General features: G+C 33.3%; 2 protein-coding genes and 3 pseudogenes across 2 annotated transcripts; 2 read left to right on the forward strand and 3 right to left on the reverse strand.

Annotated features, from left to right (window-relative positions):
• Window positions 1-6,968: 6,968 nt before the first annotated feature.
• LOC109813485 (UDP-glycosyltransferase 74G1) lies at window positions 6,969-9,594 on the reverse strand. The gene is made up of 2 exons (XM_020377677.3): window positions 8,734-9,594; window positions 6,969-8,009 (listed from the first exon to the last, which is right to left on the reverse strand). Exons 1-2 carry the CDS (start codon window positions 9,379-9,381, stop codon window positions 7,287-7,289), a joined length of 1,371 nt encoding a protein of 456 aa, XP_020233266.3. The 5' UTR covers window positions 9,382-9,594; the 3' UTR covers window positions 6,969-7,286.
• A 528-nt stretch (window positions 9,595-10,122) lies between these two features.
• LOC109813487 (large ribosomal subunit protein eL32z pseudogene) lies at window positions 10,123-10,790 on the forward strand (annotated as a pseudogene).
• A 1,499-nt stretch (window positions 10,791-12,289) lies between these two features.
• Window positions 12,290-14,899, reverse strand: LOC109813488 (UDP glycosyltransferase 9 pseudogene; annotated as a pseudogene).
• Window positions 14,900-26,177: 11,278 nt separating this feature from the next.
• On the forward strand, window positions 26,178-30,643 carry LOC109813490 (UDP-glycosyltransferase 74G1-like; annotated as a pseudogene).
• A 7,470-nt stretch (window positions 30,644-38,113) lies between these two features.
• Window positions 38,114-39,314, reverse strand: LOC145954662 (uncharacterized). The gene is made up of 2 exons (XM_083069349.1): window positions 38,973-39,314; window positions 38,114-38,884 (listed from the first exon to the last, which is right to left on the reverse strand). Exons 1-2 carry the CDS (start codon window positions 39,312-39,314, stop codon window positions 38,114-38,116), a joined length of 1,113 nt encoding a protein of 370 aa, XP_082925475.1.
• Between the last annotated feature and the right edge of the window lie 32,775 nt (window positions 39,315-72,089).

The following is a 72,089-nucleotide window of genomic DNA, read 5'->3' on the forward strand; positions in this document are numbered from 1 at the left end:
TACAACGTTTCAGATTTCTTGAACTTAAAATCGTTGTAATCGATTATCAAGTCTTGTAATCGATTACCAGAGCATCTTTTCTGAAAAATTATAAAAAGTTACAACTCTTCGTGGAAAGACACAACCTAAGAATTAATTGTCTATAAATACCTATAATTTTTAAGAAATAGGTTACGAACTCTAATGTGAAAATCTATTTACAAAAACTACTTGGGAAAAATCATTTGCAAAAATCTCTAAAGAGTTCATCAAGTTCTTAGAAAGTGTAATATCTACTCTTCAAAGAGAGTCATTCTGTAATACCCAATTGATCATTGGATCTGTGAAGGAGAAAAGGTTTTTCTCCTTGTTAGTTTTTGAATCTCAACACAAGGAAAGGGAGTTCCGAGGTGTTGGAGGATTCAAGTCTTGTAAGGTTTACAATAATAGTAGAAATCTCAAGTGGGAGACTTGAGGACTGGACGTAGGTAGGATTGGTCGAACTAATATAAAATTGAGTTTACAATTCTTCTTTCCCTACATTTTTAATTACTTGTTATTAATTGTGATTGAGTAGTTTGCATCATCATTCATTCTTTACATATAAATTTATCTAAAGAATTGAATTTGTAAGAAAGTAATTCGAAAAAGTTTTATAAGAGGAAAATTTGGAAAACTTAATTCATTCCCCTCATAAGTTATACGAGGCTATTTGACTAACACTTCTCATTTATCTTTTTCTCTTTTGTTTCTAAATCTCCCAACCTTAATCCATCCACGTATTCTCAGGCAGCAAAGCAACACAACTTTACAATGAAATACACAACTTTACAATGAAACATATATAAAAAAAACTACTTTAAATAACTTTAAACAATAATCACACAAAAAAGAACCGTATCATCATCAAGAACCAACTCCAACGAAAAAGGGATATTTGGCTTGCAATGATTGAGACTGGACAAATCAGACACCAGCCACTAAAAAATAACCTTAACAATAATCTTCCAACTATGCTTTTGTTTTATAAATATTTTCTCAATACTTATTTTATTTATATATACATTTTACAAATCACATGTTTCTTATTATTAGTGTCATTATGGTTGGATCAAAATTTAGCAATTTAGACTGTTGTCATCTTAAATAAATCTTATTCATATTTAAATTCCTTTAAGTAATGGCTCTATACATGTTACTCATCAAAATCAATATTGACACTCCACATTGTTATTAATAACATATAACATATATATTACTATAAATGCTATTAAGAATAATGTTGTGTCTTTTTCTAAGTAAATAATAATAATAATAATAATAATAATAATAATAATAATAATAATAATAATAATATAAAAGGAATAATTTGAGTTTATCTATGAGGTTGATAGGAGTTGAAGATAAATTAATAAGTGATTGTAATTTGCTTTTACTCCAAACTTTAAATGGATTAGAACACCTCGTAATTGTTGTTAGTCTTATTTATGTTTCTTTAGAATGGAACTAACTCTAACCTTTATACCAACAACCATACGAAGTCCCAAAACTTTGGAATCTTGTCACACCAAATATTATTTAGGAATTATTACCATTTGTAAAGAAAAGTTTAAGCAATCATAGGCTATCACTACACATGGTTATTGGCAAATGCTTAGTCATACGATGTTTCTAGGCAAACAAATACTTGTACGCATGATTTAACTCATCAGAGTGATTTAGCAACCATGAACATAACGACCAATTTTATAATCTAATAAAGAAAATTGTTAACAATCAATTTTTAGTGACTAATTAAAGTGATTTTGTGATACCCTCTACCTCACATACCATAACACATAGGGGTGGGTATACGGACCGGTCCGGCCCGTTTAAGGCTCAGTCCGTAAAACCCGCATTTTATACGGGCCGGATAAGTTCAGTCCGTAAAATAAATGGACTTATTTTTTAAGTCCGTATCCGGCCCACTAAAATCCGCGGATAACGAACCGGTCGGCGGGCCTAAATAATGGTTCAAAAAAATAAATTTTTAAAAAATAAAAATACATAAAATTAGAAGAATTTTTTTTTTATTTATAAGCTAAATTTTATCATACTAAAATTTATCAATAGTTAAAATGGTTTAAAATACTAAATATTAAAATATTAAAATAAAAATAATTACAAATATTTAAATAATAGTACCAAACTTTCAATAATAAAAACATTAAAATGTTATAAAAATAGTTCAAATGACAAATACATACCAACTAAACATAATTTTAATGTCATAATAATTTAAAAAATTAAATACACAACTTAATATTAAAATCGTTATATTTAAAATATTAATTAGTGAAGTCTGCTGACTAGCCCGCGAACCCGCAAATTAAATTTGTCAAGTCAGCGGACTTAACGGACCGGACTCAAAAATTAAACATAGTCATACGGATTTGAAAAAAACGGGTCCATTATCTGCGAAATCCACGAGCTTACGGACCGGTCTGCAGACCCGGGTCCATCTACCCACCCCTTAACACATAATATAATAAATAACATGAAATACCTCAATATAATAAATAGACTCAAAATTCATACAGGTAGAAAGAATCACATTTTAACATAAATAGACTTAGCAAAAATATCAAATTAGAAAGAAAATAAAATCAACTATTCAATTTAAATAACACAAATCAAATCCTATTAGAGCAAAATCCAATGTTGATGACTAGGCCTTATCACTAACATCTTCAACACCATGTTGGTGGTTACCTGCAAAAATTATAAGAAAACAACACAAAAGAAAAAGGAGTGAGAAACATTTCACTCTAGCTCACGGTACAAGAATGCAAACCGACTAATCAAACACAAACAACACATAACATGATATAACATACACAGTAACATATTATCATCATACTTAGTTCATCCACAACATAATAAACAACAACAAATATAATTATAATGTGTACGCAATGGACATAGACTACATATTATCATGTATGTGACACTAGTAAGAACATCACACTTGTGTATTATAACTAGCAACACACTAGAGTTGATGAGATTCCTCTTAGAAATCTCAAGGATGCTTCAAGCCTTCACGGAAATCCTTGGAAGAACTTCAAGGATGGAGACTCCAAAAGGCTTCAATGTGACCTAGGCTTGCATAAAGCTAAGTCTGGAGAAGGAGTAATGGTTTTAGCTCTACAAGGAGAAACTCTCAAGAAGGGTAGAGACTAGAAACAAAGGTGACTTCGGAGGGAGAGTTTTAGGAGAGAAAAACTCATCAAATAAATTCCAAAGTGTAGTACAAAGCTCGGTCATAGGAATTTATAGGAGGAAATTAGGTCAAGGTAACCATGGGTTAGCCTAAGGTTAAGTGGAACCATGGTATGGTTCACTTAACTTTAGGCGCCTAAAATTTGAATTCAAAATTCAAATTTTGGAGCTTAAACCGGATCACCCATGTGCAAATTCATTTGGAATGTCATTAGGCTTCCATTTGGGTGGCATTTCGGATCACACCATGTGCATGTGTTGCACATGGCCGAAATGCACTCCAAATGTGAATCTAATTACATTCTAATGCAACTACACATGCAACCTAAATAACCATAAATTCAAATGACCATGAAATTAAATTCCTAAACTACTTGGCCAAATAACAAGGCCTAAAAGAAATATAAGGCTCTAAGGCCCAAACCTACCAAATATAAGAACAACAAGATAGGCCCATGTAAAACTCCACTTTGGACCATCCAAGCCCATTGGGCCTATTGGGCCTTGACTAGCCCAAGTCTTCATGTCTAGCCCATTCCTCTTGAATCTTTTAGAATGTTCCCTCTTGCCTTCATAACCATGATTCCATCATCTAGGAGTATATGTCGAGTCACACCCTCTACACACTCTCACTAGAAGAACACACTATCAGGGTCTGGCTGGGATAGTTAAGCAATGCAAGATATATCCCATGCTCACGAGGGTAGGATTAGGAATTCCAAATCGAGCTATCCCCAAGGTTGGTTTCCAAGCTTTTACACAGGGGACCTTCCTTGGCAGTGTGTTCCATATCGCATCCTTTCAAAAAAACACTTTTATGCACATGATGCATGTCAAACAGACTCTATGCATAACATTGATCTCATTATTTCACTATCAATTGATCCCATATCATAAAATCATCAACCATTCTCAATATAGCTATTAACAATTCAACTAAATCAATTAAATATTAATTAACAATCAATGGAATAAGAGATCACACCACTATAACTCAAATAGCTCAGAAGTATATCAATAGCACACTCACATACTACATTTTCATAACTTAGTCTCTACGATATCGCATGGTCCAAACACCTTAGTCAAAGCTATATGTTATTAAGTTGATATTAATTTTATTAGAAATCCAAGACAATTATCTCTAACTTCTATGTTGACCTTAAGAGTTAAATATGCCATATACTATTTTAAATAAATACACACTACTAGAAAATTTTAAAATAGCGACCGAAATTAGCGACCGAAATTTATCAGTTGCTATTTAGCAACTGATTTAGCGACCGATTCTGAATAATCAAAATAGCTACTGATTTAGCGACCAAAATAAGTCGTCGCTAGAAAATTAGTCGTTATTTCGGTTGCTAGCTACTAATTGTAAAAAACGTAATTCGGTCGCTAAATAAGAAATTTTGATTTTTTTTAGTGACGAAATTGAATTTGGTCGCTAAATATTAGTTAAAATTAGCGACGGAATTGAATTCGGTCGCTAAATATTAGTTAAATTTAGCGACGAAATTGAATTCGGTAGCTAAATAAGAAATTTTGTTTTTTTAGCGACGGAATTGACTTTGGTCGCTAAATATTAGTTAAAATTAGTGACGGAATTGAATTCGGTCGCTAAATAAGAAATTTTGATTTTTTAGCGATGGAATTCAATTCGGTCGTAAATATTAGTTAAAATTAGCAATGAAATTCTATTCGGTCGCTAAGTATTAGTTAAAAATAGCAACAAAATTGAATTTAGTCGCTAAATATTAGTTAAAATTAGCGACAAAATTTAATTTGGTCGCTAAATATTAGTTAAAATTAGCAATAAAATTCTATTCGATCGCTAAATAAAATTGAAAAAAATTTATAAATTGCTTAATAGTGATGTTAATATTGTTGTTGAGTATCAATCCCATTCTTATTTTGTACGAGCAAGACATTAATTTATAATAAAAAAAATATTTATATGCACTCCTACATAATTAACACCAATAGTTATTTATTTGAAAAATTATTTAGAGGTTTTTTTTTACGATTGGAATTTTAGGCATTTTTTTAATTAGAGTATATGAATTTTTTAAAATTTCTTATTTATTTTGATCCATATTTATAATATATATTTCTATCTTATGATAACTTTATTTTTAAATAAATTTTTATATTTAAATTTTATTGATAGAAGAGATGTGATATCTTTTAGGAAAAAAAGAATTATAACATCCTCTCTCTTTCTAATAGGAAGAGTACAAATATATTTTCTTAACTATTAGTATTTCTTTATTGTTGTATGATAAAATTGATTATTTTAAATTATTTTAGATTATTTAACTAGAATTTTATTAATAATTTATTATATGATTTTGATATTTTTGTATAACTAATATTTGGTTTTAAACTTGATATGAAAATATTATGATATAACTAGATAAGATTTTAAATTAGTATTTTATTAATGGTTGATATTTAGAAAATAAAACAAGGATAAATACATTTTTTGAATTTTATATCTTAGATTTAAGCTGAATAAATATATTAAGTTAATTAATAATTTATTTAAAATGTTAAAATTTAATTTATAAAAATAATATTTTAAAAGAGAAGGGTTATAATAACATCAGTGTAACTTTTACTAAATATTACATCGCTCAATAACTTTATATTAAATGTGAATTTTATAAATTCAACCGTTAGATTGAAAGTTTTTTACTCTTAGATCATATATACAAAATTTTATATGAATTCAAGATGATTTGATACTTCATTCTTGTAAAACAAAATTGATGTAATATATATACATTTCAAATAAAATATGAGCACTTTTATTACTTTCAAGTTATTGTTCAATTTTAAAAAAACTTGATATAAACATATAAAGTGATATGAACTTTCAATCTAACAGTTGGATTTACAAAATTCACATTTAATATAAAGTTATTGAGCGGTGTAATACTTAGTAAAAGTTATATTAGTGTTATTATAACCCTTTCTCATTTTAAAATATGTAAATTATTACTTAAACTTTTAAATTTATAATAAATAATTTAAATTGTATCATAAAATTAATTTTAAATAGAAATAAGTAGATTGTTAATTATAAAAGTAAGTATATATATAAATAAAGATTAATTAAATATAATATAATTATTATTATTAGTAATATAATTATTATATATATTATTATATATTTATAACGGTCCGGATACACCAAAATGATAAGGATCCAAAGATAGTATAAGTATGAGATTGGATAATTGAGAATGACTTAAATGAATTAATTTGTACTAATTCAATCGCTAAGGTAAATAGTGACCGATTTTGATAATCGCTAAATTGCATATTTTTTTGTAGTGCATAGGATTGAGGGTTAATCTTACTATCTAACGTACATTCTCACACCCAAAGCAAGGTTTCTCATCCTCACACTCAAAACGAGATTTCTCATCCTCCCTTACCTGGATAAGCTCTAGATGATGGGTTCACGACTCTGGGGTGATTTCCTTCCAGCTTCTGTTCGACGAACTTTGGGGTGCGTACGTGAAAATAGAGACATAAAAAAATTTGATCAAAAAACTTTTCTTTTAAAAATCCTAACTTCCCTTTAACCCTCTAGTTAAAAATATTAACCCTAGTTATCTTAAGAATCCCTTCCCTTTTTAATAAAATATTATAATATTTTTAAATAAAATATCATGTAATATATTCTAAAATATATTACACAATTAAAATGAATATTTAACGATCCTTATTAATAAAATGAAAACATAAAAATTATTAATAAAATACTTATATTATATTTTATAAAAAATGAAGTGTTATAGATTGATTTTATATTGTTTATTTTTTTAAAACAAAAAATTACAAGGTGTACATACATGAATATGTTGGTGTTTTAATGACAAAAATATTTATTATTAATTGCAAAATTACATTAAAGGTAAAACAGTAGTATACATTATTTTATGATAAAAAGGATAGTATTGTTTACAATCAGCCACCTGAATTCATGCAAAAGTGCATAAATAAGACGTTCAAGGAGTAATTTGAAATTTAGGGCATCAAACTTGAGAACAAAACAACTTATTTGTAAATTCTACAATACTTTCATAAGAACTTCCACCTTCACCAACGGCTCTTAAAGCCAAACTCTTCCATTGAATGGAATTACTCTTCATCACTTTGCCTTCCTCCAACTCCATTACTTTCTTTATACAATGCTTTAGTGTTTCTCTTCGCACAATCTTTTTCTCATCAGTCGGAGCTCTGATTCCAATTTTCCAAACATCTGCCATAAGCTTTGCGTTTGTAGTTTGATCTGACCAATATGGTATTGTAATTGTTGGGACTCCTAAACACAAAGTTTCTAACGTGGAGTTCCAACCACAATGTGTCACAAAGCATCCTATAGCCTCATGAGCTAAAACTTCTAACTGCGAGCACCATGTTACTACCAAGCCCTTTTCTGATTTCTTTGCAAAATCTTTGGGGAGCTTATTCTCTTCAGAGGCTCTAACCACCCACAGAAAATAACTCGAACACTCCCTCAAACCATAAGCTAATTCCTCCATTTGCTCTCCACCAAACATAGCTAAACTTCCGAACGATACATAAACAACAGATCCTTTTGGCTTATCATCAAGCCATTCTATGCATTCTTCACTTTTGAATTGTGCAGCACCATAATCATGGTCATCCTTGTATCGCTTGTCCAAGAACATAGAGGGTATGTTTGGTCCAATGTTCCTAAATTTTGGCCAAATTTTCGTGATCCAATCTGTTACCTAAAGTCAATTTCTGGTCAGCAATCATCACATGTGCTAAAATGAACCAAAACTAGAGGTTTGATTGATCATGCAACAACTTGAAATTTTAATATTTTGAATCAATTACGTATTTAAACTAGTTCGATTCTCTGCCTCTGAAGCCACTCTTTTAATGAAATAACAACATATGAATTGAGTGCTAATTTAAATGCTTTAATACATTATTTGGTTTCTAAACTTTTTTTTTTTTTTGAAAATTCTTAATTAGGTTTATAAACTAAAAATTTGTAATTGGATGATTCATCTTTTTATATTTAGTTCCTGAAATTAGAGGTTTTTTTTCCTAATATTTAAATACTCACCTAATATTGTTATTTTATGTCATCATCTATATATGATATTAAATTTAAATTTCTATCCATAAAAATTCTAGTAATCTCTCTAATAAAAAATATTAATTTAGAATAGTATCAAATTTAATATGTAATGATTAAAACACGATACACATAGAAGATGTCATAAAATAGTAATATGAAGTACTTGTCCAAATACAAAGATACACTAGGACTAAATTACAAAAATATTAAAAGATGTAGGATCCAATGACAGCATTTTTTAGTTCAAAAACTTAATTAGGAATTCGCAAATAGTTCAAAGACTAAATAATGTATTAAAACTTTAAAATTTAACCACTAAAAATGTATTCAAATATATGTATACAAATCAGTTTCTTCTTAATTACCTCTTTGTCCAGCTCGTAGAATGAATTGCATAGAACCCAATCAGCTTTGTCTAAATTGGAGAACTGATCCACAAAAAAATCAAGAATATATGGCTGTTCTACATACGAAAGGAAGAAAGAAGGCATGTCCTCAAGCTGAAGTTTAGGCAATGCAGGAAGGGAAAACTCATGTTGTGTGAGGGGAACTTGTAGGTTTCCCAAGTGAACATGATAGTATACACTATTGACACTCATATTTTGTGTGAGGAAAACAGCCCCCATTATCCCAAATCTCTTGGCAATATCTAGTGCCCAAGGGAAGAATGAGTCATAAATAACACAATCAACATGGTTTTTTGATTCACAAAGTTTCTCAAGAAGCCCAGCAAAACTCACTGGCCCAACTTTCCAAAAGCGATCCAAATAGGCCCTGTAGCTCCCAGCCTCTGTGAGCCCACCTTCGTCAAACCCATCAGAGATGGTTTCAAGTGCAATAGAAGGTGGCACTTTTTGCAAGTTGTTGCAGTAGAAACGAGTGGTGACAAGTGTTATTCTCACCCCTTGATGTTCCAATAGCTTGGAGAACTGAATCATGGGATTTATGTGACCTTGAAGTGGATATGCTAACACCAAACAGTGTGCACTCTTAGCTAGGTTTTTCTTCTCCATTTCTCTTGAGAAGCTAATGGTGAGGGTGAGTGTAATGAAAATAAAGAAGGGTTGACTTTATATACGAATAAACAATAATTTGTAGACGGCCAATAATTAATGTATCAAACAAAATTAACCCTAATTGGTGTCGCCGGCTGAACGAAAATTCATGGCAGTAATAAAGAATTTGTAGTTGCTCAAATTGGATTTGTCTTGGCTGGATCAAAATTATATTTTAATAATAAATTAATTGTAGATTCATGTTCATTAGTGTAAAAATCACTTTTAAAATCGGGGTTTTAAAATCGGTTAAAAAGTAACAAATTTTAAAAGTGACACGGGGTGACAATTTTGTAAATAATGACACTAGTTTTTAAATTGGTTAACTTTTAACCGATTTTAAAATGTCTCTGACACTACTTTTAAGATTGATTATTTTAGAACCGATTTTATATGTAGTATACAAAATCAATTTCTAAATGATCGATTTTAAAAAAGCTACTTTTAAAATCGGCTATTTAAAAAGCGATTTTGTATACTACATACAAAATTGGTTCTTAAATAACCAATTTTAAAAATTATGTACTCAAGGAATAAACTCGATCACTCTTTTCACTTTTGTGCGTGCTCTGTCGTTTTCGATCTCTCATCTCTTTATCTAGGCCTGTCGTTCTCATTTCTATCAGGCCCTCCATTCCTTCCTTTACTCTCTCACGCTCTCATCGACTCTGTTGTGGCCATAAAAGTCAAGTTTCTTCATATAGAAGACCTAGTCTCTAGCATCTCATTCTCTTTGCAAGACTATCTCAAGGTAACAACCACGTTTCTTTGTTGCTTTATTCTCTATGCTGACCTACATTCTCTATTGTTATGCTTTTCAATCTTCATCTTTAGGTTATGTCATTTTGTTATTAGCTATTTTTTCTTTTTTCTTTCATTCCTCTTGTTGCTTGCCTTTGCATTTTGTTTTACGAAAGAGGCTTTTGGAAAAAATGAATTGGGAAAACCTTAATTGCAAGTATCGAGAGGCAATACCCTTAATCTCTATGAAGATTAGAAAGAAGCGCATAAAGAAGTTCATGTGCCCCAAAAGTGATCGCGAGATCTCCGCCAAGCCAAATTTGGTGTGGACCAAAGGGTATGGACTCTCGTGTTAGAAGAAAGTTGAAGGGATGCAGTTTAATGCCCAATATTTGTTATGGTTTACAAGAAAAAACGCCATTATTTACCTAATGGTTTCAAGAAATTTGTTATGCACAATGTGAAAGACTTGGAACTTCTTATGATGCATAACAAGACGTACTGTACTAAGATTGCTCACAATGTGTCCACAAGGAAGAGGAAATGACATAGTTGAAAGAGCTATTTAGCTTGATGTTGTTGCGAAAAACAAAGCAGTCAAGCTTCATAGCTAGGAAGATGAATAAATCCCAATGAATGGGAGTGATATTTATGTTTTGTAGTGAGTTATGATTAACACCCTATATGGTAGCTTTTGATTATTTTTGTTATTTTCTTGACCAAATCTTGTTTCATGTCATACATTTTTTATGTTTCTTATCGCCTTGTTGTTGCAAAATTTTTCACCTAATTTTGAGTTTAAAAAATAGTTGAATTAGAAAGAGTAGTGATATTTTGTAGATATTTTTTTTTAATAGTTGTACTTATAGATAATTTTTTATGTAGATAATTTATAATATATTTTTTATGATGCTTATTGCCATTACTACTAAAATTACCATTACTACTAAAATTAATTTTTATATTCTTTTTATAGTCTCATAAGCAAAAATGAAATTATGAGTGCAAATACTATGTAATGAAGGCAATGCATACTATTGTTGATTCAGAAATAGTAATTGGGTGGCCTGAAGTACGTTTTGGAATTTTAAAAATTTTTATTTTAAGTTTTCATTTTATCATATGTTTTATGAGTTACTTCTAATTATTCTAAATTTTCTTAACAAATGTTTACAGATCAATCACCATTGTCGCTAGAAGACATAAACACCATTAGGGAGCAATGTGCTACATTTATCATTGAAACATTGACTAGCTAGGACTTATGTTTATAGTTTTACTCATTTTGTAGTTTAGGATGCATAATAATTTGTAAGTTATTTAACTTATTATGTACAAATTTATGCATTACATGTATTTTAAAAACATTTTGATTATATATATGGTTGAAATTTACCAACTCTTATCATTTGTATGTAATTTGGTCCATTGAAAACGTATGAATTATCTGGTATTTTATTAATTTGCAGGTTTTGTTTAGGGATCATCCTAAAACAAGTCAATTATTTTAAAGCAAATTAATCACTTTTAACATCGATGATGTCATAATCGATCTTGAAACCTGGACTTTTAAAATTGGCTGCTGCATGACTGATGTTAAAAGTTAGACTTTTAACATCGGTCATTGACCAATGTTAAAAGTTCAACTTTTTAAAATCTGTTAAAGAACTGATTTTAAAAGTAAAAAAAATGATCAATTTTAAAAGTATTTTTTTCACTAGTAGTTTATGAATAAAAAAAATCGTTTAAAGTAAGCTGGTGTCTTAAAGTGAATAAATAAATAACACACTGATCAATAGAGTTGTTTAAGTTTACTAGCTAATAGTTTTTGAATTTCAATTCAAGTATTGAATCAAATGCGTTAAAAGTTTTAAATAATTTTTTTCCTGTATTAATTTTATTAATTTTACTTGAACAAGATTGTTTAATAATAAAAGAAAAACAAGTTAAATTGACAGAAATAAATGATGCTCATTACTAAGGTAAATATGACTTCCAGTCACTTATTTCTTTTGAGAATTCATCGTAAAAAGTTTCCTTACTTGAATTTTGTGATTTCAAATGATGATTAGTTGTAACACATGCATTTTTGAATACTTTCATTTTACCGTAAGAGAATATGTTTTCTGTTCGGTGAATATTCCTATATACAGTAAATAAAACCTTTCTCATCTCAACATATAACACGCATTAAAAACAACCGGAAAATAAAGATCCAAATTTGATATATCATATTAAAAAAGCAAATTGAAGAAACTACTAGCCAATTAATTTGAGTTCATGACATGGAAGTGATTTGTAATTTAGGACATAAAGTTTACGAATGAAATTAACAACTTATTTACAAATCCTAAAATAATTTTATAAGAACTTCCACCTTCACCAATAGCCTTTATTGCCAAAGTAAAGTCTTCCACTGAATGGCATTGCTTTTTATCTTTTTCCCTTTCTCACTCTTTATCATCTCCATTGTACAGTGCTTTAGTGCTTCTCGCCTAAGAATCTTATTGTCATCAATTGGAGCCCTAATTCCCATCTTCCAAACATCTTCCAAAAGCTTTGCATTTGTGTTTTGATTTACTCAATTTGGTATTGTAATTTTGGGGAATTTTAAGCATAAAGTTTCCAATGCGAAATTGCAGCCACAATGAGTCACGAAACATTCTATAGCCACATGAGGAAGAACTTTTAGTTAATTGGGAACACCATGCAACTACGAAACCTTTTTTTTTTTTCCTTCTCAAAATATTTAGGTAGTTTATTTTCTTCAAAAATTCTAACCACCTACAAGAAATAACTCAAATACTCTCTCAAACAACAAGCTAGTTCTTCCATTTGCTGCTCTCACCAAAGGTAATCATACTCCTAAATAGAGCTGTCAAAATGGATTTGGCCCGGTGAGCCAACCTGGCCCACCACGGGTTCGAGCTGGGTTGGGTTAAATTTTTTTTTTAAAATTTTAATACGGGTCAAATTTGAACCCGGCTCACTAACAACCCAGCTCACCCGAGTTGAACTTGTGGTGAGCCGGGCTGGCCCAACAACCCGTGATTAAATTTTTTTTTAAAAAAATACAATAATTATTGGGCCATAGTGTAGCCCAACATGAGACAATAATGATTTAATGTTGGATTGTTATTTGTAATTTTTATGATTTTGGATTGTATTTGAAGTTTAAGATGATTTTGGATTATATTTAAAGTTTAAGATGATTTTGGATTATATTTATCTATTTGAGATTATTTAGATTTGACTTGATTGTATTTAAAATTATCATTTAATGTTTGGGATGAATGATTCATTTATGGATGTCTTAATTAAGAATCTCAGATTTTTAAAGTAAGTTTAAATTTTTGGGCTTTAGTTGTATATTAAGAAGAAAAAAAATGAATTTTTTTTTTTTAAAGGTGAGCCAACTCGTTTAACCCACCAACCCGTGGTGGACTGGGCCGGGTTCGATTTTTTTGAACTCACTGATAAATGAGCCTGGTTGAGTTGGCCCACCAAATGGTCAACCCGTGGTGGGCCGGGCCAGGCCGGGCCGGGTAACCCTTTGACAGCTCTACTCCTAAACGATAGATAAACAATTGACCCTTTAATTTGACTTATCATCTAGCCATTCTATGCATTCTTCACTCTTAAGTTTGTAACTTTATTGTTCATCTTCACATCCATTATCTAAGAAGAAAGATGGTATATTTGGTACTATATTGTCTTAAATTTTGGCCAAATCTTTATAACCCACTATCTATTGTAAAATTAATTGTTAGTCACTAAACATTATATGCATGCCAAATTGGGGAAATTAAAATTATATTTATAGAGTGGTATATCAATTAAAAATATATAGTTAATTATTATATAAAAAAAGTGAGAACTATAAATATGAGTCACACTTTATAGATGGATGATTAAGATTAAAAGCTAAAAAAATAAATATATGCATGATCACTTTAAAAAGTTTTGTACATTAATAGATCTTCCTAATAGGTTTAATATATTTTTTAAAGGACCTAAAGTATAATATTTTTAACTAAATAGATTTTAATAAAAGTTTTGGTCTAGCCTATTTTCTAAAATAGTATTGCTTGGGCTAGAACTAATGTAGGGTAGGTTGAATTCTGTTGAGTGGCCTCACCTATTTACATCCCTAATTACTCTAACACTCATTGAACATTACATTGTGTGCCCTTTTTAATTATTTGAAAAACATTTCAATGTAACCTTATTAGAGAGGCTATAGTAAATATTAAAAAAAAAGGAATATTTATGTAATTTATTTTATTTAATCTGTTTTGTTCTTCCCTTTTTATCTAATAGAATGTGTTGGAATAATTATCTAACTCTTTCTTTTAGTAACTAAAAAATACTATTAATCCTATATAGAACTGTTAGGGAGTTTTAACACCGAGGAACACTTTATACAATGAGTAGTGTGTAAGTCATGTAAGTGAACTTGACACTACAACATAACCTAAAACCTTATGACATTAGGTAGGTGAGTCTTTTTCACTTATTTGTCGCATCAAAGATTAGGTCATATTTTCAAAGAAAGGATAATGAGGTTAATGAAAATTGAAGTTTTTCCTCAATTAGATTTTAGTGACTGAGATATATGTTTAGATTGTATTAAAAGAAAACAAACCAAACAAATATCAAAGAAATCAACTACAAGAAGTAATGAACTTCTAGGATTGATACGCACACTAATTAATATTTGTGGACCTTTTGACATTCCATCTTGGGGCAGTGAAAAATATTTTATCACCTTTATTGATGAATTTTCACATTATTGTTATTTGTATCTACTGCATGAAAAGTCTTAATCAGTGGATGTCTTAAAAGTGTTCATTGATGAGGTAGAAAGACAATTAGATAGAAAAGTGAAAGTTATAAGATCCAATAGAGGTGGTGATGTTTATAGAAAATTTAATGAAAGTGGACAATGTCCAAGTCCATTTGTTAATTTCTTGAAAGTAGAGGCATATGTGCACAATATACTATGCCTAGTACACCATAACAAAATGGTGTGGCTGAAAGGCGGAATTGTACTTTAATGGACATGGTTAGGTTTATGCTAAATTATAGTACTATACCTTTATCTTTGTGGGTGCATCACTACAAGAAAAACGTAAATTTCCTACGGACATAATTTATCAGAAAAGAGGAATATCCGTCGAAAATTCTCTATTCCCGACGGATGCAAATCCGTCGGAAAAAGGGGCGTTGGAAAAAAAATCTGTCAAAAATAATTTAATCCGTCGAAAATTTCTGACGGATATATCTGTCAGTAATTATCTATCAGAAAATTCTGATAGATATTTCCGTCTTAAATTACCGACGAGTACATTCGTCAGAAATTTCTGACGGGTATTTTCGTCGAAAATTGTTTGAAAATCTTTATATGATTCCGACGAATTTATCTATCGGAAAATTTTTGTTTAATTTTAATAAGTTTATTAATGTAATAGTCCCCAGATTTGTCCTCTCAAGGGTTATATTTCACGACATTTCACTTTTTAGCGTGTTTTATCCTTACTTGCGTAATTTCTAGAAAGCACGCTTAACTCTGAAGTTCTGATGAGATAAACTACTGAAATGTATATGAGTGTTGTCAATATAACTTGTAAAAATTAATTCATTTAAGTCATCCTCAACTATAGAATCTCATACTTGTACTATAATAATAATATATAATAATTTTATATTACAAATAATAATAATAATAATAATATATTTAATTCATCTTTATTTATATGTACTTACTTTTATAATTGACAATCTACTTATTTCTATTTAGAATTATAATTTAAATTATTTAATTTTATAATTTATAATGATAATATAATTTATAAAATTATAAATATTTATTTATTACATACTTATAAATTAAATTTTAACATTTAAAATAAATTATTAATTAATTTAATTTATTTATTTATCTTAAATCAAACATATAAAATTCAAAAAATATATTTATCCTTGTTTTATTTCTAATTATCAACCATTAATAAAATACTAACTTAAAGTCTTATCTAATTAATTATATCATAATATTTTCATATCAAATTTAAAATCAGATATTAGTTATACAAAAATATTAAGATCATATAGTAAATTGTCAATAAGATTTTAGTTAAATAATTTAAAATAATTAATGTTTCAATTATATTGTTAATTAGCACATAATTTATTCCAAAGCTAATTAATTTTTTTACATATTAATTATTAGTAAAATTTAATAATTTTTAATTTAACAATTGGATCGATGAAATTTAACACACACCATGAGTTATTGAGCGGAATAATTTTACCAAGAATTATTTTATAAGTTATTTGATTCTCTCCCCCCCCCCGGCCCTCTCTCTCTCTCTCTCTCTCTATATATATATATATATATATATATATATATATATATATATAGAGAGAGAGAGAGAGAGAGAGAGAGAGAGAAAGAGGAGGGTTATACTAACACCAGTGTAACTTTTACTAAGTATTACACACCGCTCAATAACTTTATATTAAATGTAAATTTTGTAAATCCAACTGTTAGATTACTATAAAAATATAATAATATATAATGTTTATATTACGAATAATAATATTAATAATAATAATATATTTAATTAATCTTTATTTATATATACTTATTTTTATAATTAACAATCTAGCTACTTATTTTTTTTTAAAATTATAATTTAAATTATTTATTTTATAATTTATAATGATAATATAATTTATAAAATTATAAATATTTATTTATTACATACTTATAAATTAAATTTTAACATTTTAAATAAATTATTAATTAATTTAATATATTTATTTATCTTAAATCAAACATATAAAATTCAAAAAATGTATTTATCCTTGTTTTATTTTCTAATTGTCAACCATTAATAAAATACTAACTTAAAATCTTATCTAATTATGTCATAATATTTTCATATCAAATTTAAAACCAAATATTTGTTATACAAAAATATCAAGATCATATAGTAAATTGTCAATAAGATTTTAGTTAATTAAAAATAATTTAAAATAATTATGTTTCAATTATATTGTTAATTAGAAAATAATTTACTCTAAAGCTAATTAATTTTTTCTATATTAATTATTTGTAAAATTTAATAACTTTTAATTTAACAATTGGATCGATGAAATTCAACATACACCATGAGTTATTGAGCGAAATAACTTTACCAAGAGTTATTTTATAAGTTATTTGATTCCTCCTCTCTCTCTCTATATATGTATATATATTCTCTCTCTCTCTCTCTACATATATATATATATATATATATATATATATATATATAGAGAGAGAGAGAGAGAGAGAGAGTTATATTAATACCGGTGTAATATTTACTAAGTATTACACATCGCTCAATAACTTTATATTAAATGTGAATTTTATAAATCCAACCGTTAGATTAAAAGTTCATATCACTTTATATGTTTATATCAAATTTTTTTAAAATTGAACAACAACGTGAAAGTAATCAAAATGTTCATATTTTAGTAGATCTTAAAATGTATATATTACGTTAATTTTGTTTTATAAGAAATCATCTTCGATTAATATAAAATTTTGTATATATGATTTAAGAGTAAATAATTTTCAATTTAGCGGTTGGATTCACAAAATTCTCATTTAATATAAATTTATTGAGCGGTATAATACTTAGTAAAAGTTATACCGATGTTATTAAAACCCTCCTCATATATATATATTTAAAATTTTATTGATCTTGTTTAATATATATGACTGTGAATTTTTGTAAAAAAATTCTTACATTTTTGATAAATATAAATTTGTCAGAAATATTCTATCAGTAATATAACTTTTCCTACAATTTTTTTTCTTTGAAAATATAAATTTTTTGAAGGATTTATCCGTCAGAAATTACCGATAGATATATCCGTTGGAAATTATCGACGAATATATCTGTCAAAAATTATGATGGATATATCCGTTAGAAATATAAATTTTTCGATAGATTTGTATCCGTCAGAAATTACCGACGGATATATCTGTCAAAAATATAAATTTTCCGACAGATTTGTATCTACCAGAAATTATTCGTCGAAAATATAAATTTTCCGACAGATTTGTATCCGTTGAAAAGTTTCTGTCAGAAAAATTATATTTTTTGACGGATTTGTATCTATCGGAAATTTGTGTTTTTCTCTTAGTGCATGCATTAAAAGACCACTACATATCTGCTTAATAAGGTTCTTAGTAAGGTAGTTCATAAGACCCTTTATGAATTGTGGATAGGAAGGAAACCTAGTTTGAGACATCTTCATGTTTGGGGTTGTTCAACAGAAGTAAAGGTGTATAATCCACATCAAAAAAAGCTTGATGTAAGAACCATTATTAGTGGTTTCTTCATTAGGTATCCTGAAAAGTCCAAAGATTATAGATTCTATTATCCTAACCATAGTGCGAGAATAATTGAGTCTGGTAATGCTAAGTTTATTGAGAATGACTAGTTAATTTAGTGGAAGTGAGAAATCAAAAATTGTGGATATTGTAGAGACTCTTGGTGAATCTTCTTCAACTATAGTCCCTCCTTAAGATGTTGTTCCTCTATTTGTATTACAGTCAAACAACAACCAAATACAACATAATTATATTCAAAACCCACAATTTGAACATATAGGTAATGAACAAACAGACAATGTGCAAGTCACAAATGAACATCATAAAAGAGGTGCCAGAAATAGCACCAAGGAGGCCTGAAAGGATAAAAGGCCAGCTATTTTAAGCAATTACGTTGTGTATTCACTTGAACATGAATGTGAATTGAGCATTGATGAAGATTCAATCTCATTTAGACAAGCCATGTAGAGTGACAATTATGAAAAATGGTTTAATGGAATGAAAAAAGAGTTGAAATCAATGGATGACAATGAAGTATGGGATCTACTTGAATTGCCTAAAGGTTCAAAATGAATTGGTTGTAAATGGGTCTTTAAGACCAAACGTGACTCAAAAGGCAACATCGAAAAAGTATAAAGCTAGACTCATTGCCAACGGTTTCACTTAAAAGGATGACATTGACTATAAAGAGACCATCTCTCTAATTTCTAAGAAGGGCTCTTTAAGAATTATGTTGGCTTTGGTGGCTAATTATGATTTAGAGCTTCACTAGATGGATGTAAAGATCGTCTTTCTAAATGGTGACTTAGAAGAAGAGATTTATATGAACCAACCTAAAGGGTATGTTTCTATAGGAAAGGAAATGGTGTGTAAATTAAAGAAGTCAATATATGGACTAAAACAAGCTTCCAAACAATGGTATCTTACATTTAATAATACCATTATGTCGTATGATTTTGTAGAGTACACTGTTGATTGGTGTATCTATATAAAGGTCAGTAGGATTAGATTTCTAATTTTAGTCTTATATGTTGATGGTATTTTCCTTGCTGCTAATAATGTTGCTATGTTATTACATGATGTAAAGAAATATCTCTCTAATAACTTTGAAATGGAAGATATGGGTGAGGCATCTTATGTGATAGGAATAGAAATATTCTATTATAGATCACAAGGAGTGTTGGGATTGTCTCAGAAAGGATATATCAATAAGGTGTTAAAGAGATTCAGAATGGAAAAGTGCGTTGTATGGATTATTCCAATTCAAAAGGGGGATAAGTTTAGTCAAATGCAATGTCCTATAAATGACTTAGAATGAAAGGAAATGGAGTTTATTCCTTATGCATCAATTGTTGGGAGTTTGATGTATGCCTAGACATGTACTAGACTAGATATTAGTTTTACCAAAGGACTGTTGGGCCGATATCAATGTAATCCTGGTATAGATCACTGAAAAGCTACAAAGAAAGTTATTAGGAATTTACAAGGCATAAAGGATTACATGCTCACATATAGGATGTCAAATCATTTTGAAGTGATTGGTTATTCAGATTCAGACTATGCAAGATGTGTGGACTCAAGAAAGTTAAACATTTAAGTACATCTTTCTTTTGGTTGGAGGAGTAGTATCATCGAAAAAGTGCAAAATAATTCATGATTGCCACTTTTACCATGGAGGCTGAGTTTATGGCATGCTTTGAGGTCACGATTCAAGCATTATGGTTGCGAAACTTTACTTCAGGTTTTGACATTATTGATAGTATAGCCAAACCACTACAGATTTATTATGATAACTCTACAGTTGTCTTCTTCTCTAAAAATGACAAATACTCTAAAAGAGCAAAGCATATGTATTTAAAGATTTTGTTAGTTAAAGAAGAAGTGCAGAAACATAAAGTGTCTATTAAGCATATAGGTACAAAATTAATGATAGCAAATCCGTTGACTAAAGGTTTACCACCCAAGACATTCATTGGTCATGTTGAAAGGATGAGTGTTATGGATAACTCCTTGTTAACAATGTAGTGTGGTGCGTGTGTGTGTGTCTATAAATATATATATATATATATATATATATATATATATATATATACATTATAGTTATAATGCTCATATAGTATGACATTGTGAATTCAATTATAGTTATTTTTGTTTATATTGTCATTCACATTATATGGTATACATTATTGTTTTAGTGAGATAATAAAATGTGTCTTAGAAAGAACAATAAAGACACATATTACAGATTAATTAAAGTTGCATTAAATTGGATGATTTGTGATACATGGAAGGAATCAAGTTATTAATATAACTAGCAACCGCCATGATCAATCATTTAATTTAATCAAGGATGATGACTTGTAATTTTAAGGCTAAAAACCTAATTTGGTCCCTTATAATCTTTTTTTGTTTCAATTTAGTCCCTCATTAATTTTTGGTCTCAATTTGGTCCCAAACTAATTAATTGGTTTCAATTTAGTCCCATATTAATTAATTGGTTTCAATGTGGGACTTTCCGTCCAAATTGCTTTAACGGTGTTAACTTTTGGCCACGTGGACGCCACGTAGATGCATACGTGGATGCCACGTGGATCAATTTTTTTTTTAAAACACCTGGACCCAGAACGGCCCGTTCTGAAACCGGAACGGGCCGTTCTGGGTGCACTTTTGGTGTGTTAATTTTGCATCCGGAACGGCCCGTTCCAGGTGCAAAATTAACACAACGAAAATGCAACCAGAACGGCCCGTTCCAGTTTCAGAACGGGCCGTTCCGGTTTTATTTTATTTTTTTTATATATAAAATATTAATAATTTTATAAAATATATATTATTAATTATATTTTAATTATGTTATTATATCTAATAAAATAAATATATTAATATTTTTTTATATTTTATTTTATTATGTTTATTTTATTAATTTTTATCATTTTATTCTTTTAATCTTAAATAAGTTGCAAAAAATTATAAAGTGATATTTAAATATTTCTTCAAACAGAAAAAGAAAGAAAAAATTATTACTCTATTTATAAGATAATTATATTTTATAAAAATAAGTAATTTTAAAATTTTTACCATAAAAAAATATTTTTCAAAATTATTATATTTTTTAATAAAATTAATCAAGAATATTGGTTTAATTGCATTTTATATCTCTCAAACAATTGTGCAGTTTTGTGATCTCCAAGATTTTAATTGCATAATTTTAGTGCTTAAAGAATTACAATTGCGCGATTTTGGTCCTTCAATTTTTAATTGAACAATTTTAGTCCCTCGAATATCATAATAGTATGATTTTTGTTTCTCCCATTAAAAATTAATAATTTTAATATATATATAATGTTTTAAAATTAAATAATTATTTATCTATTCAAATTAACATATATTATAATTTTTTGTAATGTATCAAATGATATATATTTATTATTACTAAATAAATAAAATTTATATATTATTAATATTTTAATATTACTAATAAATTAATATCAATAATATTTTTCCTATATTTATAAATAAACTAATAATTTGATAAATATATATTAATATATTTTTACAAAAATATAAATATATAAGATCAGATATATTTTTCTAATTAATATACTTATATTTTTGTAAAAGTATATTAGTTTATCTATAAATATATTAATAATATTATTGATATAATATCAAAAATTATAACATATGTTAATTTGAATAGATAAATAATTGTTTAATTTTAAAACATTATATATATATGTTGGATATCAGCACATATCAATCAGAATCTGTTGGAAATCAGCATATATCAATCAGAATATTCAATTCTGATTTGTAAAGATTTAATGTTAATAAGATCAATTTTATTTCCCCTCCTTTAATTATTTAGATACAGCATTTATAGGGAGAATTATTTCCCAGATTTTTAGGGATAGATTAGTGTGCAGATTTATTCCCTTGTATTCTATTTATACCACTTTTGTATTTTTCCCAAATCAGAGAAATATACATTGTATTTTTCCGCAATATATATATATATATATATATATATATATATATATTAAAATTATTAATTTTTAATGGGAGAAACTAAAATCGTATTGTTATGATATTCTTTATTAATTTTATTAAAAAATATAATAATATTGAAAAATATTTTTTTATGGTAAAAATTTTAAAATTACTTATTTTTATTAAAATATTTATCTTATTAGATATAACAACATAATTAAAATATAATTAATAATATATATTTTGTAAAATTATTAATATTTATATTTTTTAAAAAAAAAGTTAAAACCGGAACGGCCCGTTCTGAAACCGGAACGGGCCGTTCTGGTTTCACTTTTTGTGTGTTAATTTTGCATTCGGAACGTGCCATTCTGATTGCAAAATTAATACACCAAAAAAGAAACCAGAACGGCCCGTTCCGGTTTCAGAACGGGCCGTTCTGGGTCCAGGTATTTTAAAAAAAAAATTTATCCACGTGGCATCCACATGGCATCCACGTGGTATCCACGTATGTATCTACGTGGCATCCACGTGGGCAAAAGTTAACTCCGTTTAAATAATTTGGACGGAAGTCCTAAATTGAAACCAATTAATTTTTAAGGGACCAAATTGAAACCAATTAATTAGTTTGGGACCAAATTGAAACCAAAAATTAAAATGGGACTAAATTGAAACAAACAATTAATATAAGGGACCAAATTAGTGTTTTAGCCTAATTTTAATGTATGGTGCATTCTTATAATTTAATGTTAAATATTCAAGTTATCATATGAGTTAAGTGAGAGAATGTTAGATTATTTAATCTAATATTGACTCATATATTTAAGGAATGACTTTTAATATAAAAAAATATGTCTAATATGATAGTTTTTAGATTTAAAATATATTAAAAGTCATTGGAGATTATTTTTAAGTTATTAAATTAATTCCCTTCCATCTCACTTCATTAATGAGGGCAATTTTGATATTAAAAAAATAATTTGAAAAATAAATAAATAAATAAATAAATGGAAATTAAGGAGTGGTTTGTTACAAAAGGACATCCTGTTTCCTTTTTATTACTATTCTTTTTCTTTATGATTACATTCATGGAGGATCTTGTAAAGAAATAAAGAAAGTTATTTAAAATATTTAAAAGTAGTTTTCAATGCCATCAAGAGACCAATTATAAAAAGTAAGAGAAGAAAGAACAATTATAAATTCATGTATGTTTTCTAAATTTTTTATAAAATGATTAAGTATAAAAATAATAAAAAAAATATATTATTTAGCTAATAATTTGTATGAGAGGATTCAAATTCTATTTTTAGATTCAAAAGTGAAATGACAAAATTAGTAAATACAAATAAAGAACCATTAGTATCTTTCAAAATAACTTTGATTGACTTTAAGTACAAGCCCAAGTTTTAAACAGTACCACTGTACAGCCAATAATTAAAGAAAAATTCTTCATCCTCTCACTGAATTGTCCGAAACATCCTCTGACCGTTTAAAAAATTAATTTAAATTATAAAATATTAAATTAAATAATTATTTAATAATAAATTTATTAAAAAATATTAATATTTTAAAATTTTGGACTGTACTTCCTCTTTGAATTCGGAAGATATAACAATGCTCATAATTAATTAAAAGAACGATATACATCGTTTAGAAAATAAGAAAATTTTAAGCCGGGATGCAACATATCCACTGGAACATTTTATTTCAGCAACATAGCATATCGCTTTAGATGTATTAATTTAATATATATTTGTATTATTAATGTACTTTAGTATTAATGATTGATTATCAATTTTGAGATATCATGTGAATTTATAAATAAAAAGTTGTCTATGCACGTTTTAAAAAGTCAATTATTATTTTTTTTTGCAAAATAAATTAAATAAATGAAGTTTCAAAACTAGCTTAATAATGAAAGAAAATAGTTAAAAATAAACCTATATCTCAATTTCTTACAACTGGCTTTTAATTAACTTATTTGTTTCTTTAATCCTTCTGCCACGTTACATGTAATATTTATTACTTCTCTCATTTTCCCCCCCTTTTATTTCTAGTTCCTCCATCCCAGAATCAGGAACATGTTTAACATTTTATATATATATAAAAAAATAATTAAGGAGGCGTATTATTTAACGGTCACAACCGTGTTTTAAGTATCCAGTATTATTACTACTAGAGAAATATTAATTTCTTGCAAATTTTTTTATAAAAAAAATATTCGTGGAAATTTTTTGCGAATTTTTTTACAACAATAATTTCATAAATTTTTTTTTATGAATTTATTTGTAAAAAATAATTTACAGATATTTCTTACAAAATTTTTTATGAAAAATAATCTGTAAGAAATTTTTTCAAACTTTGTTATAATTTTAATGATCAGAAATTTTTTTCATTGTAAAATTTTGCTGAAAATATTGTAAGAATTTTATTTTATTTCTTGCAGATTTTCTTGGAAAAATAAATTCGTAAGTAATGTTTATTACATGGTAGAAAAATTTCACAGATAACTTTTCTTGCGAATTTTAATTCGTAGAAAAAATAAAAAAAATAAATATTTAAATTTATAAGTTTAATATTTTAAAAAAACTTTAAATCCCACATCGATTGAAAATAAAACAATTAAAAAGTATATAAGTTGAGACAACACTTACCTTATAAGTTGATTTGTATGGTTGAGTGTTAGGCTTATGATCTACAATAATCTTAAAGTTTAAAAGATTTCTTGTGGACTTTTTTCACAAGAAAATTTCTTATGAATTTTAAAATTTGCAAAACCATATTGTCCACGAAGATATTATCTGTAGAAAAATTCATAAGAATAATATTTATTGTGAATTTTAATACAAAATTCGCATGAAAAGTCGCATGTAATTAATAAGAGAAATTTTAGTAATGTATTGAGTGGACCCTTCGGATATCTAATGTTATTAATATTGTTAGGACCACCCTTTGACACATCAAGAAGCGTACGTACATACAAAAGTACATATACATGTGACATGTTAGACATCTAATTTTTCATGTGAAAATAATTTATTTAATAACAAATCTCAGTATTATTTTTGCTGTATAGAAATACTCTTTTAAACATTAATAGAGTATTGTGACTTGTGAGTGATCATAATCTTTAGTTCATTTTTCTGTTGCACTTACCATAAGAAATGTTATAGTGACATATAAAAAAAATATCATTATATATCTATAATATATAAATATAATATATGTAAATATAAATTTATTTAATATATATTTATATACAATTTTAATGTTAATTTTAAATAAAATTTAATAATATATTTTATTTATCACTATAATTTATATTTATATATTTTAATAATATATTAACATATATTATATCTATCATATTACTATAAATTGAATGAGATTCCATAACAGTTTTAATTTAGTCATTATCTTAAAAATAAATAGTGTTTAGTTTAATAGTTCAATGTATGTCCCAAAGGAGAAAATGAAAAATACATAAATTCATCTTTTTTTATCAATTCAATCTCTTTACAACTGACGTGGTTTTGATTAGGCAATGCTATGATTGGTTGACACCAAGCCCTAAAGGTACAAATTGTTTATCAATGACTTCGACCTTACATTTTTTTTAAAATTTTTATAAAACCAGACCCTCTCATCTCCACCCATCACACACAAAAATGGAGAATCAAAGAATAAGAAGCAAAGCACACTGTTTGGTGCTATCATATCCAGGACAAGGTCACATAAACCCCATGATTCAGTTTTCCAAGCTATTAGAACGCCAAGGGGTGAGAATAACGCTTGTCACAACTCGTTCCTACTCCAAGAATTTGCTAAAGGTACCTCATTCTATGGCACTCGAAACCATTTCTGATGGGTTTGACGAAGGTGGCATCGCAGAAGCTGGAAGCTACAAGGCCTATTTGGATCGGTTTCATAAAGTTGGGCCAGAGACTTTAGCTCAAGTTCTTGAGAAACTTGGTGAGTCAAAAAACCATGTTGATTGTCTCATTTATGATTCGTTCTTCCCTTGGGCACTTGATGTTGCTAAGAGATTTGGGATAGTTGGAGCTTCTTATCTGACTCAAGATATGGCTGTGAATAACATATACTATCACGTTCACTTGGGAAAGTTGCGTGCTCCTCTCACACAGCATGAGATTTCACTCCCTAAGTTACCTAGGACATGCCATCGTTTTTCTTTACGTATGAACAAGATCCAACTCTCTTTGATTTTGCGGTCGCTCAGTTCTCCAATATCGACAAAGCTGACTGGATCCTATGCAATACATTCTACGACCTGGATAAAGAGGTAATTATTTAACAAGATACTAATTAAATTTACTCATATTTTATATAGTAATTTTAGATCTCGTTATTTTTGGTTTTAGTCACTAATTAAAATTATTATTTTTTTGTCAATGTAACATTGAAATACATTGGTTTTAAACATGAGTACAAACAAGTTGAGTCAAGTTTAACTTATCAAATTTTGACTTGATTTGTGAGAAAAATTAATTGCTGGACTTATTTGTTTAATAATGTTTAATTGAAAGTTTGAATTTGACTTGTTTAAAAAATATATATAAATATATACATTTATACATCAAGAGATATCCGTTTATTTGTTTAATTTCTTCTGACTTGATTAAATCCCAAATTTTCTCTCACTTGATTAATCTAAGAGTTATATTTTAACCTTCTCATCTCTCATAATAAATTCTCTCTCACTTTATATGTTCCCTATATATATATATATATATATATATATATATATATATATATATATATATATATATATATAGCTTGGAATCGTTTCATTTAAATAATTGAACCCAATTTCAACCTTGATTTTTCATATTTAGTTAAAAGAATGAACTTGAATGAGTAATTGATTAGTAAAACCTAATAGTTCACAAATGTGAATAAAATATGACTCCTTTTTTAGTAATGAAAAATACCACTAACCCTTATATTTATATATATATATATATATATATATATATATATATATATATATATATATATATATATATATATATATATATATATGGGGAATGCTAATATACTCCCACCTATTTTTTAGTGGAAGTATGTTAGCAATCTACATCAAAATTTTAGGACAAAAAATCACACATTTTTTTTATTTGATTAATTCGTACAAAGGATATTATAGTAATTTAATTTAATTTTAAATGAAAATAAAATATTTTCTCTCTCTTATTAATTTCATTCTCCAAGTCATTTATTTATTTTATTAATTAATTTTTATTTGTTCAGAGAGAGGGGGGAGACATCATGAGAGATGAGAGAGAAATGAGTTAAAGAAGAAATTTAATAGAAGAGAGATAAATAAGTTAGAGAAAGAATTTAATAAGAAAGAGAAATAAGTTGGAGAAGGAATTTAATAAGAGGGAGAAATGACTTAGAGAAAATATTTTATTTTCATTAAAAATTAAATTAAATTACTATAATATTCTTTATACAAATTAACCAAATCAAAATGAAATGAGTGGTTTTATTGTCCTAAAATTTTGATGTAGGTTGCTAACATACTCCCACTAAAAAATAGGTGGGGGAGTATATTAGCATTCCCCATATATATATATATATATATATATATATATATATATATATAAAGCATATCCAATGAGAGTCTGCTTTATTATGAAAGTTAAGAGAGTTAAAATAATAATCTTTAAATTATAAATAAAAACAATTAACGATTGAGATTAATTTAAAATTCAATTATAAACCCATTTCATATGGAATTATTACTAATTAATGTTGTCTCTATAACTATCACCATTATTGTCACTCATCGCTATCACTACCATCATCATATTATTGCTAATATGGTGACGACAACAATGGTGGTAGTGATAACAACAACAACAATGAAAGTGGTGATGGTAGTGTTGACCACTATCATCATAATCACTATCTTCATTATTATCATTATTATTTTTACCACAATCAAGTCATCACCACCACCAGTACTATCATTTTTGTCATCAACATGTGGCACTAACACAATGGTGGCAAAGGCAACTATAACTGCCACAATGGTAGTGATAGTTGTGATAGTGATGGGCGATGATGCTAATGGTAGTGGTGGAGGCAACAATATATTGTAACAATCTCATCGAACAAAAGTTTATAATTGAGTTTTAATCTCATCCATTATTGGATGAGCTTCATATGTGTGTGTGTGTGGAGCGTATACTATGAGAATGTCATTTTTATGTAAAAATGAGAATGTTCAATCCAAAGCTTCAAATTAGAATATAAATGACTTAGATTAAAATATTATAAATAAAGCTACCACATACTATCACCATTGTAATTGTCTCTACCATTGTCATCATCACCACCATAATTGAAATCACCGCCATCACCACCAATAAATTACTTGTTTTTATGAGAACAACAAATAAAAACTCTAAGATTAAAACTAAAAATAATAAACTATTAGGATTAAAGTCTTATTATAAACACCTCTTATATATAAGACCACTAATATTATTATCACCACCCTCATTGTTGCCATTGTCATCAGCCACATTCTTATTACCACTACCATTGTCATCATCTATATCACAACTTTCATCACCATCATTGTAGCCACTTCCTCCACCATCAACATTACCATGTGGCAATGGCGACAATAAGGGTGGTGGCTATGCTAACGTTGATAGTGATGATACATTGATAGTGGTTGTTACCATTGTCACAACAACCACCTCTATTGTTGCCATTGTCACATGATGGAAGCGAGTTGGGAGTATTGGTATGGGTAGAGACAATAACAACAATGACATTAATTGATGGTCTTATTAGAGGAGTTTATAATAACGTTTTAATCACAAAGATTCATTATTTTAAATTTTTATCTAAACGTTGTTATTTGTTCTCAAGTATCCATATAAGCAAGTCTCTTAACTAGAGTCACTCCCTCTCTCTCTCTCTATATATATATATATATATATGTATATGTATGTATGCATGTATGTGAAGAATTCTAACAAAACTCTCTTTCTAACACTCTTATTATTGACTAAAATTTATTAAAAATTACAAATTTTGCATGATACATCTCATTTAATATGTCTATCTTTTTATTTAGTAGTAGAACCCAACAAAAACTATGATTTTCAGCCAATAGTAGAGAGAGTATTACTAGAATTTCTCATATGCATTCAGTCATGGATTTGACCTTTCTTTAACAAGTCATAATTTTTACATGTGTGAAAATTTGTTACATGCATAATTCTTTTATATTTTTAATTTTTTCATGTAAAATTTTTGTTATTAATATTTTTTTTAGATAATAGATTGGTTCATGGAGATTTGGCCAAAATTTAGGTCCATAGGACCAAACATACCATCTATGTTCTTAGACAAGAGATATGAAGATGACCAAGATTATGGAGTCACACAATTCAAGAATGATGAATGCATGGAATGGTTAGATGATAAGCCAAAAGGGTCTGTTGTTTATATATCATTTGGGAGTATGGCTACCATTGGTGAGAAGCAAATGGAGGAAGTGGCTTGTTGTTTGAAAGAGTGCTCAAGTCACTTCTTGTGGGTAGTTAGAGCTTCAGAAGAGAATAAGCTCCCTAAAGATTTTGAAAAAATATCAAAGAAAGGGTTGGTAGTGACATGGTGCTCCCAACTAAAAGTTCTAGCTCACGAGGCTATAGGATGCTTTGTGACACATGCTGGCTGGAATTCCACATTAGAAACTTTATGTTTAGGAGTCCCCACAATTGCAATACCATATTGGTCAGATCAAAGTACGAATGCAAGACTTATAAAAGATGTTTGGAAGATTGGAATTAAGGCTCCAGTAGATGACAACAAAATTGTGCAACGAGAGGATCTAAAGCACTGCATAGAGGAACTAATGGAGAGTGAAAAAGGCAAAGAGATGAAAAATAATGTCCTTCAATGGAAGAGTTTGGCTATAAAAGCCATTAGTGAGGGTGAAAGTTCTTATAACAATATTTTAGAATTTACAAATAAATTGTTTCGATCATAAATTTCATGCCCTTAATTACAAGTTACTTCTTATATATAAAGGACATGTCGACCATGACCATGATGCATTTTGAGTAATTTTCTTTTTATGAACTTATTTCCTTTTTTTCAAATGTTGTGTTCGGATGAAAGATTTTAAAAATTTAAGAAATATGAATGACTTTGATTTCAATTTTCACCACTCATAAATATTTTGTTTGGTTAAACAAATTTAAATTTTCAAAATTTTTAATTCTTGGTTTAGATATGACAATTTAATTTTCATTGTAAGCAAAATTGATTAAGATTGAACTTCATAAAAATAAGCATTACCTAATTTTTAAATATTTAATAATTTAAAAAAAATCTGTTTGAATATGTAATTAAAAACAATATTGATAATCTTTATGTCAACATTGAAAGAGGAGAGATAAAGGTAGAAGAAAGAAAAAGAAGACGAAAAAACAAGGGATAAGAAAGTTAAAGAAAGAGAAAAGAGAGAAAGAAAATAGATAGAAAAAAGAGAAAATAAAAAAAAAGAGAGGGGGAGAAAAGACAGAAAGGGGAGAGAGATAGATAGAAGAGAGAAAAGGGAAAGAGAGAGAGGTATGGGGGAAGATAAAAGATAAGAGAGAGAGGGGGGATAGAAATGAGAGACAAAACACATATATGAGATAAGAAAAAATAATTTGAAGAGTTTCAAATTTTAAATTTTTGAAAGAATTAGAAATTTTATACTTTAAAATAATTTCACAAATACTAGAATTTCAATTTCTTTATATATTCTCTATAAAAGAAACATTTCACTTCAAAGCATTTCAAATTCATAAAGGAATGAATTATTTTCTTAAAATCTTCCATCGAAACACATTATTAATGGTAATGATATTCTTAAAAAGTTTTTAAATTTCCAAAACCACATGGTTCCATTCAATTTTCATATTAGAATGTGAAACTGTTTAAAAACAAATTAAACCCATGTTTATTTGTAGATATATTTTTTTTTCCAAATGCATAGTGCATGTATACAAAATTGACACATAACATTAAAGGTGTTTTATAAAATTGTAAGCTACTAAAAGGTGTTGTTCCCTTTAAATATGTTTTATAATATTTAAAAGGCATTTTTATGAAATTGTAAACTACTAAACTAAATTTTAGATTAAGAACTTAGAATTATTTATAAAATTCAAAAAAAGTTGTAAGTGACAAACTATATATATGAGAAAAAATATTTAATATGATAACTAAAATAGTATTAAAGAGATATTTTTACTAAAATAATTAGAAAAGAATGTGTTAAATACATTAAATGATCGAAATATTTTAGTACTTGTATACTTTTAGTTTTATTTTTGATGCACGGTCTTACACAACTAACATAATATTACATATTTTTAATTAATTTTTAAAAAGACATTTTTATAACCGCAAAAATCAAACTAAACCAAATAGCAAAAATTTGGTTTAGTTTGATTTGGATTTCATAATTTATTCAAACCAAACTAAACTAAACCACACTTAATTTTGTTATTTGGTTCAGATGACTTTTAAGGTAAAAATCAAACTAAACTGCATCGTGAATACCCTTATATTGTAGTTATAATGTAGGGGTGTAAACGAGTCGAGTCAGATTTGGACTATTTTAGTACTTAACCTAATAAAATTTAGTTGGGTTAGGTTGGCTCAAATTTGTCAACCTTTTTTTAAGCGACCCAACCCAAACCAACCTAACTACAATCGAATTGAGTTGAGTTAGATCTGTGACATCCTTTTGCCCCATGCCATAATAATACAGTAAGTAAAACTGAATCAAAAGGAATATATCATTAATGAAAATCAAGTTGTTCAATAAGAAAGTATCATATTTTAACTAAATGATAACCAATGAAATTCTAATACAATAGAATTAAAAACGATTCTAAAAGCATAACAAAAGAAATCAAATCTTGGCTAAACTTCAATGTCACATCCTATCATAGGAAAATCCCAAAAGCAAAGGCTAGACCTCGTCATTGACATCATCATCATGATGAATCTCATATGCAACAACATCCAAATATAACAAATATAAGAAATGGGGAGTGAGAAATATCTCACTTTGGCTCACGACGTAAAATATAACCGGATAGCCAAACACACATAACAATACAGTAAACAACTAAATCATTACAATAACATGATAATAATACGATTTATCGTAAAATGGAAAGATTTAATATATTTGATAATACAACATATCTCCATATAAACATCATGAGTTCAACACATAGATTCATTCACATACACAATGGAATGGACACAAACTATAAAATACTCATGTATGTGGTGGTAGTGAAATCAAATTGTGGTGTATTGTCATAAGACAACACATAGAGTAGCATAGGAAATCATGTTAGGTCACACCCTCATCGCACTCTACACTAGAAGGATATACAACTAGGGTCTTGTTTGGACAACTATGTTGCACAAGTTCCGCCCCATGCATGAAATGGGCGAGACTAGGGCTTTTCAAACTCAACTTTCCCCAAGGATTTTTTCCTAAGCTTTTATACAAGGGGGCCTATCCTAATGGTGTATTCCATATTATACCCATCCAAAACAAATATGCATATGATGCATGCCAAATAGGACTCAATGCATTATGATATTACAACAATACACATTCCCAACTGTACACCCATTCCTTTCATCTCATATTCACATTGCGGCTAAGTCTCGACTTAGACTTTCCATCATATGATCCTCACAAGATCCATATACATCGATTTTCCAATATCAATTCACATCCTTTACATCAATCATATCTCACAATATCATAAATACATACTCAAGATATCATATTCCGTTATTAATATTAACTAGTACAAGAGTTCTTAGAAAAGATGGATTAACCAAGAGGGATGAATTGGTTGCTTAAAAATTTCTTACCTAACTTTCTTGGTTTTGAAAAACTTTTCTAAATCTTTCCAAAGAAGTATATTGATCTATAGTTGTATATATAATACTTAATTCAGATTTAGTGTAAGTCTAAATTCACTTAATTCTATATGCAATATTTATGCCTCATAACACATAACAACAAGCATATAAACAAAATTGTAAGACTGTAAAGTTAGGTGTAGGGAGAGAGAAAAATGCATAGCCAATTTATACTGGTTCAACCACATCCACTTGTTACCTACATCTAATCTGCAATCAACCCGGTAGATATTTTTCACTAATCTTTAATACTAGAAGTTTTATACTACATGCAATACACTTTTACACTATTAAAGAAATCACTTATTGCTCCCTAACCAACATAGAGGTATACTCTGATTCCAACTCATATTCATCTAATTCTGGTAGTGATGAGATGTATTTTGAGATTCTCTTAGCTAATTCTCACATGATTTCTTTAGAGTACAAGTTGAAAGAAATTAAATATAAAGGTTTGGAAAAAGAAAATCTTGAACTCAAAAGAAAAATGGCAAATGATGCTAAAGAGGTATTAGGTCTAAAAAATAAGATCACTAGTTTTGTTCCTACTGATATAGAAATCTTAAAAAGTGAAAATATTCAACTTAGGAAGAACTTAACTAAATTTGTTGATGGATCCACAAAACTAAATTTTCTATTAAAACATAGAAGGATCCCATCTGAAAAAACTGGTCTTGGTTTTGACTCAAGTCTTGAGACTTCTTAGACCAAACCCAAAGTCTTTTCACACAAAGCTAGTGAATATAAATATAAAAATATGGGCAAGAGAAAAACTAAGAGAATGGGAACCTACAAGAAAAGAACTAGAAAGATATGGGTACAAAGATCTTAGTTTTTGTTTCAGATATCCTTAGCGGGAAAGTTAAAGGATTCACACTGGTACCCGGACAATGGATGTTTGTCGTAACCGAAATCATGACAGGATGACACAAACATTATTTTAATGGAGCCGCCACCAATATTTTATTTTAAGGGAAAAGCATTGAAAAACCTTTTTAAAAATAAGCTTTAAAATCAAAATTGGGTTTGGAAGTCAATTACGTGTAAGAAAGGTATTAGCACTCTACGACGCCTGTAAAAAAAAACCTTTAATTAATTGCGCAAAATTATATAAATTCATAAATATTTATTTTACGCCTCAAAAATGTATATATATATATATATATATTAAAAAGAATGTGAGAGATGCTTCTTTTGTATTTTTATTTTTTTAAAAAAATCATAAGGATTTGGGTTAGCAAATGGCTAATCAATAATAAACCCTAGCAATAATATTAAAGATAGAATTGTTATTCAATTAATATTATTAATAATCATTTTTGTTTTCATAAAATGATAATTTTTAATTTACCTTGTGCATAAAAACTTAGGATAACAAATGACTATTCTATAAGCTTTTATGATTTATATGATATTAAAGGTAGAAACGCTACTCAATTATCATCATAAATCGTTGCATACGAGAAGATAATTTATATGTGAAATAAACCTCTTTTATTTATTTATTTATTTTAAAAAAGAAAACTTGTATAAGAATTTAAGTTAGCAAATGGCTAATCATTAAACTCTCAAAACAACATAAAAAATAGCATTGTTATTCAAATAACGCTATTAATTATAGTAAAATATTTGGAATTATCATTTGAGTGAAAGATGATGATTTTCCTAATTTTGAAAAAATATTTACACAAGACTTCAAGCTAACAAGTGGCTAGTCATTAAACTCTCGTAATCAAATAACGTTAAAGATAAAAATGTTATTCAATTAACGTTATTATTTGTTGTATATTGAATACTTTCTAAACAATAATCTTGAAGACAACAAATTATATTCACTCTGTACATACAATTATTTTCAACAAATCAAAAAATAAAAAAAAGGGTTAAGAAAAGAATATGATACCAAATGTGAGGCGAATAAATTGTTGAACTTGTTATCGTGTTGAATTTTCAAATATGAGGATCTATTAGGTATTTTTTGGCTACCTTTCACACTATACAGATGCCTCACAAATCTCAAGAAATACAAAGCGATAGAAAGAGAGAGGATTTTCGAGCTATAAGGAGTCTTAGACTAATTTTTTATTGGCCTCGAGAACAGTGTCCGAGTCTACTATTTATAGACGTAAGACCTGACAAGAACGACTCATTCCAGATCAGAATGACCCATTCTGAATCATTCAGTTATGAGCTAAATTTGATCCTAGAACGGCCCGTTCTAAAGATAGAATGGTCCGTTCCATATATGAACGTGTCTCATAACAAACTACACTGGAACGACCCATTTTGGTCCCTTCTCAATTAGGGTTTTAGGTCTTTTTAGTAACTTGGAACGGGCTGTTCCAATTTAGGAACGACCTGTTCCGACTTGGGAATGACCCGTTCCAATTTTAGAACAGCTCGTTCTAGGCTACTAAAACCAACTTGTTTGGGCTTCAAGCTTCCTTGTTGTCATATGGTGTTGCCTTCATACTTTAGGAGCTCCTCCTCTTCATATTAGACGTCCATTTCATTGCTTTTGTAGGTCCGGACAAAATTGGGTGTCTACAACTAAATAAAATTGGTTATTCACAGTTACCCCTCTTTATTTATTTCTTATTAAATAATCTAAATAAGGTAATTTAGATCATTTGTGATAAGAAATGAATAAAGATGTGAATTAATTTTATCTAGCTACCAAAGACATAGCTCCTATTGTTGATGCGAGTAAGTTCTAAACTTGAACATTGGCACCAAAATGAACAAATACATGCTTGTATTGGAACAATTAAATTTTGGTACTGGAAAGATTCATTTTTTTTGCTTGAACAGTCAAATGCTATAATGTTGTGCTGGGATCGTCAAGTGTTAGTGTTGGATCAATTGAATGCTAATGTTGAATGATTGTATTGGAGTGGTTAAATGCTTGTGTTGGATCGACCGAATGCTTATACTGGATCGACTGAATGTTGTGCTTGATTGATTGAATGCTTGTGCTAAATCGACTGAATGCTTATGATGGGTCGATTGAATATTGGTGCTGAGTGCTAGTACTAGATTGACCAAGTGCTAGTGCTAGATTGGTCAAAATACTAGTGCTGGAAAGATTGAACGCTAGTGCTATAATGATTGAATGCTAATGTTGTATTAGCTAAATACTGGTGTCTAATAGATAGAATACTAGTGCTGGTTTAATTAAACGTTGATGTCGGTTTGACCAAATGTTGATGCCAGATCAACCAGAAGCTTCTATTGACTCGACCGAATGATTGTGCCAATTCAATCAAATGCTAGCGTTGGATTGATTGAATGCTTATGCTAGATCGACTGAATACTAGTGCAAGATCGATCTAATCCTTATATTGGATCAACCCAATGCTTGTGTTGAATTGGTCGATGGGTCGCACCAAGTAGATACTAGGCTTATACAATAGAAAAATGTAACTTGTGCCAAGTAAGTACTGGACTTAAATAGAAAGTCATATGTGAAGCAAGTGCTTAGTCTAAAAACTCTACGTTATAAGTTTTAGGAAACAACCGATGCAAATGAAATGTGATGCAACAATGATATGGTGTAAAATGAAACGCAACCTTCAAGACATAAACTTTTGTTTCTTTTCCTTTTCTTTTTGCTTCTCTTTAAGGTTAGAAATTCCTTATCGTGACACATGACCAAGGATCATGGATGAGTGAGGATTTTGGACACTTTTGACTTGAATGACAGTTGGTTATTCCTTTGGGTTAACCTTAAACTATTGTAAGCACTTATGAGTTGAAACAACGTTATCTTGTTGGTTGCACTTTGTAACATTTATCAAGAAATTATCAAACATATTGTGGCTTTTAAAACTCAAAAAAAATTTGTAATGCCTTGAATTTTCTTTTTTAGATGTAATGCATTTCCTTTCAATATATTATCATAAAATGCAAAAATAATTGACAACAAGGGGATAGGATAATCTTATTAAAGAGAGTAAAAATGTGTTTACAAAGGAAGTCATTGTATATGACAAGAATGACAAATATATACAATGGTAGCAATAGGAGGTAGCTGTTATGTGAGTGACACTTTCCAGATGAACAATGCTAGTACTACACTTCAATAACCTTGATTGATCGCCAATAAAATTGAGAGGATAATTTAATGTATTTATGCCCCAGTTTTTTGGCTCTGCCATGGCTTACCCCAATTGACACCTCGAAAATTGGCACGATACTTCTCTCTCATTTTGATGGATTTTTTTTATCCTAATTTTTGCCTAGATTGCTCTTTCGAGTTTTCAATCTAGCGAGTCGCTCTAATTTTTTCCTAAATCGCCCTTTCAGGTTTTCAATCTAGCGAGCCTCTTTTTTTGCCTAGATTGCTCTTTCAAGTTTTCAACCTAGCGAGTCGCTCTAACTTTTGCCTAGATCACCCTTTCAGGTTTTCAATCTAGCGAACGATTTTTTTTAAGCATAATATTTTTTTACTTCATCAGAATTTGCAGGATGTAGGAGATCTTTACCATCCATATTTGTGAGGATTAAGGCTCCCCCAGAGAAAACCTTTTTAACCACATAAGGTCCTTCATAATTTGGTGCCCATTTACCAAGACGATCTTTCTAAACTTGCAGAATTTTCTTAAGCACTAAGTCTCCTTCTTGAAACTCCCTAGGGTGTACTTTCTTTTCAAATGCCTTCTTCAACCTTTTCGGATATAATTGGCCATGACAAATTGCATTCAACCTTTTTTCCTCAATGATATTTAATTGGTCCAAACGGGTTTGGAGCCATTCCGCTTCTTCTAATTTGGATTCCATTAATACCCTTAAAGAGGGAATTTCAACCTCAATTGGAAGGACTGCTTCCATTCCATAAACTAAAGAAAATGGGGTTGCCCCGGTTGAGGTTTGAACTGAGGTACAATATCCATGTAAAGCAAAGGGAAGCATCTCATGCCAATCTTTGTATCTCACCACCATTTTCCGAATGATCTTCTTGATGTTCTTGTTTTCTATTTCAACCGCCCCGTTCATCTTTGGGAAATATGGGGAAGAGTTATGGTGCTGAATATTGAAGTCAACACATAACTCTGTCATCATCTTATTGTTCAAGTTGGTTCCATTGTCAGTAATGATTCTACTTGGCACACCGTAACGACAAATTAATTCCCTTTTAATGAACTTTACAACCACATTTCGAGTCACATGGGCATATGAAGCGGCTTCAACCCATTTGATGAAATAGTCAATAGCAACCAGAATGAAGCAATGTCCATTTGACGCTTTTGGCTCAATAGAACCAATAACATCCATTCCCCACATCAAAAATGGCCAAGGTGATGACAAAACATTAAGGGAAAGTGGCGGAGCATTGATGTTATCAGCATATGTCTGGAATTTATGACATTTCTTCACATATTTAAAGCAATCATTCTCCATGGTTAACCAATAATAACAAGCCCTTAATATTTTTTTTTGCCATGGCATGCCCATTGGTATAAGTGCCAAAAGAGCCTTCATGAACTTCTTTGACAATTCGTTGTGCCTCAACATCATCTACACATCTAAGTAAAACCATATCATGATTTCTCTTATATAACACTTCCCCATTTAGAAAGAAATTCATGGCTAATCTTCTCAAAGTTCTCCTGTCATTCTCTGAAGCATTTGGTGGGTATTCTCTATTTCTGATATAATTCTTAGTATCATAGTACCATGGATTTCCATCTAATTCTTCTTCCACTAACTGACAATACGCAGGCTGGTCATGACGTTGAATCTTTATAAGTGGCATATCTTCATCATTACTCAATGTGAACATAGATGACAAAGTGGCTAATGCATCTACTAATTGGTTATCCTCTCGAGGGATGTGATTAAAAGTGATTTTCTCAAATTGCCTTATCAATTCCTTAATGTAAGCTTGTTATTCAAATAACGTTATTAATTATAGTAAAATATTTGTAATTATTATTTGAGTGAAAGATAATGATTTTCCTAATTTTGAAAAAATCTTTACACAAGAGTTCAAGCTAACAAGTGGCTAGCCATTAAACTCTCGTAATCAAATAACGTTAAAGATAAAAATGTTATTCAATTAACGTTATTATTTGTTATGTATTGAATACTTTCTAAATAATAATCTTGAAGACAACAAATCATATTCACTCTGTACATACAATTATTTTCAACAAATCAAAAAACAAAAAAAGGGTTAAGAAAAGAATATGATACCAAATGTGAGGCGAATAAATTGTTGAACTTGTTATCGTATTGAATCTTCAAATATGAGGATCTATTAGGTACTTTTTGGCTACCTTTCACACTACACAGATGCCTCACAAATCTCAAGAAATACAAAGAGAGGATTTTCGAGCTATAAGGAGTCTTAGAATAATTTTTTCCCAGCCCCGAGAATAGTGCCCGAGTCTACTATTTATAGACATCAGACCTGACCAGAACGGCCCGTTCCAAATCGGAATAGCCCGTTCTGGATCATTTAGTTATGAGCTAAATTTGAACCTGGAACGACCCGTTCTAAAGGCAGAATGGTCCGTTCCATATTTGAACGTGTCCCATAACGAATTGCACTGGAACGGCCCGTTTTAGCCTATTCTCAATTAGGGTTTTAGGTCTTTTTAGTAACTTGGAACGACCCGTTTTGACTTGGGAACGAGTCATTCTGGTTTTAGAACAACCTGTTCTGGGCTACTAAAACCAACTTGTTTGGGCTTCAAGCTTCCTTGTTGTCATATGGTGTTGCCTCCATACTTTGGGAGCTCCTCCTCTTCATAGTAGACGTCCATTTCATTGCTTTTGTGGGTCCAGATGAAATTGGGTGTCTACAGCTAGATAAAATTGGTTATTTACAATGCTGACTACATATGACAAGAGAAAGGTCTATGTTCCTAGACCTACAACCACACGAAGAATATATCTCTTTTTAAAGAGAAAAAGGAAAGATTAAAGGCATAGGTAAGATAGGTAAAAACTCTATGCCTATTGTTTATAATGTTCTTTATGTGGAATGATTGAAGTATAATCTGCTTAGCATCAGTCAATTTTGTGATAGTGGATATACTGTGTCTTTTTGAAAAAAAATCATGCATATTCAAATGGAGTGATGGGTCTGTACTTTTTACTGCTTAAAGGAAGAACAATTTTTATGAGATTGATCTGACTAGTTTAAGCAAACAAAATGTAATGTGTATAGTTTACAAAGAAGGTGAGAAATTTATTTGGCACAAAAACCTATGGCATGTCAACATGAAATGTATTTCAAAAATATCCAAACGAGGTTTGGTATGAAGGTTGCTTGAAATTTCTTGGAAAACGCATCTTCTTTGTGATGCTTGTCATAGAGGGAAATAAACGAAGTTATCTTTTAAAGCAAAAAGGGAAGTTTCCACCTCTAGACAACTAGAATTGTTACATTTGGATCTGTTTGGTCCAACCAAAACACTTAGTCTTGGAGGCAAAAAGTATGGTTTCGTCATTATAGATGACTATTCTAGATTCATATGGGTATATTTCCTAAGCCATAAACATAAGTCTTTTAAGGTCTTTGAAATATTCTGCAAACGTGTTCAAAATGAAAAATGATTTTGCATATCTATCATAAGAAGTGATCATGGAACAAAATTTCAAAACTCTAATTTAAAAACATTTTGTGAAAAATAAGGTATCTTTCACAACTTTTCTTCACCGAGGACACCCCGACAAAATGGGGTAGTTGAAAGAAGGAATAGAATCTTGCAAGAAATGGCCAAAACACTTTGTGAAAATGATTTACCTAAACACTTCTAGGCTGAGGCAATGAACACAAAAAATTATATTCAAAATAGAGTACTAATTAGACCATTCTTAAATAAGACTCCCTATGAACTATGGAAAGGAAGAAAACCCAACATTTCATATTTAAATACATTTGGATGTGAATGTTATATCCTAAATACCAAAGATCAACTTGGAAAATTTGATTCCAAGGTAAACAAGGGCATTTTCCTTAGATATTCAGAAACCTTAAAGGTATACAGAGTCTACAACTCTAGAACCTTAATGGTTGAGGCATCAATATATGTTAAATTTAATGATGCCTTAATGACTGGTAGGAAACTATCAAATCTAGAAGAAGACTTTGCATATTTACAAATAGAAGAACAAAAGAAAGAACCAGAGGTTGAAGATCAAACGATAAGTCATATGAATAAGTCAGATGAAGCAATCAGATCTCAGAAAGACTGGATGTTAATAAATCATCATCCACAAGATCTCATCCTAAGAGATAAAGTTGGAGTAAAAATCATATTTGTTAAGTCAAACGAAGCAATTCCCAATGAGATTTTGAAAATGACAAATATAATACATATTGTTATTACTTACATGTGTGTTAGTGTTTTAGATAAATATAAGAACAGGCAAAACTAAAGCATGAATCATGTCAAACCCTTGAAGTATCAGACGAAAGGCCAAATCAAGCATCAAAAGGCTAAATCAAGACCAAGACAAAAAGCTGGTTAAGCAATGAATAAACATCAGACGAAGGTCACGATCAACCAAACAAAGGTCAAAAAAAGTATCAGACGATGGATAAACACAAGCTAAAGAAATGTTCCAGACAGAACTAAAGTATTCCATCTTCACAACTGGCCAGACGAAAAGAAAAGTCTACCTCTCAGACAGAGACTTAAATTCCAGCCGCAGAAGAAAAATATTGAAAAGCGTCTGAAGTCCACTAAGTCACAACGAGAAATGTTGCTTATCATCCACACTCTCAGAAGAACACATGAAGTCATCAAAAACATGAGAAAATAGAAGAAAAATGGACTAGCGCGTATCCACAAGTCAAAGCTGCATGTGTTAGAGCAAGTACATCTACTTTTCAGAAAAAGGCAACGCCCTTGCAGCTACAATGCAAGAAAAAGGTCAAATATACCTAGGTTATGACTAAAGTCAGACATAGAATTAAATAAACTACATAAAAGACTTCAAGTAACACAGATTCGACAAGTAAACATTTAATGCAAGATCAAATTCATTAAATGCAAAATCTACATAGCCATGGATAAACTATTATCTGCACCAACGGGAAGCTCCACGCCAACAGACTCTTTTGAAATTCAAACAACAGGCAGATTTAGCAAAACGCTATAAATACCAAGACTAAAGAAGAGAAGAAATAGAAGTGAAGCAACGAGCAAAACAAATGTTAAAACAAACCTTCATCTTTGTATAGTCTTGTAAAACTAAGATAGCTTATCTTAGTGAGTGTAGAAATTATCCTATCCTCTCTGTGAGAGTTATATACACACTCTAAACACATATTCTTCTATAACTATGGTTGAATACCTTAGAGAGTGTAGAAACCATACTATCCTCTCTGTGAGAGTCGCATACACACTCAAAACATCTATCTTTTATAAAGCCTGAAGAGGCTAGTGAAAGAATACTTGGAGAACTGTCGCCACCGGCCCAGACGGGCCTCGGCGGTCGCGAAGACGGTCGAGCTCGCTTTTATTTTAGTTTTGAAAATGTATTGGATTATTAGAACGACTTGTTCTCAAACTGAGACCTTGTCGATCTTATCCAATTTATTTATTAAATGTCTCACCAATCCATGTTAATCCCAAGCGGGACCCTCCATGGATTAGTGGTTTTCGTAGTAAAAGGGTTCATGGAGTCGCCACCAATGTTTTACTCAAAACATTGGAAAAAGAGGTTTAAGGCAATCGATTCAAAAATCGACTTCGGCCATTACAACCAGAGTCGGGTAAGGGAGTCGGTTACGCGTGGGGAAGGTGTTAGCACCCCACAGCGCCCCTTTCGGGTTCCCTATGACAGATTATTTAAAAATAATAGTGTGAAATTACTAAATTACCCCTATTTATTATAAGCGATTATAAATTAACTATCTACATTATGACAGTTTAAATATGTACACACAGAAAGCGGTAAAAGAAAGGATTTAAAGAAGAAACCTTTGAAGCGTGCTTTTATATATTCAAGTAAAACTGGGAAGCTTTTTGGCGTTCCCTCGCTCTACAAGCCCGCTCGCTCCCTCCTATAAAATTTTAACTATGGAAATCCGGAGGATTTCCCTTCGACTATGTTCGAAACTCAAGCAAATGGCTCGTGTCTCAAGAACTTCGTCGGATCAACTCTTCGAGTGATTTCTAGGCAGAGCACTGCTCAAAAAAACCCAGAATACTCAAGAAGAGGGTTAAAACTCAGTGTAAAAGTCCCTAATGACGTCCAATTGACGTCATATTTATAGGGAACAGGCCCAATACGGGCTACAGAATCAATACGGCCGTATTGAAATTTTTGAACTTCAATACGGCCGTATTGAGTTCAATACGGCCGTATTGAAATTCAGAAATTTCAATGCGCCCGTATTGAGTTCACTGCGGCTGTATTGAAGCTTCAATACGGCCGTATTGATTTCAGTACGGCCGTATTGAAGTTTCAGAAACTTCAATACGCCGTATTGAGTTCACTGCGGCCATATTGAAGCTTCAATACGGCCGTATTAAGTTTAGTACGGCCGTATTGGGCTTCATTCCCTCCACTTCCTTATTTTAAGCTATTCTAAGACCTCTAGACCTACAGAGAACCCTCCTAGGGCCTTCCAGGAGTCCTTCTGGCTGATCTTCCTTCAGTCTTCGAGAGTCTTCAAGCTTTATTTCCGACCCGGACAATTTTAGGGGTCTACAGCTGCCCCCCCTTTACTCAGTCAAACGGCCTTTTGGTGTACCGATTGACAAGTAAAGGAGTTGACCCAATTGTCCGGGTAATACACCAACCTTCTGACTTGTAGTGTCTTCCGGTGGAAAATTGTTGAGTAGCCTCTCCAGGTTGTTGCATACCTCGGCGCTTCTGACAACCTCGGTAGCTAAGTTTAACACCAACGTGCCTTTGACGACGCTGATGGCTGAGTATTGTCTCTCCAGACCTTGAGTATTGTCTCTCCAGACCTTGAGTACTGTCTCTCCAGACTCTGAGTATCGTCTCTCCAGACTCTGAGTACTGTCTTTCCAGACTTCGAGTACTGTCTCTCCAGACTTTGAGTATCGTCTCTCCAGACTCTGAGTACTGTCTCTCCAGACTTTGAGTACTGTCTCTCCAGACTTTGAGTATTGTCTCTCCAGACTCTGAGTATCGTCTCTCCAGACTCTGAGTATCGTCTCTCCAGACTCTGAGTATCGTCTCTCCAGACTCTGAGTATCGTCTCTCCAGACTCTGAGTATCGTCTCTCCAGACTCTGAGTATCGTCTCTCCAGACTTCGAGTACTGTCTCTCCAGACTTTGAGTATCGTCTCTCCAGACTCTGAGTACTGTCTCTCCAGACTTGTGCATACCTCGGTGCTCTCGACAACTGGGTAGCTGAGTACTGCCTCTTAGGCTTTGAGATGATTTTGTCTCCACAGTCCACGATGCTGCTTCGACGGTTTTTCTGATTTTGTGCCGCTGAGGGCTGGATAACGCAGGGATCCGTCTAGGGGATGTGCAGTCATTCATAGGTTCCTGTGCCCCAACTTGCATTGCATTGTTGGTACCCATTGAGGAATTTCTGTTTCCTTGGGGTGTAGACACAGATGCTCTTCTTGAATTGAGCGATGCCTTATGTTTGGCTGACGTCCTTTGACGTTGGTGGAGTATCCCGGTTATCTTTATTCGGGTATCTCTTTTGGGTTTTCTGATTTTTGTCGCCTCTGTGTAGGCTATTATCCGCTGGGGATTCTGTCGTTGATTTTGATTAGCCTCTTCTGTTAGGCGTATCAGCTTGACGTTCAATGATTGGCTAAAAAGCCAAATTCCGCTTGGGGAATTGTTATTGATTTTTTTCTTTTTTTTTTGGGTTTTCCTTTTTGAAGGAGTGCCTCTTGTGTAGGCGACTGGGGATTGGAAGTTCAGTGTTCGGATGAGTGCCAGATTCCGCTTGGGGAATACTTATTGATATTTTTGATTTTTCTCTTTTTGCAGGGATGCCTCTGAGTAGGCGATTGGGGAATGAGGGATCTTATGTATCCCAGAGTATTATTTAGGAAACCTCTGCAGGCTTAGCCTCACTCAACACTTGAGTTGGAGAGCTATCTTCACTGAGGAAGTTTAAGTCCTTTGACTTGGATATTCTGCTTGGGAGATCGTACTTCCATTGGGAATTTTGTCGATCTTGCTTTGATAGCTCTCGCTGGGGATTTGTTCCATGAGCTTAAGCTGAGGTTTCTCTGGGGAGTATTATTTCTGCGAGCCTCTCCAGGCTCATTTATTCTGAGAGAGTATTATTTCGGCGAGCCTCTCCAGGCTCAGTTATTCTGAAAGAGTATTATTTCGGCGAGCCTCTTCAGGCTCAGTTATTCTGAAAGATGTGAAATCTTTGTCTTTTTTTTTTTTTGTCGACTTTTGACTTTTTCTGTATTTTTGCCTTTTTTGTCATTTTTTGGCTTTTTCTGTATTTTTGCCTTTTTTGTTGTTTTTCGGCTTTTTTGTACAGAAATGTCTCAGTTATTCTGAGAGAGTATTATTTCGGCGAGCCTCTCCAGGCTCAGTTATTTTGAGAGTATTATTTCGGCGAGCCTCTCCAGGCTCAGTTATTCTGTGGGAGTATTGTTTCGGCAAGCCTCTCCAGGCTCAGTTATTCTGAGAGTATTCTTTCGGCAAGCCTCTCCAGGCTCAGTTATTCTGAGAGTATTCTTTCGGCAAGCCTCTCCAGGCTCAGTTATTCTGTATGACGCTGTTGATTTTCTGAATCTTTGCATTTTGTTTGCTGCTGTCATACACAAGCAATTTTCTATTTTTTCTATTTTATGCAATTGCCTCATGAAGAGGTCTTTGAAAATTTCTTTGTGGCCAATACGGCCATATCCATTTCAGTACGCCCGTATTGAGTTGAAAATTTGTTCATAACCCTATTTTTAGTACGGGTGTACTGAACATGGTACGGGCGCATTGTTTTTCTGAAGTTTATATTTTTTGTTGTTTTGTTTTTTTTTCAATAAACAGAGAATAAGTGATCTTCCAGTACACCTATCATCTGTATGCATGTATGATGCACCTAATTCTATTTGATTCATTTTTCAAAAGAATTAACCGATGCATTTCTCTGTTTGGATTTTTGCCATTCCTCAAGACGGACTGTGCGCTGCCGACTTCTATAACCGAGGAATGATGCATATTACATTGAGATTTGGTGTCATCAACCAAATGATCCTTCCCTTCCTTTAGAAGATGTGTCAACCCTCCTATTGACCACTATATCTCCATGTTTCCACTAGATTATTAAAAAATCGTTGGGACAAGAGAGAAAAGAAGGAAAGGATATATTTTCAAAAGTTTGTGTTTTAGAGGGGATTATTTTATTTTTGAAAAATTGTTTTTGTAAGAATGGCTGGCCAAGGTAGGCTTATTGTGTTTAGGTTTGTTCGATTAAACACTTATGAAGTTAAGCACATCTTTGTTATTAATGATTGTGCTTTGACAACTTGGATAGCTTTTCTTGAGCCCCTTGTTGAATTCAATTGATGGTACCATCATGGATTTATTTTGTTTTTTCTTTTTTGACGGCCCTAACTTTTGCCTAAAACACCCATTTGTGGAGTTTTAGCGGGCTTTTGTTTTTGTTCATTATTTTGTAACCCTAATTTTTGCCTAGGTCACCCTTTTGTGGGATTCCTAGCGGGTCTTTTGCTCTTATTTTTGCGCAGTCCCCTTTTTGGGTTTCCTGCCGAGCTTTTTGTTTTTTAGGATTTTTGTCCTGAATGGATTTCTTTTTATCCATGACGGCACTTATTGAGGCCAAGGAAAGGTGCTCCAAGTTGTCACACACTTCCACATAAAAATGATGCGGGTTTATTGATTATTAAGATGATTTTAACCTCATTTATGTTTATTCAAACAGGGTTACATAATGCGGTTTAGAATTTTATTGCAAGCAAGAAAAGAAGCAATAAGAAATAATGAAGAATGATTTTATTATAATCGCAGCGGAAACATGTGCCCTATCGAGGCTCGGGGGTCGGGCTGTCCCCGAGGAGTGATCTCTAATAGTCACTGAATTTACACATCCCTATTAGAAGGAGAAAAACACTTGACGACGACGACCGGCCTTAACGCTTGTGAACCGGCCTTCCTAAAGATCTGGCTTAAAGAACGTCGAGAAGGATCTTGATTCCTCTTCGTTCTTTGATCTTTAACGGGGTTGTATCCTAACCCTTGTTTCCCCGGATTGTCCTTGATAATGGGTAGCTCCGGGATTCCTTGGGAGTCCTTGCCTAATCCTTGTCCTGGCAAGTATCCGTTCTTGGTGAGCATGGAGGCTACCTTCTTCATTTCTCGGGGAAACGTTTCAACATTGGCAATTTCCAATGCTTGGAAGGCAGTTTCTAAAGCTTCCTCTGCTGCATCCACATAAGGTATGTTGGATGGCTTGCTGATGAGTATGTCATCTTCAGCTCGTACAGTCACCAGCTTGTCACCCACTATGAATTTGACTTTCTGGTGGAGCGTAGAGGGAACAGCTTTCGCATCGTGAATCCAAGGTTGGCCGAGGAGACAGCTGTATGCGGGAGTAATATCCATCACTTGAAATTCGACGTTGAAGATGGTGGGTCCAATTTGGATTGGGAGATTGACTTCTCCCACCACTTCTCTTTTAGAACCGTCGAAAGCTCGAACGATCATGTTGCTAGGGCGCATTTGGACTCCCTTGATTGCCACTTGATCAAGCGTTCTTTTGGGCATCACATTCAAGGAAGATCCGTTGTCTACCAAGACTTTTGCGATGTGATACCCCTTGCACTTTACAGAGATGTGCAAGGGCTTGTTGTGATTTGGTCCCTCGGTGGGGATCTCTTCATCGGTGAAAGTGAGGTGATCATTAGCCGTGATGTGACTAACAATCCCCTCAAACTTGTCTTGGGAGATGGTATGCGACACATATGCCTCGTTCAAGACTTTCAACAGAGCTTGCCGATGCGGTTCGGAGCATAGGATCAACGACAACAGAGTAATCTTTGCTGGCGTCTTACGAAGTTGATCCATGATGGAGTACTCACTCTGTCGGATATACTTTAACAGCTTGTCTGTCTCCTCCTCGGATTCTTTTTCCTCGGTTTTCTTTTCTTCTTTTTCTTTATTCTTGGGAGCTTTGTCGTGCAGATCTTCGGGAGTGTAGATCCTTCCACTCCTAGTCATGCCCCCAAGTCCAGCGATGTTGGAGATATCGCTGTCGGCAGAAGAATGGATGTCGTATATCCATGGCACATCCTTATTTGATTTGTAGGGAAAAGGCCTTGGAGTAGTGATCCTTAACGGTGTCGGACCTTCCCCTTTGTCTATCTTGATTACCAACAACGGAGTTGACGTGTGTTCGCTTGGCGCGGTTGTTGGCTTACACTTGATAACGAATGGCGTGCGATCCATCTTGAACATACGCATCGATTTAATCCTTTCTTTTTATTTATGTTTATTAATGAATTACTAGGAGGGATGTATGAAATGAATGACTCCTAGATCCCTCCATGATCTATATGCATGATATGAGATGATGATGTTGAATATGCATGCATTGTGTTTATTGAACTAAGCATTATCATGTTTTCGGGATGTCCCTAAGATGATGCATGATATTGCTTGGTTTTGGGTAAATATCATTTTTCTTTTTGGATATTTTGTATCTTTTTTGTATTTTTGGGTGAAAAGGGAAACTACCTATATGAATGCAATGAAGGTAGATGTTAACACCATGTACTAGAAGATCTTTATTTCTATTTATTCTTTTTATTTAAAAAAGAATGTTGTATGTTTAAAAGGTGCAATGTATGCTCATACAATGTCACATAAAAATGCACAAACAATTCACTCATCCACGAACAGTCACGAGCGAATCACGAGGTAGGGGTATCCTGCAGAAAAGTGCATATTCAAGGTGGTTCTAACTGTTCTCACCGGTCTGAGGCCCCCAAGGTGCCCCCATTATAGGGACCCAATTCCTCTCGTCGTAAGTCGATGGAAAGTTCCAACGCACTGTCGGACTTGAGTTCATGGTTATCACCTTGAGTGATGTTTTCCGACAACGGTCTGCGGGCACCTATAGACCCATTCGACAACCGGCCGTACTAACATCCACTCCCTATGGTTAATCACTCATGCCCCCGGGTATAGAGGGAACTGTTGTGTGCAAAGGTTTGTGTACAGTTTGTATTTCAAACAATTGCGAGAATTTAAACATACAACAGTTATTAAAAGCCATATAAATAAAGCATGTTATCATACAAGCAAGGGGTAATAAAGTAATTTTAACTATTATTTGTTAAAAACAATCTGTCACTAAATGGGATTGACTCTCGAAGCTTCCCCAGTGGAGTCGCCATCTGTCGCCACCGGCCCAGACGGGCCTCGGCGGTCGCGAAGACGGTCGAGCTCGCTTTTATTTTAGTTTTGAAAATGTATTGGATTATTAGAACGACTTGTTCTCAAACTGAGACCTTGTCGATCTTATCCAATTTATTTATTAAATGTCTCACCAATCCATGTTAATCCCAAGCGGGACCCTCCATGGATTAGTGGTTTTCGTAGTAAAAGGGTTCATGGAGTCGCCACCAATGTTTTACTCAAAACATTGGAAAAAGAGGTTTAAGGCAATCGATTCAAAAATCGACTTCGGCCATTACAACCAGAGTCGGGTAAGGGAGTCGGTTACGCGTGGGGAAGGTGTTAGCACCCCACAGCGCCCCTTTCGGGTTCCCTATGACAGATTATTTAAAAATAATAGTGTGAAATTACTAAATTACCCCTATTTATTATAAGCGATTATAAATTAACTATCTACATTATGACAGTTTAAATATGTACACACAGAAAGCGGTAAAAGAAAGGATTTAAAGAAGAAACCTTTGAAGCGTGCTTTTATATATTCAAGTAAAACTGGGAAGCTTTTTGGCGTTCCCTCGCTCTACAAGCCCGCTCGCTCCCTCCTATAAAATTTTAACTATGGAAATCCGGAGGATTTCCCTTCGACTATGTTCGAAACTCAAGCAAATGGCTCGTGTCTCAAGAACTTCGTCGGATCAACTCTTCGAGTGATTTCTAGGCAGAGCACTGCTCAAAAAAACCCAGAATACTCAAGAAGAGGGTTAAAACTCAGTGTAAAAGTCCCTAATGACGTCCAATTGACGTCATATTTATAGGGAACAGGCCCAATACGGGCTACAGAATCAATACGGCCGTATTGAAATTTTTGAACTTCAATACGGCCGTATTGAGTTCAATACGGCCGTATTGAAATTCAGAAATTTCAATGCGCCCGTATTGAGTTCACTGCGGCTGTATTGAAGCTTCAATACGGCCGTATTGATTTCAGTACGGCCGTATTGAAGTTTCAGAAACTTCAATACGCCGTATTGAGTTCACTGCGGCCATATTGAAGCTTCAATACGGCCGTATTAAGTTTAGTACGGCCGTATTGGGCTTCATTCCCTCCACTTCCTTATTTTAAGCTATTCTAAGACCTCTAGACCTACAGAGAACCCTCCTAGGGCCTTCCAGGAGTCCTTCTGGCTGATCTTCCTTCAGTCTTCGAGAGTCTTCAAGCTTTATTTCCGACCCGGACAATTTTAGGGGTCTACAAGAACCAGAAGTGGTTTAAGAATACTAGCGTCAGCGAGTGAAGTTGACGAACTAGGAGTGGTTGAGAATACTCGGGGAACCAAAAGTGGTTTAAGAATACTAGCATCGATGAGTGAAGTTAATGAACCAGAAGTGGTTGAGAATACTTGTAATCCATTGTGATTAGTGGAACCCTTCAGTTGAAGGAGACTAGATGTAGCTCAGGTCGAGCGAACTAGTATAAAACTCTTTGCACTTCTTACTTTTTCTTCAGACGCAAATTTTTGTTTAACTTATATAGCATATTGAAAATCTCATCCACTACTAAGTTTTTCTTTTGGACAAAAAATTCACTTCCTCCATCTATTATCTAAAGAAATATTTTACCTGTACGAACCTTTTTCTTCGAGCAGACGATAAATATTTAGAAGGAAAAATATTTTTCTAAGTCAACCTTGCAAAGCTTCTAAGTATTTAAAGTAATACTCTTACTAGACGAAAAAGGGTCTCTTCGCAAAAAATATTTTAAAACTCCTTCGTACACACACACATTCAACCCCCCTTATGTGTGTTTTTTGCTAACTTCAATATCAACTCTAAAAAATAATGCATCATGTGCTTTTGTTTCAGAAATTAAACCTAAAAGCATAAATGAAGCATTAAGTGACAATGATTGGGTCATTTCTATGGAAGAAGAGCTTCATCAGTTTAAGAGAAATGTTGTTTAGACCCTTGTTCCCAAGCCAACACATCAAATTGTCATTGGAACTAGATGGCTTTTCAGGAACAAGCTTGATGAGTAAGGAAAAATGGTTAGAAATAAAGCTAGATTAGTAGCTCAAGACTATAATTAGCAAGAAGGTATTGAATTTACTGAAACATTTGTCCTAATTGCCAAACTTGAAGCTATTAGAATTATGTTAGCTTTTGCGATTCAAAAAAATATAAAACTTTATCAAATGGATTCAAAGAGTGCCTTTTAAAATGGAATTATTGAAGAGGAGGTATATGTCAAACAATCTCCAAGTTTTGAAAATCTTGAGTTCAAAGAACATGTTTTCAAACTCAAAGAGGCTCTTTATGGTCTGAAACAAGCTTCTAGAGCTTGGTATGATAGATTAAGCAGTTTTTTACTTGAAAATGACTTTAAGATGAATGAATGTAACTAATGAAAATGACTCAAAGAGGCTCTTTATGGTCTGAAACAAGCTTCTAGAACTGATTTTATTGTTCAAATATATGTAGATGATATTATTCGTGATGCAACTAATGAATCTCTCTGTAAAGATTTTCCAAAGCTAATACAAACTGAGTTTGAAATGAGCATGATGGAAGAACTAAAGTTCTTCTTAGATCTACAAATCAAGCAAATAGATGTGGGAATCTATATTCATCAGCAAAAATACATCAAGGAACTTTTCAAATGATTTAAGATGAATGAATGTAAGCCAATGCCCACACCTATGCATCCATCTGTGGGCTTGACAAAAGAAGAATCTGGAAAATTTGTAGATCAAACAAACTATAGAGGCATGTTTGAATTCCTACTCTACCTAACTACAAGTAGACTTGGTATCATGTTCAATGTTTTTCTCTATGCTAGATTTCAATCTGATCTTAAAGAGTCTCATCTAAAGGCTATAAAATGATATTTTAGATATTTGGTAGGTTCTACTAACCTTAGTTTGTTTTAGAAGAAACACAATAATTTCATGTTAGCAGGATTTTGTGATGCAGACTATGCTAGAGATGGAGTTGAAGGAAAGAACACCAGTGAAAGGTGTCACTTCTTGGGAAACTGTCTCATTTCTTGGGCAAGAAAGAAGCAGAACTCCATAACCTTTTCAACAGCAAAGGCAGAATACATCTCAGCCACTATGTGTTGCTCACAATTACTATGGGTCAAGTATCAATTAGAAGACTACTCGAGTCTTGAATCTAATATACTTGTATTTTGTGATAACCAGGGATATACATTTGTCCAAAAATCATATTCATCACTCTAAGGCTAAGCATATTGAAAAAGATATCACTTTAGTCATGATTATGTTAAAAAAAGGCATTTTTGACATAAAATTTGTTGATACTAATCATCAATGGGCTAATATCATTCAATCATCACTAACGGCACAATCACTTATTAACAATGTAACAATCATAAATAATTCGGCTAGATGTGAATATGGGATGCAACGGACATAGACTCCCTATTTGCATGCATGTTGTACCAATCTCAAGATATATGATTTGCCAATTTGTCAATTTTCATGCATATGATGCATGTCACACAAACCTATTCATATCATGAAATCACTATATATATACACATACTCAATGATTTGTGACTCAATGATTTGCCATGCTCACATTTGTTATCAATGATACATACACTTTACCATATGCCCAATTTACCAATTTCATATACACTTAGTGCCCAATGGGAATCCATCTACGCCTAGTGTCGCTCATCTAGAGAGCACTCAAAGCTCTCGGGATGACTCACATATGATGAGATAACAGTAGGGACTCCCTTAAAGCTCCATGCTTGGCGAGCCTCAATCCACATCCGACATGAGTATCATAGAGACTCATGGCCTTGATAACGCCTGGTGCATGCAGAATAAGGAGTGAACCTTGCTCTCAACATATGAGTGCCCGATGATACACAAGTGACACCTGACACTATATCAAAAATAAAAACTTGCCGAATCACTATTTGTGAATAACGAATCCAAAACATGCAATCATCATTCCAATTGATAAAAACACTTTAATTTAAGCATATAATCCATCTATAAGACATGAATTTCATACTAATACACGTTCCTATTAATTACACATAATAACCATACTCAAGCATACTCTTAGATTCCCACAAGAACCTACAGACAACTCAATTCAAACTAAAAAGGGTTCAATTTATAAAATTAATCATATATAATCATAATTTTCAAAAATTCAAGAGTAATAAAATCACGTGGAAGACAATCAACAAGAATAGAAACAATTGGGATTTCTCCCTTCATACAACATACAGAGTGGGAGCCAACCTTACTACCCATCAATTACCCCATACACTAGAGCAAGAATTCTCACTCTCCCTTATCTTTATTAGCAAACAACAAAGAACGTGGATCTCCGAGATAATCTCCTCCTATCCCCTCTCCTCCTGGATTTTCAGAGCGTAAAAGAAAAACGAGATTATGAATAGAAAATTGATAAGTCTCTCTTTTTAAATATAAACCTAACTCATTCTCCCTCTAACCAATCCTCAATAACTTATTCATAACTCTGGTTACCTATTTATTCCCCTCACTTAATAATCATCACAATAATAAGTAATAATAACAATAAAATATTATATTAAAGTATAATTCTCATATAATTTACTCAAAACAAATATATAAAATATAATTTCAACCATAAAATGTTATCTGATAACAACCCTTTTTTATAATAAATATATATTATTAATCTGATTGTGAAAATGGTGTTACATCATTCTCTTGTGTGCATGGGGTGAAACTTGCACAACATAGTTGTCTCAATGTGTCACTGGTGTATTTTCTCTTAGTGTAGAGTGTTGTGATAGTTTGACCTGACCTGAAATCCTAGGCTACTCAGCCTTCGAGCAACGATAAAGTAATTTTACTAGCGCTAAATGCATGCAGTTTTAGGAGAGTTTTGTCTATTGTATGAGCATAACATATCTATTGTTTGTGAATGACAAAGTTGTTTGATATTGAGATGTGTGAAATGTGACACCCTTACTACCCCAACACATATATCGTAATAATGTAATTAAATTAAGGTAAATAAACTTTCAAAGTTAGTAAAAGGGTTCACATAAAAACCTCCACAAATGTTCTTCAATATCCAAAATGATTGAAAAGTGAACATTGGAAAATAAAACATAAGAGTTTACAAATTATTAGCATATAATAAATACAACTCCAAATCCATATAAAAATTCTATATCCTAAAATTTTCTGGCCCGATGTCACAATATCAGAGCACACCCACAATTCAACTGTTGGCATCCTAGATGCCACTCAAAGCCGGATCTTCCTCACCTAAAACATCCAAAAATTGTACGGTGAGAAAAGAAAGCATCTATATATAAAGCACATAAGGAAAACGCAACATATCTTCTCATTATAACTCTATACTTAATAAAATATTCATAAACATTTCAACATATCATAACTCGATCAATCATGCATCATCATCACGTCATAATTCACAATCACACCAATCATCACAAATCTTGCACTTCACACTATGCCAAGGTCACGTTACCCATTTAACAATCCAAGGTCGTGCTCACCCCTGATATAACACTGTGCCAAGGTCACGTTTCCCCTGTAGCATATCTAGCCCAGGGTCGTGCTCACCCCCGACATGTTATCCAAGGTCACGATACCCACGTAACAATCCAGAGCCATGCTCAACCTTGATATAACGCTGTGCCAAGGTCACGTTACCCCTAACCTAGGGCCGTGCTCACCCTTGAAATGTTAACCAAGGTCACGATACCCACGTAACAATCCAGGGACATGCTCACCCCTGGTCATAAGTGTGAAGAACCACAATCACATCACATTCACATTCCACACAACATCTCATCTCATGTTCACATACTCACATCATAATTAATTGGGCAGTTAAGTCATAACATACCATTCGCAACATCATGTTATCAATTAATATAATAATCAATGGAATTACACATTTAATATAATATTAACATAAACAGTAAAACCCCCAATTGTTCCAAAGCCTAACTCACAGACACTTTTCTACAATTTCGTTCTCTCTCCCAGATCATCGTTCTTACAAATTAAATATATATTTCTAATCCTCAATACATACAGAATCTAATGAGATCATTAATTCCTCAAACAGAAATAATCTAATTTTTCCAAAACCTAACTTACAGGCACTTTTCTGTAATTTCGTTCTCTCTCCCAAAACATCATTTTTACAAATTAATCATATATTCGTAATCTTAAATACATACAGAATCACATAAGACCAATAATTCTCCAAACAGAAATGATTATAAAATTACTCTTAATCCTAAGGGACTCTTCCTCTACCCAATTCCCTCATGTAACTCTACATATAAATAATCCCCTTTTCCCCCGTACCTGGATAAACAGTAGTTGAAACTAAAACAGAGATCTCCTTCGTCTCCTCCTCTGAGTGCCCCTCGGTCTTCAGAGAGTGTAGAAGGAAAAGAAGAGAGCAAAGAAGAAAAGAAGAGAAAAATGAAAAGTGTGCTTTTTAAGAGTGCCAGAATGGTCTATTTATAGGCATCAGGTGTCTCCGGAACGGCCCGTTCCAAATCTGGAACGGCCCGTTCTGGACCCTTAAATCATGAGTAATTTACATCCAGAACGGTCCGTTCTCAAACCAGAACGGCCCATTCCGGGTTTGCATTAAAAACTCTCAACGGTCATATTTTGGAACGACCCGTTCTGAAACCAAAACGGCCCGTTCTCAATAAGGTTTAAAGGTCATTTCTGAAATCCGGAACGGCCCGTTCCAGTTGGGAACGACCCGTTCCCAACTAAGAATCATAGGCAAATTTAATAGTTTGGAACGGCCCGTTCCGAGCCACTAAATCACCTTCGTTTTAGTAACTTGGAACGGCCCGTTCCAATTTTGGAACAGCCCATTCTGGGCTACTAAAACACTCCTATAAATTACTAAATTACCCTCATTGGGCTTTTGGGCCCTCATACATTCTATGAAAATTGGGCTGTTACAATTCTCCCCTCCTTTATGAAATTTCATCCCCGAAATTTTTTCGCAATGGGTAGACTCCTCGCATCTTGCTTTCTAATTCCCATGCAACCTCACTACCTTATAGATGTACAACTCTATCAATTTCACCAAGGAATGTCTATTATCAACCAGGGTAAGACAAGTAAACTTGGTGAGTCTATCCACTACAACCCAAATAGAATCAAATTCTTAAGCATCTTAGGCAAACCTACAACCAAGGTCTATTCACACACTATCTCACTTCCAAATTAGGGCGTCTAAAGGCTATAAAAATCTTAAAGACTTCTAGTGTTCCACCTTAGACTTCTGGCATACTACACACGAGTACATAAATTCCTCTACTCCTCTCTTCATCTTAAGCCACCACGCTTCAACTACGCCACTCTGATACATCTTAGTAGCTCTTAAATGAATGCTAAGAATATTCTTATGTCCTTTCTCTAAGATCATCTTCTTTAATTCGGGATTACTAGGCACATATATTCTATCCTCGAACCCCTAAAACACCATCAACCTCCACTTGTAAGGGCTATCCATACCCTACCAATTCTCTCCACTTGGTTCACTAAGAAAAGATCTAACTCCTAGGCTTCTCTAATCTCATCCATTAATTCACTAGTTGCTTTTGACATACCCAATCCAATGCTCTTAAGGGTGAGCTTATACATCACGCTTATGTTTTTAACCTCCTCAATTAAATAGAACACATACATCATCAAAAACGATAGATGAATGATCGTCCTACTCAAGGCATTTGTCACAATATTAGCTTTACTTCTATGACCCTCTCCAAAGATCAAACACCTAGGCATAAGTTTACTAGGTACTCATACTCGGTATCTAAATCTCACCACTCTCCTATCTCCAAGGCAAACTCTCATCCATTATCTTGTCCTATAGCCTCATGTTTTACCACCAAAATGTATCATCTAAATGTGCTTCTCTAATTTCTTTCAACCATCCATTCGTTACTCGAGTCATACTTAGTTTCACACTACTAGGAGTAACTTCACAATTTAAACTTAAATCCATAGACCGAGCCAAAAGGTCCATCTCTCAAATCTTAAGTGAAGATGAATGTAAAGGTTTCTTACTCAAAGCATCGACTACTACATTGACTTTACCCAGATAACAACTAAGATTAAAATCCTAGTCCTTAAGAAATTCCAACTGTCACTCTTTTATTATATTCAACTCTCTCGGGTCAAATAGATATTTAAGGCTCTAATCATCACTAAATACCTCAAGCTTATAATCATATAGGTAGTGTCTCCAAATCTTAGTGTAAATATCACAACTGCTCACTCAATGTCATGGTAAGGTAATTCCTCTCATGAATTTTTAATTGCCTAAACACATAAGCTACTACGCTTCCTTCTTGCATCCATACTCCAACCAACCCATCTTAGAAGCATCACTATATACCACATAAGACTTACTAAAATCCGATAACACTATGCGATTTTTCCTTTAGAGTTTGGAAACTATCTCACATTATCCCACACAAAGACAACAATCTTCTTAGTCAATCTAGTCAAAGGTAATGATATCCTAGAAATTTTCTCAATAACTCTCCTATAATAATAAACTAATATAAGAAAAATCTTACCCTCACTAATTGACTTTTGGTATCTCCCACTTAAGCACAACTTCTACCTTAGGTAGATCTACGTTATATCTCCACTAGAAATTACAGGGCCTAGAAATCTCACCTCATACAATCAAAAATCACACTTAGATAAATTAGCGTAAAGCTGTCTTGGATACATCTTTATCCTCATCTCCAATATGATGATATCACACCCTAAGGTCAATCTTACTAAACACATAAACACTCGCTAATTGATCCATAAGGTCATTTATCCTCATATCAACATACATGCATATCAAATCATATTAGAATACCTACTTTAAACCTTCACATATACCATCCCTAAGCATGTACGAATGAATCACCGTTTACGCCATATAGCATGTACATGAACCAACCTTACCACATAGCATCATACCATCTTAAAAAAACTCTCAATGACAACACCTCAGAACATCATATCCAAATCAGTTTCTATCTTTGTTATGCCTAACAACTCAAAACATCATGACAGCATATACCTCCATTCAACAATGTCAAAACAATGACACACAAAGAGTTATACTCATCCAAATGATCTCAAACCTATCTCAAAAGAATTCTAAAAAGATCATCTTCTTAGCTAAAAATTCAAAAACCACAACAAATATATCCAGCGCTTACAACTAGTCTTCTGATCACCAAAGCAGTTATAACTGAAGTTCTAGACCTCTGTTTTACCTAATTCCAGTTCCATTGGAAAGATAACATCCAAGGCTACAACTATCATGAAGACCACAGAATCTAATTATGTCAATACGATACTCATACTGGCACAACAAAACTGCAGCGAAAATATCCTCTATACCAGATAGCAATAGTTTATCAATATATCTAAGGCCACAAAAATACCTCAATCCTTCGAAACTCACACCTCAACTTCATATTCAAGCTTTCCACTACAATCCTAAACCCAAATAACTCACATATTTAGCACAACAAACTTAGAAAATAAAACTCACATTCTACCTAAACCATAAAAGGTTAAAAAGCACCAACACTCGAGAAAAATACCAACATTTCAATCTCTCATCAAGAATATCAAAACTAATTCTCAAGATACAACCTCCTTAGATTCAATCGCTAAAACTATAAATTCCAGAAACTCCATCAACCATAAACTCTCAATGCACTCGACAAATCAATGTCTCACCTAAATCTAAGGTCCCAATAATTTCTAGTTGATTAGCAAGGCTTCGTCCACTACTACTGGCATATATGCTCGCAATACGAGCGATACCACTCAACCACTACTTCTTACGTAAATAAGAAGTACAAATCAAATAAGCAATCATGAATAGCATCAACTAAGCTATATCATGTCTTTCAACCAAATTCTGAGAAAACAATACACAAGTAAGCACAACACTAACAACACGAGGGAAACATCATCATTATCCTCATCATAATGCAAAACATTGTTAGAGTACACACAATTAAATAACAAAAAACAAAATCAATCATACTAGCATATCAATAAATTCCACAATCAATTCATTCTATCATTCATCTACCAAACAAGCATAGTAGACACCTAACTCAAGGCCGATTGGATCGACCTGCTCTGATACCACTAAATGTGACACCTTTACTACCCCCAACACATATATCATAATAATGTAATTAAATTAAGGAAAATAAACTTTCAAAGTTAGTAAAAGGGTTCACATAAAAACCTCCACAAATGTTCTTCAATATCCAAAATGATTGAAAAATGAACATTGGAAAATAAAACATAAGAGTTTACAAATTATTAGCATATAATAAATACAACTCCAAATCCATATTAAAATTCTATATCCTAGAATTTTCTGTCCCGATGTCACAATATCAGAGCACACCCACAATTCAACTGTTGGCATCCTAGATGCCACTCAAAGCCGATTCTTCTTCACCTAAAATATCCACAAATTGTATGGTGAGAAAAGAAAGCATCTATATATAAAGCACATAAGGAAAACACAACATATCTTCTCATTATAACTCTATACTTAATAAAATATTTATAAACATTTCAACATATCATAACTCGATCAATCATGCATCATCATCACGTCATAATTCACAATCACACCAATCATCACAAATCTTGCACTTCACACTATGCCAAGGTCACATTACCCATTTAACAATCCAAGGCCGTGCTCACCCCTGATATAACACTGTGCCAAGGTCACGTTTCCCCTGTAGCATATCTAGCCCAGGGTCGTGCTCCCCCCCTGACATGTTATCCAAGGTCACGATACCCACGTAACAATCCAAGGTCGTGCTCACCCCAGATATAACATTGTGCCAAGGTCACATTTCTCCTGTAGCATATCTAGCCCAGGGTCGTGCTCACCCCCGACATGTTATCCAAGGTCACGATACCCACGTAACAATCCAAAGCCGTGCTCACCCCTGCTATAACACTATGCCAAGGTCACGTTACCCCTAACCTAGGGTCGTGCTCACCCCTGACATGTTAACGAAGGTCACGATACCCACGTAACAATCCAGGGCCGTGCTCACCCCAAGTCATAAGTGTGAAGAACCACAATCACATCACATTCACATTCCACACAACATCTCATCTCATGTTCACATACTCACATAATAATTAATTGGGCAGTTAAGTCATAACATACCATTTGCAACATCATGTTATCAATTAATATAATAATCAATGGAATTACACATTTAATATAATCTTAACATAAATAGTAAAACCCCAATTGTTCCAAAACCTAACTCACAGACACTTTTCTACAATTTTGTTCTCTCTCCCAGATCATTGTTCTTACAAATTAAATATATATTTCTAATCCTCAATACATACAGAATCTAATGGGATCATTAATTCCTCAAACAGAAATAATCCAATTTTTCCAAAACCTAACTTACAGACACTTTTCTATAATTTCGTTCTCTCTCCCAGAGCATCATTTTTACAAATTAATCATATATTCGTAATCTTAAATACATACAGAATCACATAAGACCAATAATTCTCCAAACAGAAATAATTATAAAATTACTCATAATCCTAAAGGACTCTTTCTCTATCCAATTCCCTCATGTAACTCTACATATAAATAATCCTTTTTTTCCTCGTACCTGGATAAACAGTAGTTGAAACTAAAACAGAGATCTCCTGGTCTCCTCCTCTGAATGCCCCTCGGTCTTCAGAGAGTGTAGAAGGAAAAGAAGAGAGCAAAGAAGAAAAGAAGAGAAAAGTGAAAAGTTTGCTTTTTGAGAGTGCCAGAATGCTCTATTTATAGGCATTAGGTGTCTCCGGAACGGCCCGTTTCAAATCCGAAACGGTGCATTCTGGCCCCTTAAATCATGAGTAAAATTGACATCTAGAACGGCCCGTTCGCAAACCAGAACGGCCCGTTCTGGGTTTGCATTAAAAACTCTCAATAGTCATATTTTGGAACGGTCCGTTCTGAAACCAGAACGACCCGTTCTCAATAAAGTTTAAAGGTCATTTCTGAAATTCGGAACGGCCCATTCCAGTTGGGAACGACGCGTTCCCAACTAAGAATCATAGGCAAATTTAATAGTTTGGAATGGCCCGTTCCGAGCCACTAAATCACCTTCGTTTTAGTAACTTGGAACGACCAGTTCTGGGCTACTAAAACACTCCTGTAAATTACTAAATTACCCTCATTGGGCTTTTAGGCCCTCGTATATTCTATGAAAATTGGGTTGTTACATGAAATAAACCTTATTGTATCTTATGATTATAGTATGTGGTCTAGTATGTGTTGACTATTGAGAATTATAAATGCAATAAATTATGATAATTGTTATTTTAATTGTGTAATTATCATTATGTTTGTGTGTGACTACTCGATCATTTCCTATGTTAGTAGCTAGGGTGAGATCTTTCTCACTCCCCTTTCTCTTTGTGGTTTTATTTTGTTGTGATTCAACAAGTGAAAATAATTGTGGGGATTTAAATTTTTTGTTGGTATTGATCTAATAACGATGAAAACAAATAAATTATGGAAGAAACAATTTCATATAGAAACCCTTTTAATAAGAGAAAATTAATTAGACTATAAATTCCAATTTAATAAAATGGATTTGTGTAACTTATGAGAATTATTGTTTATGTGATTTGCAAATTATGCAGAATGAACTTTACTAATACTACATTGGGCGCCACTTGAGGTTGACAAGCACGAGGCAACAAAGATCCTTCTATAACGATCATGTCTGGTATGGAGAGGTGCATGCCGAGAGTGAAAGCAAGCACAAAATGGTCATGACGTCGTTGATGTAGGACATGAGCTTCATCATGTTGGACGCAAGAGCTTTAAGGGCTCTTTGTATTACATCGGGCGCCACTTGAGGTGGACAAGCACGAGGCAAAAAAGATCCTTCTATGACGATCATGTCTGGTATGGAGAGGTGCATGTTGAGTGAGAAAGTAGGCAAAAAATGCTCATTGTGAGACCCCCTTCCTTCTTTTCTCTCCCCGACTCTCTTTCACTCTCTTTTTCCCCATTTTACTTTTTCTCTAATCTTGGGTAGCTGTGGTGAATCTTAGGAGATGAGTAGTCGTGTTGGGTTTCTTGCTGAGCCGTGCAGAGCTTCCTCAAGCTTCTCCTTCTTCCCTTTTTCTTCTCTATTCAAGCTCGTCTTCTTCCTGGAGCTCGGATTCTCGCACCGAGGTAAGGGAAGCTAGGATTCATGCTGCCTATACGAAATTGAGTTTAGAACTCATTGATGGTTTGATGATGTAATGATTGTTGGCTGTTTTTGAGGAAAATGGGTTTTCGGGGTTTCGGGGTTTTGATGAAAAATTTGGAGTTTTTGATGATTGATGGATGCATGTTGAAAAAGCTGGTATTTTCAGGTTGTTTGATGAAAATGTGATGTTTTGGGCCGATTGCATGTGCTTGGGATGTTGATTTTTGCAGGTTTTGGGTGAAATTTTCGAAGTGGTGAGGGTTACTGTTTGAAGTTGCGCCGGTCGCAGTTCTTCGTTTCGGGCGTTATTTGAAATGGGGAATCCGTGGGTGAATCACGCTGGGCGTGGGGAGAAACACGCCGGGCGAAAAAGACCTCTGTAGGTCTCTGGGTGAGAATTGCGCCCGGCGTGATTTTAATGCGCCGGGCGTGAGTTTGCTTTTCAGAATTTGACTTTATAGTCTTCATGAAAGTTGTAGTCTTGGATGTTAGCTTTCCAATGGCTCTCGAATCACCCAAAAAGAAGGTCTAGAACTCTATATATGGCTATTTTAGTGAAGAGGGGTCAAGCTGCCAGCATTGCTTATAGCTGTTGCGGTTTTTATCGTTTTTAACAAGGTAGATGAAGGAATTAAGACCTGGTTTCTTCATGAGAGTTGTAGGAAATCTTCTTATCTTTCATATGAGATAAGGATGAGCATGGTAGGAGTAGTATAACTCCTGATACGCTATTTTATATGAGGGTTGCCATTTCACAGTTAGTGATTTGGTTAAGTTAAAAGTTGTTTTAGGTGCTTAGGTTGATTGGTGATTCTGGTGTGACGCCGGGCGTGACTTGGTCTCGCCGGGCGTAGAGACTCCTTGGGAGTCTCTGCCAGAGGTGGCGCCAGGCGCAATTTATATTGCGCCGGGCGTGAGACCCTGGGAAGGTCTCTGCTTACCTTGCGCCGAGCGCGGGTTTGCACGTCGGGCTTATGAGACCTTGTGAGGTCTCTGCCTTCTATCATGCCGGGTGCAATAGGAATTGCGCCGGGCGCGATGATCCCTGGTGCTCTCTGGTTGTGCTACGCCGGGCGCGACCATGAGTGCACCGGGCGCGGATGAGATGATGATTTATGTGCTAAAATTTGCTGACAAACGTAGATATATGCTGAACTGAGCTGAAATTGATGAATATGCCGTGTTGTTAGATGTTATTGTTGATTAAGGATGTTTAGGCTGTGTTGTGAGCTGTGCTTAGATGTTAAGCTGAGCTGTGCTGTAAGCTGTTTAGCCGTGCTGTAAGATGATATTGTTATAAGATGTGCTGTGCTGGATGCTGATATTGTTGTGTTGTGCTGAGATGTATGCTGTTATAGTCGTTATGTCGGTGTTGTTATTAGCCACTATTGTGGTGATGTTATAGCCACTATGTCTGTGCTATTATTAGCCACTATTGTGGTGCTGCTGTAGCCGCTATGTCGGTGCTGTTATTAGCCACTATTGTGGTGCTGTTATAGCCATTATGTCGGTGTTGTTATTAGCCACTATTGTGATGTTGCTGTAGTCGCTATGTCGGTGCTGTTATTAGCCACTATTGTGGTACTATAGCCACTATGTCGGTGCTGTTATTAGCCACTATTGTGGTGCTGCTGTAATCGCTATGTCAGTGTTGTTATTAGCCACTATTGTGGTACTATAGTCGCTATGTCGGTGTTGTTATTAGCCACTATTGTGGTCCTGCTATAGCCGCTATGTCGGTGTTGTTATTAGCCACTATTGTGGTGCTATAGCCGCTATGTCGGTGCTGTTATTAGCCACTATTGTGGTGCTGTTATAGCCGCTATGTCGGTGGTGTTATTAGCCACTATTGTGGTGCTGTTATAGCTGCTATGTCAGTGTTGTTATTGCTGAATGCTGTGATATTTTAAGCTGATGTTGTTAAGCTGACTGATGTACTGATAGTTGTAGTTGTTTATCATTCATATTTCACATATGTATGTTGATTCTTTTCACTAGCTTACCCTTTGTTGTTTCCATGTGGTTTGGACTGTGATGATCATACTATGTATGGGAGTAGGGCAGGGTTAGGCTGGTGTTTGCTGAGGAGAGTCTGCAACTGGCAGATGGCGTTTGTTTTTGTTGATGTATTTAGCTACTTAGTTAGCATTTGCTAGATGTATTTTGTACACTCTGATTCTAGACGGATTTGGACCTTGTATATATATATATTCTAGATCCTATATGTATATACTTGTTCGTTTTTGTGTAGTATTCTGGTGTGCTATGTTGTGTGTATTGACCAGGTGGGTCGTTACACTCATGACATCGTTGATGTAGGACATGAGCTTCATCATGTTGGATGCAAGAGCTCTAAGGGCTCTCTGTGAAATTCATCGGACGTGGGAAGAGTCATGTTGAGCGTGATCCTTTCAAAGGCTTGCAACCTCGATCACATCAGGTGTAGGGCACATTACACCAAGCATTGTTCTGTGCCTACAATTGAGATGTGTATAATTATGTAATTAATGAAATGAGACTTGATTAATAGGTTATATGAACTAATGATAGAGATAAGAATTATATGTATTGTATTGGAAATTGAAAATGTAATGTGTGTCTATGAAATTGTGAGGTATGTGATATGTGATAAGTGTAAGAGATTATGTAAATAAGCCTAAGTATAACTTATTAGTGATGTGAATTGTTAAATGTGAAATCATGTGAATGTGAATTTTTTAACCATGTATAGAGTTTGTATGACATGCAACATTTTCATAATGTGTTTTTATGATCGGTATGATGTGAAATACATTGTTAGGGAAGATCCCCTTTCTGTAAAAGCTTAGGGTAAAACTTGTCCAACATAGCTACCCCAACCACTACTAGTGTATTTGCTCCTAGTGTAAAATGTTATTATGGCCTGACTTGACATGAACTCCTAGGCTACTCAATCTTGGACTGGAATAAAGTGTTTTACTAGTGTCACATGCATGTAGTTATGAGAGTTTTGTCCTTGCATGAACTTAACATAGATATTGTGTTTAAATTGTGAAATTGATATATAATGAGATGTCATGTGATATAATGTGAATGCTATATGTTATAAATGAAATAATTAATGTTGAAATCACATATATGATATACATATATATATATATATATATAATGTTATTGTGAGAGACTATCCAGTCATTTCCTACATCGATAGCCAAAGTAAGATGTTTCTCACTCCCCTTTTCTTTGGTGTGTTGTCTTGATGTGTTTATGTTGGTAAATTTAATTAAGGAGGAGTTTAAGCTTTATGTTGGGTTCACTCTGATAGAATGTGACATCGTGACTTTAGTTAGGGACTTTCTTTCTTTATCTTTGCATTAGAAATTTAGTTTCTTTTTCATATATTTCCGTTTCAATTAGTATTCTTTGTAATTGTTTTCAGTTTTAGTCATGATATTTTGGAGAATTGTAATGTGATACTTCTACTCTTAGCTTTTTGTTTAGTTAATGAAGTACTTTTCAGACCGTTATTTTTATATATTATTAAGTTTATGTATGAGGGATAGAGGGTGTTACATTATATCATATCACTCAAACATGAGTAAATATTAAAATTTAACAATTAATAAATTTTAATTTGATTGAAAAACCAAAGTTTCATATTTTTAAAATTAGGAGACTAAATATCTCTATTTTAAAATAAAGAAACCAAAATTATGGATAAACAAAAATAGAGAGACCAAAAATGTAATTTAACTAAATAAAAAATATTTAAATCTTGCACGTAAGTCACTATCCAGGACAAAAAAGGTATCAAAATTGAATACATCCTCCATCTTATAATAAGTGTTGAATTAAAAAAGTAATCTCAAAATAAGTAACATGTTAACTTTCCAATATAATATCAATTACTTATTTTCATCTATACCCCTATAATAATATTCTTTTGATAGAAATTATTGTTTTACATTGTTTATAATAAAAATATTAATTATAAGGTTAACTTTAAAAAAAAAAATTTCATATATTTATTATTTTTTCTTAATTTATGTAAAATAAATTAGAATGACACATATTATGAAATAAAGAAAATTCCAAATACTAATACTTCAACCAAACTCATATATAAAAAAAAATATCTAAATTTACATATATTAAGAAAATTAGTTAAATTCATTTAATTTTATTGATTTCATATAAAAATTGAACTTTATTTCTTATATTATCCTTAATAATATTTATTGAAAATAATAATTATATTTAATTTAATAAATATTTTTAAAATGATAATATTAAATAAGATAAGTTAGGTAAATTTTACTTATATTTAAATTTAATTATTTTTGATATTTTTGTACTTTTATATGTGAATACAGAGAATACCTATCATAGCATGAAAAGGTAGTTGATCATTTGTTATAGGTCCAAACAAAAGGAAAACACCAAACACATGATATTCTCAATTTTAGATGCAAAGTATATAGCCTAAAAAAATTACAAATAAATTTAGATTAAAAAAATAACCCGAAAGGATTTAGTGCATGTTTGAATTCGTGTCACTAATCCATATTTTGACAAATTTGACGAAGAAGTGATTATTTCTTATTTTCACGTTTTTTACCAGAATCGAGTCCACTAAACATGAATCCAAACACACATAATGTACTAATGCATGATTTCAGTATCCAATGCTTTTTGTGCGGACCCCCTCGACAAATCACATAAATTGACTTTTAACCACTCAAATTCATTACTACTGCCATTGCTTCTTCAGCTTATCTTAAGGTGGAGCCCAAAAGCACAAATTTTGTTCGCTTTTATAAAAGGAAAAAAATTAAAAAGTAATTTCACGTTCTATATTTATTTAAAGAAATTTAAAAATTATTTCGTATTTAATTTTAAAATTTTAAGATTTTAGATTTTAACCGTATATAAAAATAATTAATTTTTAATATTATTTTCTATTATTTAAAAAGTTAAGAATAAAATAATTTAAGAATAAAATAATTAATTTTTAATATTATTTTCTATTATTTAATTTTGACTAATCTTATACTATTTTTATTATCTTAAGATCAAATATAATATATATATATATATATGTTTTTACGGGGATCCGTCGTAGAGATGGTCCGCTGGGTAAGATCGGTGAGCCTCCTTCGCTGGTATGTTGGTTGCTCCAAGATAGGGGTGGTACCTGCAAAAGAGACTCCGATGCTAAAGTTAGTGTTTGAGGGAGTATGAGTCTCATATAAGTAATGCACGTACCTTTGTATGGATTAGGGTTTTCTTGGGTCTTGGGCCTGAGATCAGTTATGATCTATTTAGGTAACGGACCTCGTCTTAGCCGAGGTCTCCCAGCGCGTGTCCGAGGTGCGTATCCGAGGTCGTTCTGCGCTGTGATGTCGAGCTGGAGTTCGGCTTTACGGTACGGATAGTATACTAGCCCCCGAGCTCTGAAGACCGTGGGCCAAGGAGTTAATGCCGAGCTTGGAGGGGAGCCGTGACTCTTCGCGTACGCTTCCTTGCTATACTGCCATGTGTCGAAACTGTCACCTCGTTCCCATAACACGTGGGCGGCGTGTTAATGGGAAGTGATGGTTACGCAATGATGACTTGTGCTCGTCATAATGGGGCTCATTAAATGTGTCGTCAGTTGTGTTCCCTGGCCGACACTTGTCCTGATCGTTTTGAATTTTGGAGGTTTCTTTTCTCTCTCTCGCGCCTCTTCCCCTTTCACTTTACTCTTTTCCTTTGTCTTTTTCCTGACACCTCTTCGTTTCTCTGCTCCGTTCCCCGTCTTCGCCTTTCTTGGTTCCGTTCCCCTCCGTCGCCATTTCCCGCAACTCAGTTCTTCTTCTTCCTTATTGTTCTTTCATTTGTCAAAGGAGTACCAGGTACTTCGATTTCCTTACTTTCTCCTTTTTCTCAAATCTTTTGATTTTCTTGATGGCTGGCAATGATGGTGCCGCTCCTTCTGCGCCTGCCAGGGGCAAGGGCAAGGCGCGCAGCAAGGCGGTGGCTACCGAGACGGTCGCCGCCGAAAAGAAAAAGGCGGAGAACCAGCCTAAGGAGCCCATCCCCGGCATTCCTGGCTACGATTGGGTCAGGAGTGACGTGGGGGAGTTCCAGAGTGTGTTCAAGTCTTTCATGGAGATCAACGCAATTCGAAAGTCGCATAGGATCTGTGACTCTTCCGTCTCCAAGTTCATCCGGCTCGAGCCTTGTTGGCCCGATGAGCGTGTCTATATGGGGGGTCCTTCTAACCCTCCTTTCTTTTATGTATACCAGTGTTTCTTTAGGGATTTAGGTGTCTGTCTTCCTTTCACTCAATTTGAGTGTGACTTTTTGAATTTCATTAACTCGGCTGCTTGCCAGTTGCACCCCAATAGCTGGGTTTTTTGAGGGCTTTCCAAGTCCTGTGTTCGGCCTTGGGGATTGGGGTGTCTCTGCCCGTTTTTCTCCATTTTTACCAGTTAAAAATGAGTGTTCCTTCTTATGGCTTGATGTCCCTGAATGGGAGTAAGGCTGGGGGTCTTTTTTCCCTTTACTCCCAGTCGTATAAAAATTTTAAACAAGAGTTCTTCCGGGTGGCGCTTGTGGATGTCAACCCTTTAGAGGATGGGGCATTCTATTTCGGTGGGTTGCCGAAGTTCCCCTTCTACTGGCAGCCGGTCCCGGCTAGGTTTCAAGGAGTGGGGGAGTTGCAATTGTTGGCCTCGGATGCCACCGCCGTTGCAAACCTTGAAGCGCTCCCTCGTCCGCTGGATTGCAAGCTTGTCCTATCACTTGCCAACTCGGCGTACAAGGAGAGGGGCTTAGAGAGTGAGTATCTCGTCTTTCTTTTTAGGGTTTGTAGGAGTTTCTGTTACTGATGTATCTGATTTCTTGTGTTCACAGGCATAATGGGTAGGAACAAGTGGCGTGAGTTGGAGCACCGGTACAACGTCGTCGAGATTGAAGTCCTAGAGCCTCAAGAGGAGGATGTGGCCCCCCTGAAGACGCACAGGAAAAAAAAGAGGGGAGAGAAGGAGGTCGAGGGGACCTCTGCCCCCTGGGAGGTGAGGAGGTGACTTCCAAGGTCGCTGACGCGGTCGACCTCACGGGGAGTCCGCCGCCGGAGGGGGCTCCCCAAGTGGCCTCCGAGGAGGTTGCTCCGGCTGCCGAACAGGTCATCCAGGCCACCGAGGTTGGTGCTATGCTTTGTGGCTTTTCTTTTATATTTGCACTTCTTGGTTTTCTGACTTAAGAACGTCTTTTGCAGGCTAGGGACGCTGCCGAGGTCCTAGTGGCCCCGAGCTCAGAGGTACCCGGGGTGGGTGTCCCCGTTGCCGAGCAAGGGACGTCGGCTGCTGCTGAAGCTCGTGGCAAGGGGCTGATGGAAGAGCACGGGCTAAAGGCCCAACCACTAGAGCTATGGCCAGGAGACTACTTGAAGACTTGTCAGCTTCAGAGCTTAGTGGGCCCAATGAGCTTGGTGGGCCTAGGGTGCTTCTCACTTGGACCTTACTTGAATAAACACCATGTTTTGAAGTGAGCAATCCATTGCTTCTTAAGCTTGGATACTTCCCTCCAAGGCTTAGGCCTCTTTCCATCCGAGATTCATCTTCATTCAAGTGTTCTTGAGCTTCGGATTCAATCTCCTTTGAAGAAGATCCGTGCCTAGGAGAAGCTAAGGAGAAGAACTACATTCACTCCTCCTACCTTCTCCATCAGGGGCCGAGCTCCGAGGTCCCAACATCTACTCCCGCAACCTCGGCGCCGCCATCAGGCTCGTCGAAGGAGCATCCCAGAAGCCAGTATCTCGCCCATCGCTTAGGGAAGGATCGTTCTCGGGTGCGGCTGGATCATGTTAGCTCTTCGGAGGACATAAATTCTCTGTGGAGTGCAGGGGTGACCTCGGAGAAGTTATTCTCCAAGGAGTCACTGAGTTCGGCCGATCAAGCCATGATCGAGATGGCCAGGCCAATGGAAGGCCTTGATTCTGCTGAGGTTTTTCTACAGAGGGCAATGGCCATTGTGGACCATTGGAAGCACAAGTGGGCCAAGCAGCAGAAAGACCTTGAGAAGATGAGGGGCCGAGTCCAACCGCTGGAGGAGGAGAACAAGGCTCTGGGGGCCGCCCTTGGCGAGGCCAAAAGGCAGAATGAGGCTGAGCTTCGAGCTACAAGGGGAGATCTCGCAAGGGTTCAAAAGTCTCTAGAGATCGCCTTGCGGTCTAATGAGACTTATGCTTCCCAAGTGGGTGAATTGTAGGAGCTCGCCACCTCTTCCCGGGGTCGAGTGCGTTCCTTAGAAGATGAGGTGACGTCTCTGAAGGCTGATTTGGTGGCGGCGGCCGAGAAGCGTCTTTGTGACGAGGTGCTTCTTGGTGGGAAAGAAGAGGAGGTTGTCGCCTTGAGGGTGGACCTTGTGAAGATGGTAGCGGAGAGGTCCAAGTTAGAGAAGAAGCTCGTTGACACTGAGCGAGCCGTCTTGTTTGAGCATAAGAGGGGATTTCTGAAGGCAGCTCGCCAGGCGAGGTTGCTTGCTCCCGGGATCGACTTCTCGGCAATGCATGTGGAGATGGAGGTGCGCTTCGGGAAGTTGGTAAGAGAAGATGACCTTCAGGACAGCTCGAGCGACAAAGCCTCTGCCTAGGCCATCCTTGTAATAGTTTTGTTTATTTTGGTCTTGTATATATTGTTTTCTTTGAGCTTTCCATAGTTCTTCTGTTTTTGAACTTGTGTGTTTTGCGCTTGTGTGTTTTGCGCTTTTCCGGGGCTCAAACTTGGTCTGATGTGAATAATTTGTCCCGAGGTTCGAACTCGACCTTTAGCTTAGAATGAAATAAATCGTACCAAGGTTCAGACTCGACCTCGGCGTAGAGCAGAATAAATTGTATCAAGGTTCGAACTCGACCTTGGCTTTAGAGTG

Source organism: Cajanus cajan, chromosome 2, assembly GCF_000230855.2.
Source record: "Cajanus cajan strain Asha chromosome 2, NIPB_CcT2T_4, whole genome shotgun sequence".
Taxonomy (NCBI): domain Eukaryota; kingdom Viridiplantae; phylum Streptophyta; class Magnoliopsida; order Fabales; family Fabaceae; genus Cajanus; species Cajanus cajan.

Excerpts from the sequence above, each read along its gene's own strand:
- LOC145954662 (XM_083069349.1), bottom strand. The coding sequence starts at position 39,314 with ATGTTCACATTGAGTAATGATGAAGATATGCCACTTATAAAGATTCAA. Across the intron at positions 38,885-38,972 it reads ATACCAATGGGCATGCCATG|ACATATGCTGATAACATCAA; the intron begins GCAAAAAAAAAT and ends CATAAATTCCAG.
- LOC109813485 (XM_020377677.3), bottom strand. The coding sequence starts at position 9,381 with ATGGAGAAGAAAAACCTAGCTAAGAGTGCACACTGTTTGGTGTTAGCA. Across the intron at positions 8,010-8,733 it reads TCTACGAGCTGGACAAAGAG|GTAACAGATTGGATCACGAA; the intron begins GTAATTAAGAAG and ends AATTGACTTTAG.